A 72,089-nucleotide genomic window follows, 5' to 3' on the forward strand; every position below is an offset into this window, starting at 1 on the left:
ACAGTTACTCAAATCTGGACATGTTACTCCAAAACAATCTTAAAAAATACTCTCCCATGTCAGCTGTGTAGGTCTATTGAGTAAAGGAGGTGAAATACAATTTGAAGAGGAATTATTTCTTTGAATATTTAGTAATACAGCTAAATCAGTTCATCACAAACATTTGGAAATTATTTTTGCAAGTCCCAATGTTTTGACACATTTTAGAATAGTTTCTGAAAAGAATCAGCACAAGATAATGGAAGTTAACATGGCAAGAGGATTAATCAATGAAGTAACCACTTAGGGGTGTAAGGATAATGTGATCCATGACATCTAAGAGATTTGAGACTTTCAGCCAAAAATGCAGATATAGGGACCAACTTTTGATGGTGCCTTAAAGCTCAGTCAACGGGGTTAAATTTAACTGTAAATCAGCTTCAACCTAATTTGTGATGGCCTTACAAAGGGAATCATCAGTAGTGACCGAACTGGGATCTCTGAGAGGTCTTAGTACTTCCCTGAATATGCAAGAAATGTCAACCTGTGTACATGGAACCACAGCATATCAACTGCTGATATGAATTGATTTTTCAATGGTAAGCAATGTAATGATTCATAAAGCATATTTTTTTCTCATCAACAGAATCACTGAACAAGCTTATGTGTGTTACCCAGCCGAATTTACCATACTATTTTACAATTACTTTTATTACGCACCAGTTAGATTCATTAAAATTTTTCATTTTTACATCTTCATCCTGGACTTTGATAATAACTGTTAGAGGCAATAACATTTCCCTTATATTTTCACTGCATGTATTTCTGTATATATTAGTATCTCATAGTCATCTTATTTTCCTTATTAAATAATGCTAAGGTAAATTCTACAGACGTATATGTCAATTAAGTTGCCAGAGGTATAACTCATGACTGAAATTGACCAATTCTCTCCTTCAACACTTCCAATTTTGTTTAGTTGTGTAACTTTTATTTAAAAATTAGTAACCAGTTGCACTTTTAAAATGTTCAGGGAAGACAGCATCTTTTCTTGCTTTTGTTTACCGCTTAGGGAAACTGATGTGCCTTTTCTTTCTTTGTGTTGAAATTACTTCCTCAAATATAACTGCTCCAACAGAGAGAATACTTATTATTTTTCAGAAAAAAAATCATAGAAAACTGTGTTTGAAGGAATCTTAAATGGCCATTTAGCCTATTCCCCTGCCCCATGGCACTATCAACATCACTTACACCATCCTCAGGTAGGTGTTTTTCTACGCTGTTCTTAAAAACCACCAGTAATGGAAATTCAATAATCTTCTTGGACAACCTATATGAGTATTTCACCATCCTTGCAAAAAGAAATTTTCTCCCCAATGTCTAACCTGAACTTCATTCCCAGTTTTAAACTGAATTATGTCTTACGCTCTTGCCAGAGAATATGGAGACCATCCCAATACCACCTTCTTTACAGGGACTGTTTGATCCCATGTGGGATTATGGGATCCATCCTCTTACTGAAAGACTGTGTTTCTCTACACCCCAGGCTAAAACACTAGAAAAGGTTAATTCACCAAAGTAATACAACTGTAAATAAATATATTAATATATTCACAAAACATCGTTCACACTTTCATTGTTCCTAAGATAAGGAACACGCCAGAGGACATTCTTGCAAATCAGTCTTTTTGTGTCTCTGGGAACAGCAATCACCAAGAAAATCTGTATTTTTTTGTTGTAGGTAGAATCAGTCTAATTTGTTATGGTGAAATCATGTTTAGTCAGTAGAGAAAAGCTGACGGATTCACTAAACCTGCCTATGTGAGAAAAAGAATCCCTCAAGGAAAGCTCCAGTGCTGAAGGATTTTCACTGCATAGTCCTGTGTTGTGCCTAGCCTGTGGATAAATGCAGACCTTAGATGGCACTTGATTTCTCTCCATTTTCACAGGCAAAGTAGCTACATAGGCAGGTGCAAACTCACTAAAAAAAAAAAAATCAGTGTCAGACAGAATTTTCTGGGGTTTTTTGATAAGTCAAGTGGCCATCATTTACCATAAGGAGGAAAATAAAAAAAGTGAAGTAATTCATTCCAACCTCCTGCTCAAAAGTCACTCAGAAGTCCCTTAAACTGTATTTATCCCATAATATATAACAATTTGGGAAGACTAAGCCTAAGCAAAAATTCTTCCTGCTTACTTCTTGACATTTCATCAAAAAGACCTGTACAAAGAAGACTCCTCCTAAAGTGTAAATACCTGAAGGAAAGTCAGAGCATCCTCTATCTACCTGTGCACCTGCAAAGGAAAACGAAAATGTCTGAAGCCCCACCTTTTAAGAACCTTGTGAAACAATCTGGGAACTGAGCCAAAACCTACTCTCTCACTATATAAGACTCAGGAGCAGACAGGTATTTCCTCAGAGGCAGGTTGTTCGGTAGCTTCTACCGGACTTCCAGAAGATGGGCACAGGTGGTGGGATGCGAATACCACTATGGATATCAATACTAGCTCTTGTCTTCATAAAGATCAAAGGTAGGAAGATTCACTTGCTTGGCGTTTTTACTGTTCTAAAGAATTTATAACTTGCTTTGGAGTTTGAAACATTTTTTTCTTGGCTTTGTAAAGCTAATGAACCTGTTACCTTTATGCAAGATTCTCTTTTCTATTACAAATACTTTCCTTCCTAAGAGGAAATTAACTGTCTTGAAAATTTATGTTGTAATAGTCCATGCTCTCATCCTATCTTCTCCAGTTGAAAACTGGAATAGCTCCACTGAATTCAATGGAACTCACTCAGAACTCACATTTGTACCAAAATGTCTCAAGATTTGCGTTTAGCTTTTGATGTCTACTTAAGATGGTACAGCATTTCTAAATGCACAGAAGTGCAGAAGTGGCTTTAGGAAGGAATAAATCAGTGGAGTCTGTCTGCATTCATTATTAAAGATTTTGTTTCTTTTATCAGCTGATGATACAGTATTGAAAAAAGGAGGGATTTTGCTTGAAAAACATTGGACAACAGATTTTAAAAGTTCATCTATTCTTGCACGTGAGGTTGCATAAAAGCTTAGAGCACAGGGCTGGTTTTTGATGGGGTGAATAAAATGGAGTTGTCTTAAATATTCTAAGAGGGTGCTTAATACTCACAGATGAGTGGCAATTTTTTTATTGTATACTTCACCTGTTAATTTCCCTTAAAGTTTAAGGTAACAACAACGCTAGTTTTTAGAGCATTTTGATCTCAGACACAGATCCTATTGTATTGTTTTACTTTTTCCTACTCCCAGGTAATTACACACTAACTTACGTTAAAAAGCAATAGCGTCAAAGAATAGCCCATCGAAAGACTAGCTGTAGCATTACCACACTGTGCAACGGAAACAGGAACCTGCCGTGCATACGGCATGAGGCAGAGTGTTGGAGCCATACAGCGCATGGAGACAGAAGCAAAAAGCTCTCTGAAGCTAGGCAGAGGAGAAGAGGAGCCCAGAAGCATTTTGGTTTATACTTAAAAATGGGCACAGATCCCCATCTGCAGATCCCCAGCTGGTGCAATGAGGAAAGGACTTAGGGAGGTCCCTGCAGCTCTGATTCCAGCACTAGCCCCTCCAGCGGTGCTGCCCACAGGCTGCCCTCATGGTGGCATGCAGCAGAGGGCGAGCCTCTTTTTGGGTTTCTCTGGCCAGCACAGCCTCCTCTGCAACCTGCCCTCTGATGAACTCTCACTAAGTAAGTGGTGCATTAAAAGCCACTCTGGCCCCTACAGATTTTGTGTGTATTCCTATTCTGATGCTGCAGTGGAATGGAATGAAAAATGGTTTCTTTGCTGGAAACAAAAAGTTTTGCTGTGAGGCAAAATCAACAGTCACAAACGTATCTATTGGAAAGACCTATTTCTTTCTGTGTGGCTTATTACAAAAGTACTTGAAAGCAAAATACCGAGTAACTTTGGCTTTCGGTAAGAGAGGACAGAGATCAGTTCTCTAACTCTAAAATTTCTTCATGTACAAAAGGGACCTATTTTAAAAGCCCCTTGGCTAGACAAAGGGTTTTACTGATGCTTAAAGCACATAGTGATCATAAAAACTAAGAAAATTAAGTCCTTTATCTGAAAAGCTTACAAGGGCATCCAGGGGTACTGTGACAGTAACAGAATAAGGATCTGCTCAGATTATCACAGGCATGTTTTTGATGGCTTCTCTGAAGTAATTTATTAGGAAAAAAAAAAAAGCTGAAGGAGTTGCTATATGGCCATCACGGTTGCATGTAGCACAGGTCCTGATGCAAATCTGACCTCCTGTACATGAACATAGCTTTGCTGATTTTTGATATATGGACTGCTGCATGCTTAAACAGATATAACGGAGAAATGATGAGGGAACTCAAGAAAATTAGACATTAACACATTTTCCTCATCCACTCTTCTTGATGCAGTTCAAGCCCAGGCTGGTGAACAACAAACAAAAACAAACTATGTTAATCAACCCATCCTGCAGCGACAAAAAGGTAAGTACTTTTATGTTGATCTATTTCTAAGATTTTATCCCAAATCTAACTGATAAATAATAAGGCTACTAGAATCTTCTTATTTCTAGCTAGAACATACTTTCCCTTCTCCTATGCACCCAAACCCCCATCCCCTCCTCCCCTCCCCCCCCCCCCCCCCCAAAAAAAAAAAAGGAGAGAGAAATAGGGAAATCCTCTGTACAGTATATCTAATTCTATCTAATTCCCAGACAATCTCTGAGTGCTCTAAACTGGAGAACTTCCTCTGAGATCTGGCCCAGTGGATCTGGTCTACCGATATGATACAGTTATCTAATCTTTAACTTCATGAAAGGCACATACCTTCTATCTAAAAGTGTGTTTTCAGAAGAGGTGTGTGTATACATACATATCACCAAGGTACTTGATAGTAGGTAATAAAAGATACATTTTTTTATGCTGTGTCAAGATGACTGCATCACTCACGAGAGAACAAGAAACTTGTAACCACCTTAAGCATTAGAATAATTAAGCACTACAAGACCATGCATGACACAACTGTACAAAGCAAACACCGTTACTGTACAGAGAAAAATAAGGGTGGAAGGACACAGTGCTGACTGGTATATTGCTGATGACAGGCTGAAACAATTAATCATTAAGCCTGCCCTGCAATCTGCAGTTTGTGAGGTCACTAGCTGGCAATGACAATAATGATAAATCCAAACTGGAAGTGTACCACAAATTATTTAATAATAGTGAGTGCATTTAATTATTGGAACAGATTGCCAAGGAAGAGAGTATGTGTGCTTTCCCTTAAAATCCTTACATCAAGACTAAATGAAATTGTCTTTCTAAAACGCATATTTGTCTTAGTGATATTTTTTGGTCTAAATGCAGAAGTCAATGGCTTATATTGCACAATCTACAGTTTGGAAGTAATCGAATTCTACAAATTTGATTTTGAAGGGAGAAACTGAATCAATTCCTCAGACTCTCATGTTAAGAAAATGACATTGCAGGTTCTCTAAGTATTCTATCCCTTTCATTGCTCGATCCAAAGAGAAAACATTGGATTTGGACATGGAAAACGTAGGGCTGGATCCTACCAATAGAAGTCTTTGCATGAAAAACACATGATTAAAGGTTCACAGAATTTAAAGTCTTTTGAAAAAAATCTGCTCAGAATTGGTTGTGCAAAAGTGCATATCTCAGCACAAAGAAAGATGTGTTTCAGAAAAAAAAAAAACTAGCTCCTGTTTCTCATCCTTGGCTTTAATACTCTTCAGTAACCTTCTGCTTCTAAGTCTACTGGGAGGCAAAGGTTCAGACATAGATATTAGCACTGTTTTTTCTGCATCACTACTGCAACACTGTGCTCTAAGGATCAGATTGCTACTTTTGAGTTCAGAACATCAGGGCCAGCATCAGATGGGAGTATTGAACAACTAATGGAAGAAAACACTACAGCCAAAGAGCACGGCCTTTGGGATTTGGCTGTTGGTGAAATACACAGAAAGACAGAACAAAAAGCACTGTGTAAAAACCACCAATAAAACCTTGTGGAAACTTCCCCCTAGAGTGTGACTAGTAGTAGGAAATGTTAATCACTGAAGAGGCTAAGCAATCTCTATCCATCCTTTAGAACTTCTAATAAGATTAAACCTGATCGTTTTTTCCCCCCCTTAGAATTTGTACTACCTTCGAAATTCCAAGAAGTAAACATCATTGCACCTTTGAAAAGCGCACTGAAAGTAAAACGTAAGTTAAACAAGTGTCACGGCTCAGATATCTGTGTTCTTGTTGACCACACGGGCAGAGCATGGAACGACTGAAAAGATTACTAAATTGAGTACGATCCTTTAGCATCATAAAATAAAAAATGAACAAGAAAATTCCAGTTCATCAGGTAACAAGGTTAATCTAAATACAACTCCAGTACTCAGCCTGCATTTTGTTAAGATAATGCAGCTGTAAAATTTTTTTTTTAAATTTATATTTTTCATATATACGTAAAGAGTACTTGGATAAATCATGTACAATATTTCCAGTAAAGAGAGGGAAATACTAATCTGCACAAAGCACAAAGGAATTGAAGACTGAAAAGAGATAAATGATTTCTGTAACAGGTGTGGAGAAGACCAGGGAGGTGGAACACCTTCAAGGTGGAGTGTAATACTGGCACGAGAACAACCAGGCATACAAGAGACAGGAATACGTTTTGGAAAATGCTAGCAAAAGGCTTCCAGCCATTCAAAGGCTGTGTCTATGAGTGGACTTCCCTAGTAAGAGTACCAGTTAGTTTTAAACTGACTTTAAACTGGTTTTATGGTGAAACTTTAGAACTTCATATATTTAGGAAAGGATTTATAGAATATGTCTGTCAGCAGAACCAGATCATTGGACATAGCGATCTGGGAAGTCTCTTCAGATCTTAGGCCATATATCCCTATGCAAAACAGATTAAACACAAAAGCTAACTGAAGTAAATAAATAACAGATCGATAAACAAATAGCTTGACAAGAAGAGAAACAAAAGGGGAAAAGCAACTAAAGGGAGGGTATCTACATCAAATCGCAGAAAATTCTTACTGCTTGTTTTGAATCCACAGCTGGAAACCCCTCTCACAATGGCCGTGTGTGCAGCACGTGGGGTAACTTCCACTTTAAGACCTTTGACGGAGACATCTTTTACTTCCCTGGGGTCTGCAATTATGTCTTTGCATCCAACTGCAAATCTCCCTATGAGGACTTCAACATCCAGATTAGGCGTACAACAGGGCAAAATGCTACCACGATTAAACACGTCATCATGAAGCTGGAAGGAGCATTGATTGAACTGACCCGCGGCTCTGTCCTGGTTGATAGAAAACCGTATGTTCATAACTTTAAACTGTCATCACTGCTCTTGCTCTGAGTGGGCTCTTTGAGCAAGCATCCCTTTCCCTCATCTGATCTCACACTGCTCCCAAACAGCTGGAGGGCTCAGGTCCCTCCTGAAGTATCACCAAAAACAGGAGGGCCTGACAGTGAGCTAAATGTCACTTCTGCAGAGCATCCCTGTATCCATTTCGTTCAGATGAGCTATATCCTAGATGCTGCCCCACTGCTACAGTTATGCATCTGTATATACAATTGAGTCTATAAACTGGATTCAGTCAAAACATTAGGTTTTTACACCCTGTAAGTTTCTACTTTCCATTAATTTTACCAGAACAGGATCCTTGATAAGAATTTTTGATGGCTTTTGTCCTTGCACTGAACAGTATGCAGTTAAGCAGTGACTGAAGCTTGTACCTGTGCTCATTTAAAATGGCCTAGTGTGGAAACTTGCTATCTTTGTAGCAATGGTAGCACTGACTTTGGTACAGGGTGTGAAACCTGTCCAAAAGGCTGGGTAAATATTTGGGCACCTGTCCTACAGTGAGTTGTGTGTTATAACAGCTATGTACAGCAAGTTAGTCTAAAGGTTATCTTGGGTACACCTTTGTGAGTGGCACTCATGTTAGAGAAAGCCTAGAGTCTATCCCTTTATTATCGAGGGGTTTAAGCAGTAAATAGCAATATCCTGAAGCATACTGCCTGCAAAGTAGAACCTCCCAGCACTTTTTTGAACAATACAACCAAAGATGCATGCCAACGTTTTACCTAGCAAAACACCATTAGCAGAGATAGACAAAAGGAAAGCAAGGCTGACCTATTTGCACAATGAGAAGCAATTGCAGAAGAAACAGCAAAATGTTAGAAACTTGTGTGGTCTGTATTTAGTTACTGCTCTGACTAATTTCCTTACCTACGCATGTTGAAGTTTCACAGAGAGAATGAGGAAGGATGCCAGTGAGGATATTCAATGGATATTCTGTCCCTATCCTTACTGAATTACAGTGATCTTTCCCCAGGGTTCAGATGCCCTACAGCCATATGGGAGTCTTGATAGAGAAAAGTAATGACTGTTTGAGAATTTCTGCCAAGTTAGGACTGACCTTCCTTTGGAATGAAGAGGATGCCCTCCTGGTAAGAAAACATCCAAACATGGCAGAAAATAGCCTTTATTTTGAAAATAGTCTGTTTATATATTTGCAGTCTTAACTAGCCAGGCAGGCATTAGCTACTTTTGGATTTGTGTCCATTTTTAGTGTATTGTTCTGTCTTCCAGTCTTCTCCCAATTCCCTTTTATTTTTCCCCACCAAGCTCAGCTCAGGATTAATAGACCTCCAACTGTAACGCTCCTACCTCACAGTGAAGTACTCCTCAGATTCCAGACACAGCAATGCACTGATGTCCACAGCCCCAGGGCTAGAATAAGACCAAGATTTTCTTGGTAGTCACTGACCTTCCCAATGGTGCCTACCTTATCACCCCACGACACAGTCTGCACAACATACATATGTCAAATGTTGAGCACATAAGCAACATTTATGTAGGCTGTGTTCCTGACCACCAATGCCAACATTACTATGAACCTAAGCTCTCTTTCCTTATTTCTTTTAGGTGGAACTAGATAAGAAATATGCCAATCAAACTTGCGGACTTTGTGGGGACTTCAATGGAATTCCAAAGTACAATGAATTTATGTCAGAGAGTAAGTAACAAAAAACATGTGCACAATGGTGCTTTGTTTTTCTTTCTTTTAGCAGTATACTGTAACATAGGTTGTGGGTCATATTAACTGCAAAACTAGTGATACTTCTTGATGTATTTCTATGATGTCAGTTATGTATAGAGTCAGGGCTTTGAGATGCATGAGGCTGCTTCCATCAGTTAGATCTTTTAAGACCTGCCGCATGCAACTTCGTACTTGTTTTCAATAGTTAGGATCCAGTTCCTTGTAAACTTTCTTCATGTCCTTTTGCCTTTCATATTATAGCAATATTATTTGGTAATCACTGTCCATGTGATGAAGAAAATAGCTCCATGCAAAAGCCAGTAAACCAGTAAATATTATTCTAATATTTGGACTGCTTTTTACAGACACAGAACTCTCTCCCACACTGTTTGGGAATAAGCAGAAGATGGATGGACCCACAGAGCAGTGTGATGATCCTCTTCCTCCTGCTGTTCTGACAAACTGCTCAGCTGAATTTGTAAGAACCTGTCTCTCAAAATTTGTTTTCTCAGTGCAAAATACATTCTCCCTGTCTTTGGAGAAAATTTGTTAGGATCAGAAAAAATATAGCACAAATATGACTCAACCGTAGGTTTGGAAAGACATTTTTTCTAAATTTAATTTTTTATTCTTTGCTAAAGCAAATGCTAAAAAGTTGCATTCCCCTTCCAAGAGAAGGCCAGATATTTTCATGAAAGAGAAATTCACTGAGGATGTCCCAACACAAAGAAACTGTATAATGCTTGGGAAGTCAGCTTAAAGTAACTCAATATACTCAGGAGTCAATAAAAGAGTTCCACGTGTACTTGCCCTGTTGTTATACTTTTCCCTAAACATCTGCTTATGGTTACTGTTGGACACACTTCTGGACCAGATGGACCTTTGATTTGTTCTGCTACATGCCTTAAATAATTAGTTTCATATTTTCTAAAGACTTGTTTTACCTCCTCTATTTTCCTTCCTAGACTTCTATCTGTGAGACAGTATTAACCAGCAGAGCATTTACAAGCTGTAATGCACTTGTGAATGCTCAGGACTACATTGAAACTTGCATACAAGACCTATGCCACTGTGATAGCTCTATGGCTGACTTCTGCATGTGCAACACCTTTGCTGAATACTCCCGGCAGTGCGCTCATGCAGGTGGACAGCCTCTGAACTGGAGGACCTCAGAACTGTGTCGTAAGTATCTCAGGAAGGGACTTTCACCTGTGTTACTACATACATCTAGTAAACTTCAAATATGTGAAATTTTTTTCCCGAAGAAGATAGACATTTAAAAGTGCATGTAATTTTCACAAAATCAGTTTTAACCTGAGCATACTCAAGACTTTGGGAATATGGACGCTTAGAGGGTTTTGCATTACTGAGAGTTTATATATATATCAGAAAGTCTAAATGTTGCAGCCTCCACTTGGATTCCCCATTGTATCTTGACAGAAAACATCCTAAATTGCAAATACTGCTTTCTCAACATTTCAAGGGAAAAATCAGCATTATAATACTTTTTCTACTTTCAGCCAAATCATGTCCTTTCAACATGCAATACCAGGAGTGTGGCTCCCCCTGCTCTGACACATGCAGCAACCCGGAACGATCCGCACTTTGTGAAGATCATTGTACAGATGGCTGCGTCTGTCCTCCAGGCAAGCTTATTTCCTGCCTTTTTCTCATAGCCAGAAGTGCTAGAACACTTACCTGTACACATTTATCAACTTTCCTACTCTGTATCATTCTCATCACGTCATCCCTGTTATTATCATTAAAGTAATAACTACATTTCTTCCTTGATACACATGCATCACTTCTATTCAGATTATTAAAAGTGCCCTTTTAACAACAAATGTGCCGGAGACGTACATAATGACTGAACTGTGAATAAGATACTTCGCTCCTAACAGTAAGGGGAAGTCTTCTATTCTCAGCATCCCTATTTGGTTTACAGCAAATATGTAATGTTTAATCACACTTTGCCCGCAATAACTCCTGGTGTTAACAAAGTTGCATCTGGTTCCCCAAATTACCAAACCCTTCCTGTCCAGTGCTGTGTGTCTAAACTACAAGGAGCTGAGAGAGCACTAGGCAGTGTGTGAAATCTGGCACTTCAGAGAACTATGCATGAGAATTGAGTATCAGTACAACGCAAAAGAATGCAAATGTGTTCTCTTTGGGTATGCTTACCTCTGGGGTTGAGGATTGTTGCTGTTGTGAGTGACTGCATGATCTTCACCCCTTGCAGCTCTTTTGCCCATCCTCCTTGATGTCTCACAGAACTCACCATCACTTGTTTGTATAATAGCATTGACTTTTCTTAGATAATCTTCTGCCTTTGGGTGTAAAAATATTCACTGTACAAATACGTCCCTCGGCAGTCTTACAAATAGTTCATCTATTCCACCTCATCATCTAGTAATTTTAATCCTAATTCCATTCTAATAAAGTCTATAACAGAAAGGTATTTCCCTAGAGGTCTCTTTTGATCACCCTAAGATTATAGATAAGTTTCAATGCAATATAGCCCTTCAATCCCTATATAGCTGGCATCCTATTATTTTAAAGTACTTTCTATTCATTTTCTGAGTAACACAGAAGAAATGGAACATTTCAGGCATCTGCCATATATGTGCATAAAAACAGATTCTGCAGTGCACAGAATGAGTAACAGACCATTTCTTTCCCTAGGAATGGTATTTGATGACATTAATGGTGCTGGCTGCGTTCCCCGTACAGAATGTCACTGTACCTATGAAGGTGAAACTTATGCTCCTGGTGCCTCCTTCTCATCTAAATGCAGATCATGGTAACATACTCTCTTTCTCATACTTCTTTTTTCAGGTGCATTACCTGAACATTTTGAAGACAGGAAAACATCACTAATCTTCCCTTAAAAAGAAACAAGGAACTAATTATCAACTGAAGTTCCTTGATCACACATTTTTAGATACATAAATCTCTCTGTTCTCCTCACACTTGTAAGCAAAAAATTGAGTTTAGATATAGGTTTCAAGACAAATCAATCAAAGGAGACAATCAAATTCAAATACTGGAGGTGTTCAAAAATGTGAATTACTGTGTTATGTCCTTCGCAGCACTACAGCGTAATACTAGGATGCTCATGTAAATACTATGGAGGATGACTTTTAGAGACATGTTGCGTTAGACAGGGCAACAGATTACATTTGAGAGGCATGTTTGACAGACATGATAGGTGTTTTTTCAATATTGTTATAAATAATGAAGCATTATTGCATAAGTACGCAAATGCAACTATCTATCTACGATTACAAGAATCACAAACATGCATGTTATTTTCCAAAAAATACTTAACATGTTTTAAGCTTGAGCCACGCTCATGGAGATGATAGGCGATCCTTCATATGCAGCAGAATGGATGCCAGGTTCACCTTGACCAAATTCTGCCCAAAGACTGGAAATGAACAGCAATATATTAAAAAATTATTGCTAATATAAATGTGCCTGCCTCATAATTATTCCGAGACTTCAAAGCAATGTGGGTTTCTTTGATAGTATGATCAGTGCTTCAAGAGAAAAATTAAGGCATCAACTGCCCTTACTGTCTCTTATTTCATTTACACTTGCATTACCCAAGGTTACTGAATGCCTTTTTCATTTTAGTACCTGTATTGGAGGTGAATGGTCTTGTATCACCCAGTCATGCCCCGGGACTTGCAGTATTGAAGGAGGCTCCCACATTTCAACATTTGATGAGAAATATTATTCCTTCTTCGGAGACTGTAGCTATGTCCTAACCAAGGTAAAAATGAGTCTCAATCCTTGCTAAATCAATATGTTAAAGGAAAATGTTTTTATTATATGTAACGCTGGTTAATTAAAACTACTGGCAACCACATCAACCTTCTGAAACTTCAAGGGTCAACATGGAGCCTTAAATGGATTTCAGGAGGCTTTCTGTTAGGGCTATACTAAACAAATATACTGTAGTAGTTTTGTGTTCTTTGACTATTGTTTAAAAATTGCAGTGAGTTTTTCACTTCCATGAAACAATCTCCATGCTTCACATTAATTTTTTAATTAAATATTACCTGTCTAGTGTTTTATAACTACTTCTTTCCAATAAATGTGTTTATTACGTCCATTGGTACTGTCCTTTTTGTCACAGTTAATATAGTTCAATGGCTTATTTGATTATCAGTATTTGTAATGGAATTATTATTATACAGAATTTATGAGAGGAGTTATTTGATGAAGATGATTATCCTTCCAAACAGTCTTTCCCAGCAAACATAGAAGACTTTAGATTTTAAAAGCAAAAGGCTAAGAAGTCATATATGTATTTTAAAACCTTAATTAGAAATTGATGACTTAGAAAAATACCTAAGATTTACTGGAGTTTTTAGATTAGTAGGGACTGAATTCTGAGTAGCTATATCTAAAATAATGACTACAGATTTGCCAATTTCAGAACCCTAGGTATAGTTGTTGTTTATTTATATGGGATGAGTGATGTGTAAATAATTTTCATAAAGACTTCATGTTAAATAAAATCTGTTCTCAAAAACTCAAACTGAATGTTATCAAGAAAGAGAACCATAAAAATTTATAAATTAGCTAGAATAAGGCAATTTAGAAGTAGATTACACTAAATCAATGAAACTTTTGGATGAGATTCACAAGCGGAGCATAGATCAGACTTAAACTCCTCTTTTGGCAGAAATACGTAAAATTGGATTCTCAGAGGCTCTGAATGTACAGAATCCCCCTAAACTTGGACAAAAAAATGCCAAAAAGCCCCCAATTTTAACATTAAATTTCCAGTCTGCTGTAATTCTGCCTTTCAGCACTCCTCAATTTAATCTTCATTACGCCAAGAAAATGATCAGACATGTTCAGAATCACGGGCTTCTGTGTGTTTCCCTGTAATGTCCTGGCCATTAGGCACACTTTGAATACAGCTCACAGAACACAGTGCAATGAAAATCAGAACCAAGTGAAAAAATGAATTTTGCTTTTATTCAGTAGCTTAGTGAATAGTGATTTTAGCTTAATTTTCTCCTACGAGAGGATATTTAAATGCTTAATTCCTACCTGTTAAAACAATGTCCATATCACTAGGCTCTTTGATAATCTACTCAGTGCAGAAGAGACTGGAAACAATTTCTCTCCTCTCCCAGGTACCATTACTAACAGGCAAGAAAGGTATACTTCCTTCTTCTCTAGCGAATTAAACTAGTATTACCTAAACATTAGGCAGTTTTAACATTCAGCTTAGTATGTCTAACTTGCCCCTGTCAGAAGTAATGGAGAGCTTCCACTGTGCAGACCACACAAATGCCAGCTTACTTGGTGACTGTATACATATATGTAAGAACGTATGAGCAGGAAGAAAAGCAGTAAACATTATTTTAAAAGACTCACTTTACTACGAATGTCATGCGAGTGTGAACGTTTTCAACACAACGACATTGTAAAATAGCAAATCCTTTTAACAATATACTTTGTTTTTTTCTTCTAGCTCTGTGGCAGCAATGAATTCACTGTTCTGGGAGATATCCGCAAGTGTGGCCTGACTGACACAGAGACATGCCTCAAGGGTATAGCTGTCAGCCTAAATGGAGGACAAACTGTAAGTCGCAAATGTAGATACCTAGTGTTCTGCAGTGATGTTTTCAAAGCTTAATAGACAAGCAGTTTGCGAATGACACCTACCAGCAGGGACAGGAAATCTGCACTGATTTTTTTGTTGTATCTCATTTGAACACTATTCAAACGAAAATTAAGAATAAAGTAGGCACATTGGAAGTCAAGTTCTAGTAATTTTCTGTCATTTACTTATTATTGGGCTTTTGCTTGTTTTGACAGTCAATGGACGACCTTAATAAAGATTAAAGAAACAGTATAGGAATCAGATCATCATCACAGTCTCCCCTTAATTTTTCTTCCTTTATCCTGAGCAACACTAGATAGAAAATACTTTTAAAGTGTTTTACCTTTCCTAAATATGCTTGATAATCATTGCCTTTTCTTGTGGACAGAACATTGTGATCCAGCCTTCCGGCAGTGTATTTGTGAATACGATCTACACACAGCTGCCATTCTCTGCAGGTAAGTTCCTCTGAAAGACTTCTGCAATGTTTATTGGTATTGACTTTAAAATGTAATTACATTGGTTAATTTAAAGCCAAATTCTTTGGTTACACTGCAGCAAACCCAAGGTACTCCAATAGAGCATAGTCTCTGATTTTTAAAGTAATAGGGTTTGCCTATTCAACCCTTAACATTTTAGCAAAATTATGGTCTAATTTTACCAATACCTTATCAAATGGAGATTCAAGTCAAGCCAACAGTATCATTGCACACTTCCAGATCCAAATATAGCCATAAGAGAGGAAAGAAAAACTCTGATATGGAACAGGACTCCAGTATCTCAAGTTGTTTAGTTCCTTGTGTTCCCTCTGACCCTTTGCTTGGTTTCTCTCACATCAGTTCTTCTCAGATACTACAGCACCTGAACAAAAAGCAAATCATGAAAGGACAGAATACATCCAGATTGGAGTCTACCACTAAATCATGCTACATCATTTTCATCAAGCAAAGGTGGTCTTTTAAATAGCAATGGAAGTGTGTGTTCTACCCCTTTTTTTGAAACACCTGACAGAAAGTGGAGGGTTTTATACATTTGTTGTTTAGGGTAAAGAAAGTCTGTTTTGGTGCTGGATTTGAAATCCTATATGGATCATTGTTCCCTCAGTCCTTCAGAAATTAGCATCGTATCAAACACAGCTGTAGAATCCCTCTATATAATGAACAGTTATTTCAACTGCTCATCTCATACAAAATTATAACTCGTATGTTCTTATGTCCCCAGCGAATGTCACCATCTTCAGACCATCATCTTTCTTCATTGTTCTGCAAACAACATTTGGTCTTCAGCTACAGGTTCAGCTTGTGCCTCTCATGCAAGTTTTTATAGACTTAGACCCATCACATAAAGGGCAGACCTGTGGTAAGTGATCTTATCATAACAACTGTCTTCATCAGTATGCGTCATTCTGTAGAAGACTTTCACAGCTCATCTGCTTCCTTTTAGGTCTCTGTGGGAACTTCAATGATGTGCAGACAGATGATTTCAAAACCACCAGCGGTATAATAGAGGGTACTTCAGCTGCCTTTGGCAATACCTGGAAAACTCAGGCTGATTGTCCCGATGCCAAAAATACCTTTGAGGACCCCTGTACTCTCAGCATACAAAATGGTAAGCTCAGCACATAGTAACCTCTTCTCTTCTCTTTTAAGATGTAAAGAAGGAACAAGCTGATCAACCACCAAGCATTTAGCTGAAGTAACAGTAGACCACTTGCACACACGCTATTTTCCTTAGTTGACACTAGAAGTCTTTGATTAATAAATAATAACTAGGATATTTTGGATCTTCAAAAATATTCCTTATTGGATAAAGAAGGTGTCTTTGCCAACTAAAGGGAAACTGGAACCGTTCAGCATATCAGGGATCCACTCCTGGAAAGTACTGATTGTCATATAGGGAAAACAGTGTGCATAGCCCCACTGAAGGCTGGAGTCAGTGTAGTCCTTCCACTGTTAAACTGAGAACCAGACTTACAATGCAGAACTTCATAGATCTCAGGCTCCATTTCAGTCAATGAAATACATCATTTTCAAGCATTCACAAGCCACTCTTCTGTTTTCTGAGATGAGCCAGCATATTTTTAATTCACAATGTGAACCTTCTTTTTCAAAATTCAGCTAAGGATGTCTTAGTTTATTCAATGACATTGCTTTTAATTCATGGAATTAAGAAGTTTATGAAGAGTTCATATTTCTGTATAGAGGAAGCGAAAGACTTGTTTGTGTTTCAGCAAATGCAGAGCTGAATTCTATTGTAAAGTTAAGCTCCTGCAATCTCCTCGCAGGAAGTACAGTTACACTGAGACAAGACTTTAGACAGCAAAGTGCAATAGAAATTCTTATCTTGTTTTCAATTCACAGACCAGTACGCTCAGCACTGGTGTGGACTGCTCTCTGATCCCATGGGACCTTTTGCTGAATGTCACTCAACAGTGAATCCAGAAGTTTACCGGAAGGTACTTGGCTCTTAACTTTTTCCCATTTAAAAGAAAAAGACTCAAATTTCTGATACTAACAGCTGAGAAAATAACTTGCCAATTGGAAGGAGATGCATTCACAATTCTTTTCAAGCCAAGGGTTCATTTTTGTCTACACATCATAATAATTACTCCTCTGTAAAGATATCTTTCTTTCCATTCCCAGGAGGATAAACTTACAGGCATATTCCTGCTGCCCGTATTTTTGGCTACCAACCTAAATGCCTAAGCTAGGAGCTTGGACTCCCTGGGCTCCTTATCAGGTCTAAGGACAAAAGCCATCCCTCCTGAGATACAAGGAAAGCTTTAGTCAGAATCTTAACTAGCACTTAGTTGCTCTAAGCTGCTCTCAGAAGACTTTTGCATATCCAAGGACAAGGCAAGAAATGTGCCTAAGAAGCAGCAAAGAGATTTAGATAAGATTGGAACAAAAATGTTCCAGGAATTCAAGGTGATGAAGCTCTGGAACAGACTGCCTGGGGACTTTACAAAGTCTCCCTGCTATTGGAAGTCTGTAAGATTATATTCAACAAACATCTTCTGGAATGACAACATTATAGTGACCTTACCCAGCACAGCAACACATTAAATGACTTCCTGTTTATTTTGTTCCTCTTAGAGAGGAACCTCCTCAGCAAGCCCAAGCTCCTAAGCCTAAGCCCTAAAAGTTGGGTGGCACTGAATGCCTTCTGCTTGTTTTAAGTATATATGGCATAGTGGCTACCAACTGGAAGTAGCTGGGAAACCTACCAACACCTGAAAAAATAAAAAAGAACAAGAAAAAGAAAAAATAGTTTAAAATTGTGGACCTCTAATTACTCTATCTCCCTGCAAAGGATCTTTTTTTAAAGAGCTCAATGAAAGCTTCAAATGAAAAATGTGTACTTACGCATATGGATTACCCTCACTTTTAGCTCTAATGAACGTGACACTCTAAAAGGTACAGAGCATCACAGCTTTGACACGACAATCTGATGATCATGTCATCCTCTGTCCCCAGAACTGCATGTTCGACACGTGTAACTGTGAGAAGAGCGAGGACTGCATGTGCGCTGCCCTTTCCAGCTATGTCAGGGCCTGTGCTGCTAAAGGAGTTCTCCTCACTGGGTGGAGGAGCAAAGCCTGCAGTAAGTTCTACATCCCTTTCCCTCTTGACGATGATCATCCAGAAGGCCTCACACAGCAGCTCTCAGGGATTCCCACAGTAAATTGTGTTAAACTGTGTTTTAAGTGTAGCATTGACTTCCAAGAATTTGAGGAGGAAGGGGATACCATAAAAGACAAGTAGTAAGCAGGGAGAAAAATTAAAAAAAAAGAGGCTTTGTTAGATTACTTGCTCAGAAGCAGCAGCAACAATACTTCAATGCCTTTGCAACAGGAATAAAGTAAGTGGGGTGTTTCTCAATTTACTTTGCTAAAAAATTCAAAAATAGCAATTAAGGAAAAACACACTATGCCTTAATATAATTGAACCTTTTTCTTTTTTTTTTTTTTTTAACCTGGACAAAACATTTGTATCCATGGTACATTTATAGGTGAAAATTCTGTCCTAGCCAATACAAAAAAAAAATTAACACTGTTGAGGACATCAGTAAAGCACATGCACATACATTGCCATGTTTATCATATATATTTTACATCAAATACCACATTTATACCTACTTTGATTCTTAAATGAACTACAAATGTAACTCACTTTTTTACTCTCAAGCAAAATACACCACCTTGTGTCCGAAATCCTTGAAGTACACTTACAATGTCGATTCCTGTCAACCCACCTGCCGGTCTCTGAGTGAGCCTGATGTCACATGCAGCACTAAGTTTGTCCCAGTTGATGGCTGCACCTGCATAAGTGGAACCTACATGGATGAAAGTGGCAAATGTGTGCCTGCTTCTAGCTGTCCTTGTTACTACAAAGGAACGCCTCTGTCTTCTGGAGAAGTTGTTCACGATAACGGTGTTGTCTGGTAAGACATTTGTAAACAAAATAATTAAATTGGACGTAGGCAAGCATGAAATCATATACACATTATGCAATCTATTCAAATCAAATGCATTTCTCTCCCTAATAATTTCAATACAAAGAAATTACAGATCCTTAAAAATCGTTAGGGCTATCCATGTTTGGAATATTGTACTTAGACTACTATAGGATTTCAACAAATCATACTGTGGCTAACAGCCAAACTCCCACCCAGTCAAGTCACTCACTCACTCCCCACCACACATACTTTTCTTATCCATGACTGTAAAACGCTTGTTTCATGGTGAAAGATGCTTAATAATCCCTTTACAGATTATTCCCATTGTGAGCGGAATTTGAACTGTTCTGAAAGACAGTTTTTAAGCAGGCAAATGGACAGAGCAAACCTGTCTTTATATAGAACGTGCTTGTATTTTGGTTTGCTCTAATATAAAATATCTTTGAATAGTACAAACTATTCTGATAAAGAACACATTTTCTCTGTTTTATCACACAGTAATTTTTCTTTATTTCAAATTCACTAGGAAACAAGCTAGAACTTAACAAGAAAAAGCAAAAACATATCCATTTGCTTTTTTTTTTTTTAATAGTACCTGCACCTATGGAAAGCTGAGCTGCATTGGCGAGAAACCTAAAGCTGGTAACATATCACTTAAGATTGTCTTTAATTCTCCCTTTCCATCTTCACTCTTTTCAGTTCTCTATATTTTGGTCATATTGATGCAAATTGTACAAGGCTGAAATCAAACAAGAAATGAACTGATGATTTCTGTAACGTACAGGATATCTCCAAAATATAAAGAAGCACTGTTTTACCTTTCAGATGGCTGTAACAAGTTATGACCCCCTGGGTTACCTAGGGGAAAAGAATACTTGATCATCTCACTGAAAATGAGGAAAAGAACATTGACATTTTAAATAAAATAAAAGTACAAAAAGCCTAAAAAACCACAAAGTAAACCAAGATCTTTGTTTTCTCGGTTTTTGGTTTTGGTTTTCTTTTTTCTGAAAGGAAGTGTTTCACAAAACTAACTAAACATTCATTTCTATGACAAGTCAAGCATAATCACAAAAAACAGATTAGCATGACTTCAAAACAATATCCAGTTTCTCTTTCTATTCAAATGCATTACATTAAGGTACGCATATCTCACAAAGGAGTCTTTTATTTTTTTTTCTTTTTTTTTTCTTCAGTCTGCATTAAGAAAACACAAAGACATAAATAAATGGTTGATCTTTCATTTCTCGTGGCTTTTCTCTCTTTCAGTCTGCATACCTCCCATGGTCTATATTGACTGTGGCAATGCCACCACAGATGTGGTAGGAGCAGGATGCCAGAAGAGCTGCCAGACTCTAGATATGGAATGTGTAAGTATACACTCTTTATACCCAGTTGAAAGCGTATTAAACTACATCTCTTTATCAATTACCAGCTGCAGCTGGACTCTTCCATCAGGGAAATGTTTCAAGTCGTGTTTTCTATATGGTCCTTACAGTACACAACCCACTGTGTCTCTGGCTGTGTATGTCCTCATAATCAAGTGTTAGATGGCAAAGGTGGCTGTATAGCTCCAGAAGACTGTCCATGTGTTCACAATGAGAATTCCTACAGTCCAGGAGAATCAATCAGAGTTGGCTGTAACAACTGGTAAGAGCATATTGAAAAATATAATTTTCAAGCATCTGAAATAGAATAGTTTAAGCTCTAGGTGAATTACAGCATTTCACTCTACCAGTATCAAGATTTACAGGAAGGAATCCTACGTAAGATGATCCACTTAGTACCTAAAAAGCAAGTTCTGTCTGTTTTTTTACAATGGCACACAGCACAGAAATTGCAAGTGGGCAGAAGAACAATACGGTTTGGATGTTGTTGTATTCATTCCAGTCAAGAAAGCTTTTTTTGTTGCAGGCAACCCCTGCATTTCAACACATTCAACAAGATTTGGAAATGTGAAAGACTTGAAGTGTTTTCTAACCCAAACTATTCATGACATCAAGAAGTAACACAGCCTTTGGGTAATCCCAAACGCTCTTGAGCTATGCTGTATTTCTGAGAATAAGCAAACCTTATTTTTTCATTATAGCATTAACACATTTTAAAATCAGATTGATGCACATGCAGAAATGTACATATAGCTATATCGTGTGCATGTCTGTTTTTTACATTTGGAGTGCTTCTCGTCTTATGTAGCACATGTAGAAACAGAAAATGGCACTGCTCCAAGGAACCTTGCCTGGAAACCTGTTCTGTTTATGGAGATGGGCATTACACCACCTTTGACGGCAAACGCTTTGATTTTGAAGGAGACTGTGAATATGTTCTGATCCAGGTAACAGAGTCCTTCCCAGATTTTTGCACTATTGAAGTTCCTTGTATTTTACATATGACTGTGAAGCACAGTTAACACTGACTATCATTCCCCTGTGTCAGAACTACTGTGGTCAACAAGGTATGAATCAGGGAACCTTCAGAGTCATCACTGAGAACATTCCATGTGGCACTACGGGAACCACCTGCTCTAAGTCTATTAAAGTTTTCCTGGAGGTAAGCACTTTCTTTAGTATGTTGTACCCCAGGCCCAATGTGCCAGAAGGACGGAACAAGCTGTCCCAGATGGAGGACACTTCTATGATTCAGTCTAAGACAGTGAAAATGTTACTTCTTTGCTCACTGCTAACAATTCTGGTCTCCACTAGAGAAAGCAAAGGAGGGAATTCTAAAGAGAAATTGCTTAACATGAGGTTGTTGAATAGAATAATTTTGATTATAATAGGGTTATTATTTCAATAACAGTCACTGGCAATATATAAAAATGCACCCAATAGATGAGTTTTTTAACGGACCTCTAACTTTCTATTTTCCTGTCCTAGAACTACGAGCTGGTACTCAGTGACGGACACTCTGATGTCATCCAGAGGGCACCTGGAGGAAAAATGCCATTTCAAATCCGTTCCATGGGCATCTACCTGGTGGTTGACACTACTGTTGGCCTGATACTCATGTGGGACAAGAAAACCAGTATATTCATCAAACTTAGCCCCCACTTTCAGGTACATTTTAAAATCCAAAACCTATATAAAACGATTTCTGAAACATATCCATGTTATCGCTCAAAGAAAAAAAATGGAAATTTAGGCTGTAACTGGAAGACTGAAAGAGCAGCAATTTCATATTATTATGCTTGTAGCGTTGACTTAGATTGTGTACTACACGTTTTCCTTAAATTACATTACTGAGCAACGGCATAACAGCAACTACCATCAGTAGCTTTCTTCATGAAAAGCCCTCATTGAAGAGGTATGTTCGGGATTAGATCAAACTAATCAGCTCAATACCAAGAACAAAAACTGTAAGTCTACTCTGCTTCCTATCCTTGTCCTTCCTAACAACAAGCTAGAGATGTCTCTTCTTGAAAGGTATTTTACGAAAATGTCTAAGACTGCTACTGAAGAGGTCCAGATAATCTTAAATATGATTTATCCTGAGGTCTGTTACTCACAGATACTGAGAAACTGTACCTTACTGACCTTTGTCATTTTGTGTTTATCTCCATGCAGGAACACGTCTGTGGACTTTGTGGAAACTATGATGGCAATGGAAATAACGACTTCACTACTCGCAGTCAGTCTGTGGTAGGAAATGTGCTGGAGTTTGCCAATAGCTGGAAGGTGTCTTCTAGTTGCCCAAATGCCAAGCGTATGAAGGATCCATGCACTGCGAACCCATACAGGAAAGCCTGGGCACAGAAGCAATGCAGCATCATTACCAGCCAAGTGTTTGCAAAGTGTCACTCCCAGGTATGACAAAAACTTCAGTCTTAAACTCTCTTGAGCTAGAGATCACACTAATTTTTATATGGGATAGCTGAAAAATACATTAAAATACACTTTGACATTCTTGACAAGGCAAAGTCAGACCAAGTTCCAGGGAGACTGCATAGGAAGTATTTTCACTTTCATTTTCTCAGCTTCTGCCTTCTGCACACTAAAGAAATTGGTAGTTGGGATTTTTTTTTTTAATAGAAGGGACAACCACAGATAAATCTCAGGATATGTTTATTTTCTAACAGAATAATTTTCCACTATTACAAATGTCAGCCACCTGGTATATATGACTGTGTGCTAGCTTGTAGTAATGTACAAGTATTCTTTCTGCAAATGTATCTTCAACATCAAATAGCATTTCAGCTTATAGTAATAGCTTTATTCTACATTTTCCTCTTGATTTTTCAAAGCATTTTCATGACTTCTTCCTTTCCTATCTTGCTCATACCTACAGAGTTTTCAGTCCCAGATATTTTATTCAGCCTTTTTAGGACAGTGAATGCCTTTTCAAAAAGGACAAGTGCAAGGAAACTCAAATGTTCTCTCCAACAGGTTGAGCCAAACGAATATTACCAAGCATGTGTGGATGATGCTTGTGCCTGTGACACAGGAGGAGACTGTGAATGTTTATGTACAGCAGTAGCTGCCTATGCTCAAGCATGCAATGAGCTGGACATCTGCGTTTCATGGAGAACCCCATCCATTTGTCGTGAGTTTCACTCTACTACTTTTTGAAGGGGTCCAGAGGGAAAGAAAACAGATAAGAAAAAAAGAAAAATAAATAGAATGAAGAAAGAAAAAAGGATAAAATTGTATCTGTAAAAGGCACTGCTATATTCTAAAAAAAGGAAAAAAAGCACACAGCAAGTTGGGTGAATCACAGGAAGCCAATCTACCTTCTTAAAATGAAACTGCTGACAGTGACTTTACCAGTGGTGTCATTAGTGTTTGATTTACTTGTCAATCATGATAGACAACTGGTGAACTATAATATTATACTCCCACCTGTCTACATCAGGCTCAGCGTAAGTATTAGTGTATAGTAGTTAAAATCAGGATTCAATTAGTTGATTTTTCATGCTTAATGTGTAACTGTTCTACGCTTTATAACTTTATTGGTGTTAAAACGTGGTAGAAGTGTAACAATTGTATTAGATTAGAAAAGAGACAATATACTGTTCACCACCCATATGATTATGCTGATTACGTGGGATTTTTACCCAGCAAAACTAAAAGACTGTAGAGCAAAAGGATCACAGATCTTTTTCTGTCATTTCTCCTTCCTCTAGCTCTCTTCTGTGATTATTACAATCCACAAGGGGAATGTGAGTGGCACTACAAGCCATGTGGAGCCCCTTGTATGAAGACCTGCAATAATCCAAGTGGGAACTGCCTTCATGAGTTGAGAGGTTTGGAAGGTAAACATAATTATGCATATCTCATTCTACTTACAAAAAGCTAAAATGCAATATGTGTAACAAAATTTGTATTATTCAGTAAATCACACGTTCATATTAGAAACTTTAAGAACAGATTTTCTAATTAGTATCTTACTCCATAATAGACCATGACCTTGTTTTGAGTGAAGACGACAACAAAATGCCCCAAAGCTTAATTGCAATCAAAGGAATAGCAGTAACAGTTTGAAATTCCACTTACCATATGGGATACTTTGGGGAAAGCAGATATAAGCAGAATATAGAGTTACTTCTACTTGTGAAAGGCCTAGTGTCAACATACCTTTCATTTTCTATTTCAGGCTGCTATCCAAACTGTCCAAAGAATAAACCCTATTTTGATGAAGAAACCATGACTTGTGTTTCTAATTGTGGTTGTTACGAAAATGGAAAAAATTACAAACCAGGAATGCAGATGCCTTCAAAGCAGAATTGTCAATCATGGTAGGATTAGTAAAGATTTTTAAACATTGAGTTTAAAGTTATGCAACATAATTCATCATGCATTAAATTTTTTATTTGCCAACAGGAACTAGGCCAGTCATAGGCTGCTGAATAATGTCTAATTTTCTTCCATTCCCAGGAACATTTTACCATAGAGAGATTAATTTACTATTTATTCTACATTCTTACTAAAGTACTTTTACATTATTGTTATTATCATCATTAACTTAAGTAAAAACAACTTCAAATAATAATGGTTACGGCAATAGTCTGAGAATTTTTATTAAGGTATCCCTAAACCCATTATGTGAAATTATTTAGAAGTTAGTAGGCAACTAATTTTCATTGGTTTGAGCTTGTTTGTTATTGAACTGGTACTTGTGTATTTGCAACAGTCAGCAAGTATTCCCATGCATTCTGTCAGAACTGTTGACATGTTAGGACAAGTGCTGCTAATCCTTCTATCAAGCAGCACAAAGTTAGCAGAACCAGTTGTGAATCAGTTAACACCTGTCCTAAGATACCTTTAAAGTAGCTACACTCGAAGACTGTAAGCAGTGCAATAAGAATGGCAAAGAGCTTAGCACGAAGCCCATCTGAGCTAACCCAACTTTCATGGCATGTCTTGCAGTTCATAGACAGCTTTGCCTGCACCATCTATTTAGTTTAACAGCACTAAACCTAACCTGTTAAATACACACCTATATTTACTTAAGTTTATTCAGTGTACAGATGCCCTTAGTCACTGTGAACAAATATATCAAGATTCAGTTCTTAACAGGTAACAGATAAATTCCCCTTAAAAACAGAATACATTCTTGCATCTTTTGAAAGTCTGATGGAAATTTGCTGTGCAGACAACCTCAACATCCATGATACAGTGATCCTTTCTCAAATGATACATTTACTACACTTTCCCTTCCAAAAAAATAAGTATACCTATCAGGAAGACAAGAACATTTCAAATCACCCCTCCCCACATCTTTGCCCAGCCCCCAAAAGCACCAATAAAGATAATGCATTTTTAATATGCTGGCATAAGAGAGTTGCCTTTCTTGCCAGAAAACTCAAGTGATCCTACCTAACCTGAATTTGTACAGCAGAAGTGAACATCTAACTCAGAGAAGATAGGGTCTTTCTACATTTAAACATATAATGAATAGAAAAGGATTGATAGAAAAAAATCAAACAATATGATGTCATGAATCAATATATTCACATTCATCATCTCCTTTTTTCTCTTTTCCAGTGAATGCACAGATCATGGCATAAAATGCAAATATGATGAATATGGTATGTTGACAAAGTTGGTTTTATCTGAATAGGATGCATTTGAAATACTCTGTGTTTCAGATATCAAGGGATAACACTCTCTTTTGATTTACAGAATGTGTCTGCATTTATGAGGGACAGAATTACAGGTATAAAGATGTGGTCTACAATACTACAGATGGCACAGGAGGTTGTATTGTCGCAACCTGTGGTCCCAATGGAACAATTCAAAGGGTTATCTATGAGTGTCCAATCTCAACATCACCCACAACAGGAACACCATTTCACTTCAGCACTACACCGCCTGCCTCTACTTCCACAGGTACATCTTTTGTAACCTGTAAGAACGTATTCTGTTCATAGTATCTATGAATCCTGATGCATAGACTAAATATTATTCTTTCCACTGGGTTTGAATAGGGCTTTGACATTGCAGAGAGACTACTAAATATTGAAGCAAGATATGAACCAATCAATTACACTGAATCAAATGCAAAAAAAGTGAGGGGCTTTTTTTCCTCAATGTGTATAAATGATGCCTAAGACTTCTTTCAGCAGTTTGTAAAAGATAATTAGCATTCTCTAGGGAAGTGACAGTTTCAAGCACGTCAGTACATTAAATTCCTGAGTGATGGATTATCTATTCTACCTAATTTAAAATAAAACTACAATAAATTGATGCACTACAGGCTCACAAAGCAAGCAAATGACCTTACGAAAATTTTCAGCTCAATTAATATAGTAAAACAGAATATCTACAGGATTTTTTCTAAGTTTTGTGGTCTCTTTCTTTTTCACAGTGTCACCAACTACATCAGTATGTGTTCATGAAGTCTGTGAGTGGTCAGAATGGTATGATGGGAATCTGCCAACCCCTGGCTACAATGGTGGAGATTTTGAAACCTTGGATGATTTGAGAGCTAAAGGTTATGAAATCTGTAAAGCTCCAAAAGATGTTCAATGCAGAGCAGAGAAATTCCCTAATATACCACTGAAAGACCTTGGCCAAAAAGTAGAATGCAGTAAAACAGCCGGTCTTATATGTTACAACAAAGACCAAATTTCAACAATGTGCGACAATTATGAAATCAGAATCTTATGCTGTGTCTTTGTACCATGCTCTTCCACACCATATATCAGCACATCGACACCGATCACAACTACAGCTAAGAGCACAGAAACAACAAGTCCAACTGAAGAAAGTACATCATTTTCAACAACAAAAACATCACCACTTACTACAACTTCTGAGAGTACAACTGTAATGACAACACCTGTCACTACTTCTCTGTCAACAACTCCCTTTTGCATTAAAGAAGAATGCCACTGGTCAATGTGGTATGATGCGAGTTACCCAGGGTCTGGGTACAATGATGGAGATTTTGATACAATTGAGAATATTAAAAAGAAGGGATACAAAGTCTGTGATAACAGAAAGGCTGTTGAATGCAGAGCAGTAAGGTTTCCTAATACACCATATCCCCTCCTGGAGCAACGTATCACATGTAACACAGAAGAAGGTTTAATATGTTACAACAAAGACCAACTACCACCCATATGCTACAACTATAAACTAAGATTTCAATGCTGTACAAATATAACAGTGCCATGCAAAACAACTTCGCCTATCACACCACCAAAATCAGAAACAACGTCGACTTATTTAACAACATCAAGTACATCGTCCACAGAAGTATCAACCAAACATCAAACAACACCATCAACAACGCCGCCGAAACCACAGCCTATACACAGCACCGGTACACCACAATCAACAACAAGCATCCCAACTCAAACACAGACTACACTGATGTCCAGTCCCAGTACACAAACACCTAAAACCACTGTCACACCCTCCACATCCACGACCCACTCCCCCACCACCCTGCCCACCTCCTCAGAAAACACGCTGCCAACTTCCACCAGCACCATCAGCACCCCGAGACCCACCACGACACCTACCACCTCCTCCTCCAGCGCCACCTCCACCACCACCCAGTCCACTTCCACCTGCCAACCCGAAGTCTGCTCCTGGACCAAATGGTTCGACGTCGACTTCCCCGCCCCGGGGCCCAACCAGGGAGACTTCGAAACCTACCAGCACATCCGGGCCGCCGGGCAGCAAGTCTGCCGACATCCAAAGGAAATCGAGTGCCGGGCGGAGGACTACCCCGAGGTTTCCATCCAACAAGTCGGACAGGTCGTCCAGTGCGACGTCCACTTTGGACTGGTCTGCAAGAACGAAGACCAGACCGGCAAACTGAAGATGTGCCTCAACTACAAGATACGCGTCTACTGCTGCAGCCCTAATCCCCACTGCGCTACCGTCACCACCCCCTTCAGCACCACCAGCCCCACCACCATCACCAGCCCCACAACCACCAGCACCGCCCCAACCTCCACCACCGTCACCACCTCCACCTCCACCACCCACTCCCCCACCACCCTGCCCACCTCCTCAGAAACCACGCTGCCAACTTCCACCAGCACCATCAGCACCCCGAGACCCACCACGACACCTACCACCTCCTCCTCCAGCGCCACCTCCACCACCACCCAGTCCACCTCCACCTGCCAACCCGAAGTCTGCTCCTGGACCAAATGGTTCGACGTCGACTTCCCCGCCCCGGGGCCCAACCAGGGAGACTTCGAAACCTACCAGCACATCCGGGCCGCCGGGAAGCAAGTCTGCCGACATCCAAAGGAAATCGAGTGCCGGGCGGAGGACTACCCCGAGGTTTCCATCCAACAAGTCGGACAGGTCGTCCAGTGCGACGTCCACTTTGGACTGGTCTGCAAGAACGAAGACCAGACCGGCAAACTGAAGATGTGCCTCAACTACAAGATACGCGTCTACTGCTGCAGCCCTAATCCCCACTGCGCTACCGTCACCACCCCCTTCAGCACCACCAGCCCCACCACCATCACCAGCCCCACAACCACCAGCACCGCCCCAACCTCCACCACCGTCACCACCTCCACCTCCACCACCCACTCCCCCACCACCCTGCCCACCTCCTCAGAAACCACGCTGCCAACTTCCACCAGCACCATCAGCACCCCGAGACCCACCACGACACCTACCACCTCCTCCTCCAGCGCCACCTCCACCACCACCCAGTCCACCTCCACCTGCCAACCCGAAGTCTGCTCCTGGACCAAATGGTTCGACGTCGACTTCCCCGCCTCAGGGCCCAACCAGGGAGACTTCGAAACCTACCAGCACATCCGGGCCGCCGGGCAGCAAGTCTGCCGACATCCAAAGGAAATCGAGTGCCGGGCGGAGGACTACCCCGAGGTTTCCATCCAACAAGTCGGACAGGTCGTCCAGTGCGACGTCCACTTTGGACTGGTCTGCAAGAACGAAGACCAGACCGGCAAACTGAAGATGTGCCTCAACTACAAGATACGCGTCTACTGCTGCAGCCCTAATCCCCACTGCGCTACCGTCACCACCCCCTTCAGCACCACCAGCCCCACCACCATCACCAGCCCCACAACCACCAGCACCGCCCCAACCTCCACCACCGTCACCACCTCCACCTCCACCACCCACTCCCCCACCACCCTGCCCACCTCCTCAGAAACCACGCTGCCAACTTCCACCAGCACCATCAGCACCCCGAGACCCACCACGACACCTACCACCTCCTCCTCCAGCGCCACCTCCACCACCACCCAGTCCACTTCCACCTGCCAACCCGAAGTCTGCTCCTGGACCAAATGGTTCGACGTCGACTTCCCCGCCCCGGGGCCCAACCAGGGAGACTTCGAAACCTACCAGCACATCCGGGCCGCCGGGCAGCAAGTCTGCCGACATCCAAAGGAAATCGAGTGCCGGGCGGAGGACTACCCCGAGGTTTCCATCCAACAAGTCGGACAGGTCGTCCAGTGCGACGTCCACTTTGGACTGGTCTGCAAGAACGAAGACCAGACCGGCAAACTGAAGATGTGCCTCAACTACAAGATACGCGTCTACTGCTGCAGCCCTAATCCCCACTGCGCTACCGTCACCACCCCCTTCAGCACCACCAGCCCCACCACCATCACCAGCCCCACAACCACCAGCACCGCCCCAACCTCCACCACCGTCACCACCTCCACCTCCACCACCCACTCCCCCACCACCCTGCCCACCTCCTCAGAAACCACGCTGCCAACTTCCACCAGCACCATCAGCACCCCGAGACCCACCACGACACCTACCACCTCCTCCTCCAGCGCCACCTCCACCACCACCCAGTCCACCTCCACCTGCCAACCCGAAGTCTGCTCCTGGACCAAATGGTTCGACGTCGACTTCCCCGCCTCGGGGCCCAACCAGGGAGACTTCGAAACCTACCAGCACATCCGGGCCGCCGGGCAGCAAGTCTGCCGACATCCAAAGGAAATCGAGTGCCGGGCGGAGGACTACCCCGAGGTTTCCATCCAACAAGTCGGACAGGTCGTCCAGTGCGACGTCCACTTTGGACTGGTCTGCAAGAACGAGGACCAGACCGGCAAACTGAAGATGTGCCTCAACTACAAGATACGCGTCTACTGCTGCAGCCCTAATCCCCACTGCGCTACCGTCACCACCCCCTTCAGCACCACCAGCCCCACCACCATCACCAGCCCCACAACCATCAGCACCGCCCCAACCTCCACCACCGTCACCACCTCCACCTCCACCACCCACTCCCCCACCACCCTGCCCACCTCCTCAGAAACCACGCTGCCAACTTCCACCAGCACCATCAGCACCCCGAGACCCACCACGACACCTACCACTTCCTCCTCCAGCACCACCTCCACCACCACCCAGTCCACTTCCACCTGCCAACCCGAAGTCTGCTCCTGGACCAAATGGTTCGACGTCGACTTCCCCGCCCCGGGGCCCAACCAGGGAGACTTCGAAACCTACCAGCACATCCGGGCCGCCGGGCAGCAAGTCTGCCGACATCCAAAGGAAATCGAGTGCCGGGCGGAGGACTACCCCGAGGTTTCCATCCAACAAGTCGGACAGGTCGTCCAGTGCGACGTCCACTTTGGACTGGTCTGCAAGAACGAAGACCAGACCGGCAAACTGAAGATGTGCCTCAACTACAAGATACGCGTCTACTGCTGCAGCCCTAATCCCCACTGCGCTACCGTCACCACCCCCTTCAGCACCACCAGCCCCACCACCATCACCAGCCCCACAACCACCAGCACCGCCCCAACCTCCACCACCGTCACCACCTCCACCTCCACCACCCACTCCCCCACCACCCTGCCCACCTCCTCAGAAACCACGCTGCCAACTTCCACCAGCACCATCAGCACCCCGAGACCGACCACGACACCTACCACCTCCTCCTCCAGCGCCACCTCCACCACCACCCAGTCCACTTCCACCTGCCAACCCGAAGTCTGCTCCTGGACCAAATGGTTCGACGTCGACTTCCCCGCCTCGGGGCCCAACCAGGGAGACTTCGAAACCTACCAGCACATCCGGGCCGCCGGGAAGCAAGTCTGCCGACATCCAAAGGAAATCGAGTGCCGGGCGGAGGACTACCCCGAGGTTTCCATCCAACAAGTCGGACAGGTCGTCCAGTGCGACGTCCACTTTGGACTGGTCTGCAAGAACGAAGACCAGACCGGCAAACTGAAGATGTGCCTCAACTACAAGATACGCGTCTACTGCTGCAGCCCTAATCCCCACTGCGCTACCGTCACCACCCCCTTCAGCACCACCAGCCCCACCACCATCACCAGCCCCACAACCACCAGCACCGCCCCAACCTCCACCACCGTCACCACCTCCACCTCCACCACCCACTCCCCCACCACCCTGCCCACCTCCTCAGAAACCACGCTGCCAACTTCCACCAGCACCATCAGCACCCCGAGACCCACCACGACACCTACCACCTCCTCCTCCAGCGCCACCTCCACCACCACCCAGTCCACTTCCACCTGCCAACCCGAAGTCTGCTCCTGGACCAAATGGTTCGACGTCGACTTCCCCGCCCCGGGGCCCAACCAGGGAGACTTCGAAACCTACCAGCACATCCGGGCCGCCGGGCAGCAAGTCTGCCGACATCCAAAGGAAATCGAGTGCCGGGCGGAGGACTACCCCGAGGTTTCCATCCAACAAGTCGGACAGGTCGTCCAGTGCGACGTCCACTTTGGACTGGTCTGCAAGAACGAAGACCAGACCGGCAAACTGAAGATGTGCCTCAACTACAAGATACGCGTCTACTGCTGCAGCCCTAATCCCCACTGCGCTACCGTCACCACCCCCTTCAGCACCACCAGCCCCACCACCATCACCAGCCCCACAACCACCAGCACCGCCCCAACCTCCACCACCGTCACCACCTCCACCTCCACCACCCACTCCCCCACCACCCTGCCCACCTCCTTAGAAACCACGCTGCCAACTTCCACCAGCACCATCAGCACCCCGAGACCCACCACGACACCTACCACCTCCTCCTCCAGCGCCACCTCCACCACCACCCAGTCCACTTCCACCTGCCAACCCGAAGTCTGCTCCTGGACCAAATGGTTCGACGTCGACTTCCCCGCCCCGGGGCCCAACCAGGGAGACTTCGAAACCTACCAGCACATCCGGGCCGCCGGGCAGCAAGTCTGCCGACATCCAAAGGAAATCGAGTGCCGGGCGGAGGACTACCCCGAGGTTTCCATCCAACAAGTCGGACAGGTCGTCCAGTGCGACGTCCACTTTGGACTGGTCTGCAAGAACGAAGACCAGACCGGCAAACTGAAGATGTGCCTCAACTACAAGATACGCGTCTACTGCTGCAGCCCTAATCCCCACTGCGCTACCGTCACCACCCCCTTCAGCACCACCAGCCCCACCACCATCACCAGCCCCACAACCACCAGCACCGCCCCAACCTCCACCACCGTCACCACCTCCACCTCCACCACCCACTCCCCCACCACCCTGCCCACCTCCTCAGAAACCACGCTGCCAACTTCCACCAGCACCATCAGCACCCCGAGACCCACCACGACACCTACCACCTCCTCCTCCAGCGCCACCTCCACCACCACCCAGTCCACTTCCACCTGCCAACCCGAAGTCTGCTCCTGGACCAAATGGTTCGACGTCGACTTCCCCGCCTCGGGGCCCAACCAGGGAGACTTCGAAACCTACCAGCACATCCGGGCTGCCGGGAAGCATGTCTGCCGACATCCAAAGGAAATCGAGTGCCGGGCGGAGGACTACCCCGAGGTTTCCATCCAACAAGTCGGACAGGTCGTCCAGTGCGACGTTCACTTTGGACTGGTCTGCAAGAACGAAGACCAGACCGGCAAACTGAAGATGTGCCTCAACTACAAGATACGCGTCTACTGCTGCAGCCCTAATCCCCACTGCGCTACCGTCACCACCCCCTTCAGCACCACCAGCCCCACCACCATCACCAGCCCCACAACCACCAGCACCGCCCCAACCTCCACCACCGTCACCACCTCCACCTCCACCACCCACTCCCCCACCACCCTGCCCACCTCCTCAGAAACCACGCTGCCAACTTCCACCAGCACCATCAGCACCCCGAGACCCACCACGACACCTACCACCTCCTCCTCCAGCGCCACCTCCACCACCACCCAGTCCACTTCCACCTGCCAACCCGAAGTCTGCTCCTGGACCAAATGGTTCGACGTCGACTTCCCCGCCCCGGGGCCCAACCAGGGAGACTTCGAAACCTACCAGCACATCCGGGCCGCCGGGAAGCAAGTCTGCCGACATCCAAAGGAAATCGAGTGCCGGGCGGAGGACTACCCCGAGGTTTCCATCCAACAAGTCGGACAGGTCGTCCAGTGCGACGTCCACTTTGGACTGGTCTGCAAGAACGAAGACCAGACCGGCAAACTGAAGATGTGCCTCAACTACAAGATACGCGTCTACTGCTGCAGCCCTAATCCCCACTGCGCTACCGTCACCACCCCCTTCAGCACCACCAGCCCCACCACCATCACCAGCCCCACAACCACCAGCACCGCCCCAACCTCCACCACCGTCACCACCTCCACCTCCACCACCCACTCCCCCACCACCCTGCCCACCTCCTCAGAAACCACGCTGCCAACTTCCACCAGCACCATCAGCACCCCGAGACCCACCACGACACCTACCACCTCCTCCTCCAGCGCCACCTCCACCACCACCCAGTCCACCTCCACCTGCCAACCCGAAGTCTGCTCCTGGACCAAATGGTTCGACGTCGACTTCCCCGCCTCGGGGCCCAACCAGGGAGACTTCGAAACCTACCAGCACATCCGGGCCGCCGGGAAGCAAGTCTGCCGACATCCAAAGGAAATCGAGTGCCGGGCGGAGGACTACCCCGAGGTTTCCATCCAACAAGTCGGACAGGTCGTCCAGTGCGACGTTCACTTTGGACTGGTCTGCAAGAACGAAGACCAGACCGGCAAACTGAAGATGTGCCTCAACTACAAGATACGCGTCTACTGCTGCAGCCCTAATCCCCACTGCGCTACCGTCACCACCCCCTTCAGCACCACCAGCCCCACCACCATCACCAGCCCCACAACCACCAGCACCGCCCCAACCTCCACCACCGTCACCACCTCCACCTCCACCACCCACTCCCCCACCACCCTGCCCACCTCCTCAGAAACCACGCTGCCAACTTCCACCAGCACCATCAGCACCCCGAGACCCACCACGACACCTACCACCTCCTCCTCCAGCGCCACCTCCACCACCACCCAGTCCACTTCCACCTGCCAACCCGAAGTCTGCTCCTGGACCAAATGGTTCGACGTCGACTTCCCCGCCCCGGGGCCCAACCAGGGAGACTTCGAAACCTACCAGCACATCCGGGCCGCCGGGAAGCAAGTCTGCCGACATCCAAAGGAAATCGAGTGCCGGGCGGAGGACTACCCCGAGGTTTCCATCCAACAAGTCGGACAGGTCGTCCAGTGCGACGTCCACTTTGGACTGGTCTGCAAGAACGAAGACCAGACCGGCAAACTGAAGATGTGCCTCAACTACAAGATACGCGTCTACTGCTGCAGCCCTAATCCCCACTGCGCTACCGTCACCACCGCCTTCAGCACCACCAGCCCCACCACCATCACCAGCCCCACAACCACCAGCACCGCCCCAACCTCCACCACCGTCACCACCTCCACCTCCACCACCCACTCCCCCACCACCCTGCCCACCTCCTCAGAAACCACGCTGCCAACTTCCACCAGCACCATCAGCACCCCGAGACCCACCACGACACCTACCACCTCCTCCTCCAGCGCCACCTCCACCACCACCCAGTCCACTTCCACCTGCCAACCCGAAGTCTGCTCCTGGACCAAATGGTTCGACGTCGACTTCCCCGCCTCGGGGCCCAACCAGGGAGACTTCGAAACCTACCAGCACATCCGGGCCGCCGGGAAGCAAGTCTGCCGACATCCAAAGGAAATCGAGTGCCGGGCGGAGGACTACCCCGAGGTTTCCATCCAACAAGTCGGACAGGTCGTCCAGTGCGACGTCCACTTTGGACTGGTCTGCAAGAACGAAGACCAGACCGGCAAACTGAAGATGTGCCTCAACTACAAGATACGCGTCTACTGCTGCAGCCCTAATCCCCACTGCGCTACCGTCACCACCCCCTTCAGCACCACCAGCCCCACCACCATCACCAGCCCCACAACCACCAGCACCGCCCCAACCTCCACCACCGTCACCACCTCCACCTCCACCACCCACTCCCCCACCACCCTGCCCACCTCCTTAGAAACCACGCTGCCAACTTCCACCAGCACCATCAGCACCCCGAGACCCACCACGACACCTACCACCTCCTCCTCCAGCGCCACCTCCACCACCACCCAGTCCACCTCCACCTGCCAACCCGAAGTCTGCTCCTGGACCAAATGGTTCGACGTCGACTTCCCCGCCTCGGGGCCCAACCAGGGAGACTTCGAAACCTACCAGCACATCCGGGCCGCCGGGCAGCAAGTCTGCCGACATCCAAAGGAAATCGAGTGCCGGGCGGAGGACTACCCCGAGGTTTCCATCCAACAAGTCGGACAGGTCGTCCAGTGCGACGTCCACTTTGGACTGGTCTGCAAGAACGAAGACCAGACCGGCAAACTGAAGATGTGCCTCAACTACAAGATACGCGTCTACTGCTGCAGCCCTAATCCCCACTGCGCTACCGTCACCACCCCCTTCAGCACCACCAGCCCCACCACCATCACCAGCCCCACAACCACCAGCACCGCCCCAACCTCCACCACCGTCACCACCTCCACCTCCACCACCCACTCCCCCACCACCCTGCCCACCTCCTCAGAAACCACGCTGCCAACTTCCACCAGCACCATCAGCACCCCGAGACCCACCACGACACCTACCACCTCCTCCTCCAGCGCCACCTCCACCACCACCCAGTCCACTTCCACCTGCCAACCCGAAGTCTGCTCCTGGACCAAATGGTTCGACGTCGACTTCCCCGCCTCGGGGCCCAACCAGGGAGACTTCGAAACCTACCAGCACATCCGGGCCGCCGGGAAGAAAGTCTGCCGACATCCAAAGGAAATCGAGTGCCGGGCGGAGGACTACCCCGAGGTTTCCATCCAACAAGTCGGACAGGTCGTCCAGTGCGACGTCCACTTTGGACTGGTCTGCAAGAACGAAGACCAGACCGGCAAACTGAAGATGTGCCTCAACTACAAGATACGCGTCTACTGCTGCAGCCCTAATCCCCACTGCGCTACCGTCACCACCCCCTTCAGCACCACCAGCCCCACCACCATCACCAACCCCACAACCATCAGCACCGCCCCAACCTCCACCACCGTCACCACCTCCACCTCCACCACCCACTCCCCCACCACCCTGCCCACCTCCTCAGAAACCACGCTGCCAACTTCCACCAGCACCATCAGCACCCCGAGACCCACCACGACACCTACCACCTCCTCCTCCAGCGCCACCTCCACCACCACCCAGTCCACCTCCACCTGCCAACCCGAAGTCTGCTCCTGGACCAAATGGTTCGACGTCGACTTCCCCGCCTCGGGGCCCAACCAGGGAGACTTCGAAACCTACCAGCACATCCGGGCCGCCGGGCAGCAAGTCTGCCGACATCCAAAGGAAATCGAGTGCCGGGCGGAGGACTACCCCGAGGTTTCCATCCAACAGGTCGGACAGGTCGTCCAGTGCGACGTCCACTTTGGACTGGTCTGCAAGAACGAAGACCAGACCGGCAAACTGAAGATGTGCCTCAACTACAAGATACGCGTCTACTGCTGCAGCCCTAATCCCCACTGCGCTACCGTCACCACCCCCTTCAGCACCACCAGCCCCACCACCATCACCAGCCCCACAACCATCAGCACCGCCCCAACCTCCACCACCGTCACCACCTCCACCTCCACCACCCACTCCCCCACCACCCTGCCCACCTCCTCAGAAACCACGCTGCCAACTTCCACCAGCACCATCAGCACCCCGAGACCCACCACGACACCTACCACCTCCTCCTCCAGCGCCACCTCCACCACCACCCAGTCCACCTCCACCTGCCAACCCGAAGTCTGCTCCTGGACCAAATGGTTCGACGTCGACTTCCCCGCCTCGGGGCCCAACCAGGGAGACTTCGAAACCTACCAGCACATCCGGGCCGCCGGGCAGCAAGTCTGCCGACATCCAAAGGAAATCGAGTGCCGGGCGGAGGACTACCCCGAGGTTTCCATCCAACAGGTCGGACAGGTCGTCCAGTGCGACGTCCACTTTGGACTGGTCTGCAAGAACGAAGACCAGACCGGCAAACTGAAGATGTGCCTCAACTACAAGATACGCATCTACTGCTGCAGCCCTAATCCCCACTGCGCTACCGTCACCACCCCCTTCAGCACCACCAGCCCCACCACCATCACCAGCCCCACAACCATCAGCACCGCCCCAACCTCCACCACCGTCACCACCTCCACCTCCACCACCCACTCCCCCACCACCCTGCCCACCTCCTCAGAAACCACGCTGCCAACTTCCACCAGCACCATCAGCACCCCGAGACCCACCACGACACCTACCACCCCCTCCTCCAGCGCCACCTCCACCACCACCCAGTCCACTTCCACCTGCCAACCCGAAGTCTGCTCCTGGACCAAATGGTTCGACGTCGACTTCCCCGCCTCGGGGCCCAACCAGGGAGACTTCGAAACCTACCAGCACATCCGGGCCGCCGGGCAGCAAGTCTGCCGACATCCAAAGGAAATCGAGTGCCGGGCGGAGGACTACCCCGAGGTTTCCATCCAACAAGTCGGACAGGTCGTCCAGTGCGACGTCCACTTTGGACTGGTCTGCAAGAACGAAGACCAGACCGGCAAACTGAAGATGTGCCTCAACTACAAGATACGTGTCTACTGCTGCAGCCCTAATCCCCACTGCGCTACCGTCACCACCCCCTTCAGCACCACCAGCCCCACCACCATCACCAGCCCCACAACCACCAGCACCGCCCCAACCTCCACCACCGTCACCACCTCCACCTCCACGACCTACTCCCCCACCACCCTGCCCATCTCCTCAGAAGCCACCATTAGCCTTCCTAGCATTCCTACCACACCTGTATCGACGCCATGTTTCTGTAAAATTGGGGATGCTGTTTTTTCACGTGGTTAGTTTACCTTTTTTTGTTTTAGTGTATATATCTCTCATTTAATTCTTTGCCTTTGTTTTTCATCACATTTTTCAAACTTTCACTTCAATCTAATCACAAGTTTTACTTGGCTGTTTCATTTTTATACTGACTTTTGACCTTTTTTTTTAGTTTTGTATCTTACTGTATTTTCTTTTTCTTCTTTAGGTGAAGTGATTTACAACAAAGTGGATAGTGATGGATGTAGATTTTATGCCATCTGTAGTAGAACATGTAAGATTGAACGATACACTGTACATTGTAATGTTACTACTCCTCTAACCACTACTTCCACTGAATGGTCTACCGTAACACCACGAGTTCCTCCAACCACCAGTCCTACCATTCATATTCACGGTTGTACTTCTCCTTCTTATCCTCCCCTACAGGTATGCAGTTTATGTGTTATGTTACGATTGTTTAAATAGCACTAATGTTAGGGTGACAGGAGGAAGGACTGCAGTCTTTAAACCTTGTATGTGCAGACTGCCAGAATAAGTGTTCGTATGGATGGGCAACATACATCACATCAATTTGTATATGCCTACTTTCTAGATTTTTTTTTAATAATGACAAAGCAAGCTACAATATTTTTTCCTAATTACTTCAGTGCCAGTAAAAGACTTTCTGATGCCTTGCATTGCATAAATAACAAACCTTCTAACTGAAATAATAAAGGAAGTTTTCTTGTGCATTTTGTTTACTAAACAGAAAAATTTAAGTTACTGTGGAGGCTTGTATCCGGTTTTGTTCACCTGCCCTCTTACCTGTACTGACTCCTCATGCAGAAGAAATATCTGGAGTTAAGGTTCCCATCTCCATTTAGCATAAAAAAAATAATTGTGTACAATATTGACAACATTGTACTATCAGTGAAGATTTTCATTTTAGTCTTTGCTTCACATTTGGATAACAAAAGAGACTCTGATCCTCCATATCATGGGTTAGAATTATGAATACCTCTGGTCATTACAAATGATTAGCACCGCTAATTGAAGAGAAGTAACACATATTAATTTCCTCTCCAACACCACCATTACTGGAAACAATATCACATTAAACTAAATATATGAGTAAAGTTTGTATCTGTTTGCAATCTCCTGTGATAGTAATTTTTTTTCGTGTTGCAGCCTGGAGAAACACACAAATTATCCGACTGTACAGAAGTCCACTGTAAGGGAGACAACAAGGTGGACATAATTCCAATATACTGCCCACCTGTAAAGGAAATTACCTGTGCGAACAAATATCCAGCAATACTGGTACCTGATGAAAACGGCTGCTGTTACCGCTATGAGTGTCAATGTAAGCACCAGTAGAAAAAGGAATAACCTTTTTTGAAAAAAGCAAAACTTTGCACAGATTATATGGCTACTGTGTTTTCTTAGGGTTGCTCTATAAATTTTAGTATATTCACTTGTTTCTAAATTCTTTCTTCAACATTAATTTTCATGTTAATCTTCTAAATACTTTCTCTCTACCAGGTGTGTGCAGTGGATGGGGTGATCCTCATTATCTTACTTTTGATGGAACCTACTATACTTTCCTTGAAAACTGCACTTACGTCCTGGTGAAACAGATTGTACCTAAATATGACAACTTCCGTGTTTACATCGACAATTATTACTGCGCTTCAAAAGATGGACTTTCCTGCCCTAAATCCATTATTATTTTCTACAACTCTGCAGAAGTGGTCCTGACCCGTGAACGTGTGCATGGTGTGATGACCAATGTGGTAAAATACATGTTTTTAATTTATCTATTTTTGCAAAAAAGAAGTAAGGTCAATAGGCCTTACTGATTCTCATCTGAAATATAGTCTGTTAGAATATCACATCATGGAGGTGATGAGGGCAGAGGGTATCATTGAGGGGAAAAAAAAGATTACACCAGTTTCCAAGAACAAAATGGCAGAAACAGCTCAGCACTATGCGGATATGAATATATTATGTGTATGTATGTGTATATATAAATAACACTAGGAAACAGAATAATACAGCTGATAGAGAAGACAGAAAGAATGCTTACACTGGTGCTTGACTCATGTTTCATGAAAAGTAGAACATTGTGCCATTCATTTACGTAAACACACACATTATGAAGAAACATGAATGCAAATCACAAATGTGATTCTTCTCTCATGGTGACAACGGGTTATGTATCCCTTATGAGCTGGATGACTGGGGACTTCTTCCTCTGCACAGGGAACTTCAGGCACCAGAGCCATGACATGATTCCCCCTTCAATTACCTGCTGGGAAGAGAGGTATAGCTGAAGAAAAGGGGTGACTTGGGGTGTCACTTCACCCTCATGACCCTAAACTAGTGCTGGCAAGCCAGTAAAAATGAAAAGTCAGTCCCACTGTTACACTGGGGAATTTATTAGCTGATTAGAGAACAAAGTGGAAGGAAAAGTTTGTCTCAATACGCATTCTCCCCCTACAGAGCCACACCAAGTTCTTATCTACAGTCAGAAAGGCATGCTGAAACAATTAGTCCAGTGATTCCCTGTGAAAGAAAACTGTAACTGACAGTTTTAACTCTTACTTTATCCCAACCCAGTGAGAAGAAAGTTGCAGAATAATTCCTGACAAAATTAGTAAGCAATATGTCCACCTTCATTAGCTCAGATAAGATACAGGCTGCAAATGGAACAGCTTAGAATAACGAATAATTACGACGGCTACATAAAACTGGCACCAGGGACATTTGACTTCATTTTGAATTCAGACAACTCTTCCAATGCCAAGCAACATGTAGCATAGGGACAGTGTGATTTTGCAGCAAAGTTATTACATAATGATGGCAGGAATATTTCTGCAGTTAAAAGAAAACTACCACTCATTTTCATATGAAAAATGTTCACAATCAACAAAAATATGAGGGACACAAATAAAATACTTGGATTTAGAATGCTGTGCATTAGCACACAAACTGCACAAACACCGTACATAAGGCCACTTAGATTATTATTACACCGTGGCAATAAAGCAATACAAGCCGAGATATTAACACATATGTATGCTGTTATTGCGATGCCAATGGGCATTGGATGTGATACACAATATGGAGTCATACACAATTACAAAGATTAGAAATTACGTTATTTAAAACAGTCAGGCAGAAGCAGTGCTTATTCTGAAGTTGCATTTTTTCTAACCCTGCATTCAGATGTACTTCAACAAAAAGGTTGTCAAACCAGGCTTCAAAAAAGATGGCATTTCTTTCTCCACACTTGGCATCAACATGATCGTTCAAATACCAGAGATTGGTGCAACCATCACTTTCAGTGGGATGATTTTCTCCGTGAAACTCCCATTCAGCAAATTTGGCAACAACACCGAAGGACAATGTGGTAAGACAGATGCACTAACTGGAGGTGGGACTCTTTCCCCACCCTACCGTGGTTATTCTCACGCACTCTGGCTATGCAGTCTCATGACTGACAGAAATTTTTAGACAGCAGTAAAATGGAAATGAAAACAGTTCTGTTCTTCAACTTCTGTAGGATCAAAAGCTCAATATTTCAGCAATCTGGTTTTACTTCTTTGGGGCTGGGGTTTTAGATTTGTCTGTTTTTCCCTAACCTAAATTAAAGTTCATATAACTGTAAAGAACACACTGCCTATGAAACAAGGCACCTTATACATTTCATTAGCACATCATATCTAAATATGACACCAGCCCAATAATGTATTGTGCATCTCTGATGTGGTTTATGGACTTAGATAGCTTGCCTCTTCCAGGAACATGTACAAATAACAAAACAGATGAATGCCGCTTACCAAGTGGTAAGATTTCTTCCTGTCCCGAAATGGCTCATCACTGGATCGTTGACAAGGACAAGTCATGCCATGGAGTACCACCACCATTACACGTGACCACACCTCCACCAAAGCCTCACTGTGAAACACCTCCTCTCTGCAAGCTTATCTGGAGCAAGTAAGAAAAAAAATCAATTAATCCAGTCTTTCTAGACAAAACTGTATCAGTATCTTACAAGAGGAGTAAGAACTATAGCCCTAGTATGTGATAATAGCTGAAAATGTCAGCTTAATGACAGGATATATATAGCAAAACACGTCTGCAAAAGAAACTGCTCTTTAATGATTTGCATGCCAAAGACAACTGAGCAAGGAGAGGTGAAGTCAGAAAATCAGAGATGTAGCAAGCTCTAAAATCCATACTCCCTAGGTTGCAACCACACAGATTTATGTTACTTTTCTCCCTCCCTACCTTCCAGGGTATGCTCACTCACTCTTAGTTACACTATTTAAGTAAAGACTGAACTCTAAATTTTAAGTGGGCCTTCAGTACAAACTGTAAAGAACCTGGTTACCAACCAGGTTAACCAAGCAGACAGAAACATCCTAGCCAAGAAGTGTCCTATTTTATCTAAAACATGGAACTCCAAAAGCACAAAGGTTCGTTTCCTGCAGTATTTCCTATACTTGTGTTAACTCTGAAAAAAAGCTTTTTTTCAGCTGGATTGCTTATAAAGCCCCTCTTACACACGCTTACTGTAGTGTCTAATAAGTTATGAGCTATTGTATGTGCAATTTTTCTTTGCACAGCTACTTTTATCATCCATTTTTCCTCAATCTGATGCAGTTGCCTTTTTCATGAAATTTCTGGTGTCAGATTGATGAAAAGTTGTGTATGCATACGGAAACACTATAACCATTAGCCTCTTTAAGAAAAAAAAAACCGGAGCTTCAAATTTCCTAATCTTTCCTTTGCTGAATTTATCTCCCAGATTATTGGCCATTCTTAGGGTTTTCTTTCTCATAATACTTTCTGTCCTGAAGCAGAGAGTCCCGTGCCATTAACTGGGAAGTACTGTCTGACAGGAACAAATTTTATATAATGACTGGTTAACATAAAAGGGGTTTGGTTTCTCCTCTGTCTGCAGAATTTTTGCAGAATGCCATGCTGTGATACCACCAGAACCATTTTTCAAAGGCTGTGTTTTTGATGGATGTCGCATACATGATGAATCAATGCAGTGTTCCAGTTTGGAGATATATGCTACAGAATGTGCTGCTAGAGGTGTCTGCGTTGACTGGAGAAGAAAGACCAACAATATATGCCGTAAGTATTGTGGAACTCAAAAATGTATGTGAGAAATGGTAGTAATTAGTGTTTTATTCAGTAAACACATCTTACATCTAACACTTCACTACTGTCTACAAAAAATACAGCAATGTCCTTACAGAAGATGCAGATGAAGGAGGCAAAGCTGCAGTCACTTTTGCTGCAAAAATGCATCTACTGTCAATTTTTTATCTTTTTTCTTTTTTCCATACAGCATACAATTGTCCAGCAAACATGGTATACAAGCCATGTGGGCCCATTAATCCTGCTACCTGTGATCCAAGGTATGGAAAAAAAAAAAACCACCAAAAAAACCACCCCAAAACAACTGCTTGTATTTTTTTTTTCTATTTTTACCTATCTACTTTCCTTAGAGAATGGAGTTACTTCATAATGAAACATCTTGTGAATTTGGATAATTTATTCAAGATTTATAAATATCAATCAGCTTTATGAATATGCACTTCCTGTTGCACTTCAGAAAATGTAAATTCTATTGTCTCCCTTGTATCTGATATGGCAGCCTTCTACATATGCTGTTCTCTCTCCTGCTTCACTGCAAAAACCATTGTACTCAAATTCATACATTCCTCCCACTCTAGCGATGTTGAGCTTCCTGGCTATGGAGTAACTGAAGGATGTTTCTGTCCTGAAGGAAAGTCACTCATCACTGAAGACAGCATCACCTGTGTCAATGAATGCTGTAAGTAACCCGTAGCTAGTCTGGGGAATACAGATCAGGATTGATAGTCAGGAGGCCTGTGTTCTACTGCCATCTTCTACACTGTCAGATCACAGGCAAATTACCTTCTTTATGCTCCTTTAGTTTCCCCATCTAAAAATTGAATAATAATTAATATTACCTCTTTTTTATCTTCCTTCCTTACATGAGACCTACCAAGATGGTAGAATTCTACATTCCAGAAGAACTAGCCTGCATATTAATTTCCTTAGTAGTTTTATCTTCACAGTATTTGTATTTGAAGCTACATAAATTTACTCCCTTATGTCAGTTTTCAGTGGTGTAAATCCCCATTCTTTTTTCTTTTTTTTTTTTTTTCTTTCCAGCTTGTAGGGAACCAAATGGAGTAACCAGACAAGTGAGTATCACAATCAATGTGGTTTATCAAGCACAGACAAGTGAAGCAAGAGGATATTTAGTGTTTCACAAAAACAAAGTTTTGCTTAGGTTGGGGTGACTTCAGTTTTTTTTCAAATGTTCATTCCCTTTTAATCTTAAAAAGAATTATGAGTGCCAGAGCAGAAACCACATTACTCCCAAAGAAATTTAAGAGTAAGTGATGGGATATTCTTTCAATAACCACCACCTCACACACTGAAAAAAAGAAAAAAGGAAGAGAGAAAAAGAAAAGGAAAAAAAAAAAAAAAAGAGAGAGATAGAAGGTAGTAGTGGAATTTCATCACCTGTGCTTCTTTTATTTCCAGAAATTTGGCTTGTCAAAGTTACTAGAGATGAAGAGACAAATGGATAATGAAGTTTACCTGTTGCTGACAATATTGATAGTCTACACTCTTAGTTCTTCAGCTGCATACAAATTACAGAAATTTCTATCTGTAACCTAATATGCAAATAAGTATGTCTCATGACAATTTCTTATTCCAAAATGTACGCAAAGCTCAGTCAGTTCTCCTTTAGACCTCTTGTACCCCTCATACTAACACTACTAATAAATAGAAAGTGATATCTGTGTGAACATGCTCAGAACGTTCAGTGGCCTTCCCCTAATTAGCTTCAGTTTCAGGGTTTCTTCTAAAATCTAAAAATACTAGAAATATGGAAAGGATGATGTAATCAGGTATCACTCTATCCACGAATATGTCAACTGGAAAAAAATAGGATGTTTTTCATTTGAATTTATGTGTAATTTCTTTCTTTTTTTTTTTTTTTTTCCATTTTTATATAGCCGGGAGAAAAATGGACAAAAGATTGCCAGGACTGTGTCTGTGATAAAAATACTCTTAAAGTGCACTGCACAAAGCACGAGTGTCCTCTGACACCACAAGTATTTTGTGATGAACCAGGTTACATGCCTGTTCCAGTACAAATACAAGAAGACCCATGCTGTACCAAGACTGAGTGTTGTAAGTAGCGTCTTGGTTCTTTATCATGGGGAATATACCGTGGAATTGCAGCAATAATTTATCTTTTTTTTTTTTTTTTTAATACTTTGCATTGATTTCATAATGCTTTTCTCCCTCATCCCACTTCTTAGAATCTTCTTGCACAACATTTACTAGATGCTTAAAGAGAACAAATTTAAATATGAAAAGATTTTACATAGTTAGACACAGAAAAGTAACTGGAAATCTCCTATAATTTAACACTGAAAACCTTTAATGCTGCTGCCACCTGAAACAATATTCAAAAACTATTCAACACCACTACAAAAAAAAATATCTTAACTTAAAAAAAAAAAAAGTCCTGAACATTTAAGAATTGTTCAAGAAAGTTCCTGAACCTCTGAGAGTCATCAGATTTCCCAACTGGTACAAATTTATCTTTGGAAGTATCTCTTTCCAGAAATCACCACTCTATTCTTTTCAGGCAATGCTTTGTTTTACAAAGGTTATGGAAAAGCCCATTCACTTTAAAAATACCTGGTAAATATACTGAATCAGGAATTAAACTAGCTCGTCTAAACAACACTATATTTGCCCCATGGGAAAACTTCTGAAGTTAATGTAAAACAAAATTACTTTAATTTAAAAATCCTGAGTTAATTATTTTCTATATTCTCTTACATGAAACAGTCTGCAACACTAGCTTCTGCCCTAAGTACACACCGCAGTGCTTAGAGGGACAGGAAACAGTCACAATAATGCAGCCTGGAAAATGCTGTCCTACCTTTGAATGCAGTAAGTACTATGCACGTTCTTCATGTGTTATTCATAGCTGTATTTTTCTAAGTTTATGAATACAAAAACCTTAAAAGAGAAAGATGCAACTTATCTGTGTTATCATATTGGGCCAACAAAGCAGCAGTTTCTTTACATACTTCTGCTTGTTAAAACTTACACTTCTATGACACCATATTTCTTCCTTCTTTACAGGACATGGCTGCGTAGTCAATGAAACCTACTATGCAGTAAGTACACAGAGTAACTCACTATAAAAATACACCTTCACATAGGTTCCCAACGCAATGTTTTTGAGACTCCTATCATGGACCATATTTTGCAGAAAGGCCTGAGATAAAACATTATTAATTATTTAATTGAGATCAGCAGTCTCCCTACAAGCAAAAGCATTTTTTGCTCCCCTTTCTGCATTAGCAGAATTTAATTGCAAAATGGATATTATCAACAACAGAAACACCACCACAAAACAACCAAAATTGTCTTTAAGGATAGTTTAGCCCATGCATACTTTAGCTTGTATTGTCTGTGACATACATACACAAAGTAACTTGCTTTCCCTGACTAATAATGACTTTTTTCCTAACTTCCCCTAGCCTGGAGCTGTCATTCCATCAGGCCCCTGTGAAGAATGCATCTGCTCTGAATCCTCTTACTCAAGACCTGACCATGCTACTGTCAGGTGTGAGCCTGTTATCTGTGACACATACTGCCCAGCGGTGAGTGCTATTTTGCTGTAATTCCTACCCCACTCAGCTGAAATATCCACCCGTCAAGGTCAGGGTCCTGGCTCCATGTCTTTTTCTATTTCTTTCAAAACAGGGTTATAAGTATACAAAGATACCTGGACAGTGCTGCGGCACATGCAAGGCAGACGCTTGTATAGTGACTACGGAAAACAACATCACACGCGTACTTCAAGTAACTATCCCTGGTTTAGTTCACTTTCGGGGAACTCTGCTGGTCTTTTCAGTTTCCTCTCCTTGTCTTTGTCACGTTTATTTGCTGTATCTTTTCTCATGTTACAACAAATGATTATTCAGGCAGGGAATGGACTGCTTCACACAGCTCGAACAGCACATCGAGCCATGAAACTCCAGTTCTAAGACTTCTGGAAGCAACCATGATCCTGAATACAGGCTTTCAGAAAACAATACAGGAAAACATATAGGTGAAAGCAACGGGCCCTTATTTGCCTTCAGCTCTGAAAACCGAGCACCCATTTTGCTCAAAAGATAATTTTATCTGTGGAGGCAGCTTTCTGCTCCAAATAGCCAATTTCAAGTTAGCTGAGAGCTTTAGGACAGGATGAGTCAGTGAAGCCAGCAGGAATTCTGCTGTGTATCTGAATGGACTTACCCATAAATTCTGATGACAAAACCATTGAAACACAAATTAATCTTTCCAAGTTCACATACTTAGCCTATTCACAGAAAAAGCATGTCCATATCCAGATAAAAATGCAGCCTCTTCACTTGGTTAATGAAACGACTTACAGCAGTATGATAATATGACAAGTAACTATCAGCTGAAATTCAAGGAAATTGTTCGGAATAATCAAATTGCAGTAGGCAGCAATGATAAGACACTGCTTGTTTGTTTGTTTGTTTCATATTTACATAAGAAGATTTTTATTCATTTTAATTTTAACTACTTTCAGGCTGGAGAATTCTGGAACTCACCTGGTGACAACTGTACAATTTACACATGTGAAAAATATGACGACCAGTTCATTCAAGTCGTCTTCCAGAAAAGCTGTCCTCCCTTTAACCCTGATGACTGTCATCCAGTAAGTACTCTTCTCATGTTTGAAAAGGTTGCAGTAGCTAACATCAGTGACAGAAGGATCACAGTGTCCAAGGAAAACACCTAGCAGAAGCATCACATAACATGTAGCTCTCATTTTATCCTCTCTGAATCTGGTCGTCATCAAATTTCATTTCAGAAAAGCAAATCAAAATTAAAATGGGTGATAATATCAATCCTTATTGAGGACTGGGCACTAGAGAAAAGGGTACAGCATAATGTTTTGGATTCCTAAAAGTGTCAGATGACCTACAAGCAAGAATCTTATGAAAAAAAATGGGATTTTTATTCCTAAATTATTTAAGATTATAAATTCTTTTTTAGAATTCACTTATTGAAAACAAAGTTGAAGGAAAATAAGCTACTTCAGTTCACAACATCATTCAACTTAATACAGCTCAGGGTAGATTAGAACCAGTCCCATACATCTGGGGAGTCAGTTATTTCATTACTTGTGTTACCTGTCTGACATAATCCCTCACCTGTACTGACTTTGGTCACTCGTAATATCCCACGTACTTATTTCTGAAATTTTACTGCTGAATTCTGATGACAGCAAAGCAGTTCCAGTCCCCCTCAATGTAAGCTTTCAAAGAACCCTTAGTTATGCACCCTTAACATTTAGCTGTGCTTGAAATTAGATTCCATGTCAATACAAAAAACTTTCTGGTGCCACAGAGACTTAGGAAGCAGGGAAAGTCTCTGCTTTAATATGTAAATACAAAACCTGAGTTATGTTTTTCTGTTTTCCCTCTCAAGGATGACATCAAGCTATCTGAAGATGGATGCTGTAAAGAGTGCCACGTAAAACTGAGAAGTAAGTAATGATAATTTTATTAAGTAATGGTGCGCGTTATTAGGTATATTAGTCCATCTTGCATGGTAGATGCACAGATACAAGAGGTGAACAGACCAAGTTTGGGACCACTGCCTCACACTGGCATGAGAAAGGAAACAGGCAGAAAAAGAAGGGGAACAGAACATTTTCAGCACACACTTTAGGGCCTTGGAAAACATGGATAGGGTGAATTTTCCCACCCCCCACTGTTAAATGTTAGCCTTTTTCTGGGAGGGAGAGGACTACAACTGTTCTCCAACTTCCATAGATGCATACTCTTTAAGGAAGAAAGTGAAAACAGTCCTGGGAGGTGAGTGTGTGTTGAGCAGTTACCACAGTTCTGCTCTTTATTTCTGCATCCTGCACCAAAGTTCCATATGCAAAAGGGAATTTTCCATTCATTGATAAGACACGCAGCAAGAATCATCATTTGGCCCTTAGCAATTTAACGAGGAATGCACTGGGACCCAAATTCCTATTTCAGCTCCATCCATCTCAGTTTTCTACTATAAACTGTGTATCATGCATGGCTATCTATTTATATGCACATGTATTTTAACCTATTTTCCCTTGCTTTGTGACAAACTCAGCTTGTATGAAGCACAATACTACTACTTTCATCAAATATCATGGATGTGTATCTTCTGAACCTGTTGAGATGACACACTGTGAAGGCAGCTGTGATGCTTACTCACGGTAAGTGATATAAAAGATAATTGTGGCCTCTTGTCTTCTAGTCTTTACACTAGTTACACAAAGCAAATCACAAGTGATTTTCTAGTATGTCCAACATCCACCCAGTCATCAGCTGTTTCCACTGTGCTAACTAGAATTTTTAACAGACATGATGTACTAGCTTAATTATCTCAAGATTTGCAAAGTTTTAACAGCCTGTTCAGTGTCATAATGAATAGACCCAAGTTTGGATTCTGCCCACATAAAAGTGAGGTTATTTGCTTCTCATTTTGGACTGGCTTAATATGTGCTCTGGATTAATGCATTTACTTTTTCTGTGCCATAATGAAGAGACAGATCCATCCATTTTTACAATGAGGAACAACTTACATTTCACCACAATACTGTAAGAATGGTGACACTGAGCGACAGTCCTACATGCAAGCACACAACTTCTGGTTATATTTAGTAACGGGTGCGAGGGGCAGTGGTATTTCTCACATAATTTCTGAATCTTTCTCTTTGTTGTTTTTGCAATCAGATATTCTCTAGAGGCGAACACAATGGAACACAAATGTTCGTGTTGTCAGGAAGTCAAGACCAGTCAAAGAAAGGTGACTCTGACGTGCAGTGACGGAACCTCCCTGGATCACACATACACCTATGTGGAGAAATGCAGCTGTGAGAGGAGTGAGTGCATTCCCCATGACAGCACCCAACAGGGAACGAAGGCCCCTCAGGAACAAGTGAATGTCTAAGATCAGAACGAGAGAGAAGTCGTCAAACAAGGGTTGAACATAAGACTAAAAAAAAAAAAAAAAAAAACTTCGAAAAAACATAAAAGTGTCAAAAGCAGCTAAAATTTTGGACAAACAGATGATATTTTCTGCATAAAAACTCAATATGTCTGTCTACATTATTTCAGTTTTCATTACCAATATAACTCTCATTGTTTTTCATGTATTTTCTTTTACACCTTGAGAGGTACAGCATAGGGTCATTTTGACATTTTCTATTAGTTTGTTTGTCTTCTAAGAAGTGCTGTACCATAACATGGAGAGCTGGATTTACACTTGCACGAAGTCTACTATGAGAACAACATTCTTCTCTGGCTTGAAGCTTGCCTGTGGTGGCACAATATAGACACTTGACGACACCTAATATTTCCATTGACATAGACTGACCTTTTTTATAACATTTTCATTCCAGTTCATTGAGGCAAACCAAAAGCCAAAGTCCAGAAAACAAACAAACCACCCAACTCCAAGGAAAACTGTACATCTCTGTTTCTTTATTTTTCTTTTTATATTAAGGAAAACTTAAGACTGCAGAAAGCCATACCTTCTCAAAACCATAAACTTCAATATTTTGAACAATTTATGATAGGCGTATTTCCTTATATAGTCTCATGAGAAAAAGAAAGAAAACCTATCATAAGAAGCTGCTGCACACTACTCTTTGTTTACATAACACCATCAGCATAGTAACTGTATGAAAATATGGATTTTTTTTTTGTTTGTGGTTAACTGTTTACAGGAGAAGTATATATATATATATATTTTTGCCAACAGGAGCATATGAAGGATTTTTTAAACAAAAGTAATAATAATAACAGTAATAATAATAATAATAACAAAATGTACATTCTTTCCTAGAAAGCTTTCAAAAGTTTAACAATTGCTATTTATTTTTTTCTTTGGAAAACTGATTTGTTGGGTCATTTCTTTCAGAATTAATGTTATCCCATTTCTTAGTCTTAGTCATGTTATCTGGGTGTTGTAGATTTTCTTCTTCTATTTTGTTTTGGAATATTGTTTTATTTTTGTTCCTTATGAAAAAAAAGTAATGATGATTAATAAATTTTAAGCATTTTACAGCACGCCTCCTTTGACTTTTCACTGAATCCCTCACAAGAGAGTTGCTGGCCCTGTAAAATATTTGCTTCCCATCCTACTACAGCCATTTCTCAGTAGCTCCAGGTCAAAAGTCAATCTCAACTGTGGTACCTAATCCCCTATAGAGCTTTGATACTGCTTTGAATGAAAGGCACTCAAAAGCAAATACTGAAAGTACTCCAAGCACATCACTTCAGATGCTATCAACTAGTGAGCTTCCAGTAAGCTAGCACATCCTGGAGTCTGTACATATTTTGTAGCTCTGAAAGTTCTTTACCTGTCAGACAGAAATCCAAAGTATTCCAAACCAGTTAGTCGCCTATTTTAGAGCCCACTGCAACATACATAAATCTCAAATCTGAAATTGCGCTGTTGTAAATCTACAAGTTTTAACAGGTTACTGTGCAGCTTTAGCTACACTTTACTCTGAACCAGCCACCAGAGATCTGACTGTAGATTGTAAAATGCCAAGCAATGTATTTTACACAATTTACAAATGACTGCTCTAGGATCAGTAGGTGGAACAGTACAGGCTTTCTGCAGGTGCCCTGCAGCAGCTTAGGCTGCTTTCTCATCTATTTTTCTTTCTCGGAAAACACTGAGCTCTCCCTGAGGATCACTAACATCATACTTCCTGCTTGCAAAAAATCCCTACGCCCTCTCAGCTTCCTGTCGACAAACTGTTACTTCACTGTCTGTTTTTTCCAGTCCTTAGGCTCTTCTGCTTCCCAATGAGGCCGCAAGTGGCATACTGCTCTGTTCTCTCCTTTCCACCTAACCCACCAGGCTTCCCAATGCAGAACTACTACTGAATTCATACCTGGTTCAGCAAGTGCCAGATCCTCTGGCCTTCCCAGGCAAGCTAGGAAATTATTCTTCTCCCACTCATTCTGCAGAGGGGAAAAAAGATTGTCTATAATATAAAATCAATTATTATGCACTTCTTTGGTCCACAACAGCTCCTTGTCCACAGTTAACTCACTGAAATAACAGATTCCCTGCATCTTGCTTCAAGATCATTAGTTGTTTTTCCATGCAAAGCCTCTATCTCAGCATCCCAGCAGCTACCCTCTTCCCTGAAAAACTCTGTGCGTATTAAGTCTGCGCCACCAGCCACTTCATACAACTCACTGAAAGAGGAAAAACTAATATGGTGAGAAGAAGGGAATGAAAGACACATAATGGCACAAGGGAAGGCTGAGGTCATAATGACAAGGACAGCAGAGACAATAGCCAACCTAGAATTTGGTGGCATAAGAAGAAAAAAAAAAAAAAAAAAAAAAAAAAAAAAAAAAAAAAAAAGAAGGCAAAGCAAAGGAATGGACAGACTTTGGTCCTGGCAGGGGGAGACAAGGAAACAAGGAAGGGAAACATAAGCCAAGGCAAACCATGGAAGCACGCAGAACCTGGGGCTGAGGCTGTACTGGAGACCCTGCCTTGGAGAAGGAAGGATCTGTACCACAGATACAGTCCCAGTGCTGGGAAAGAGCAAATGGGAGCACTCAAGTCAAGAGAAGGCGAAGAGGTGACAACATGCTTTGGGAATGAAAGAGCAAATGGAAGGACTTGCAGGGACTCACTGAAACAAGACATGGAGTAAGTGAAAAACAGCCAGCAGCAGTAGACCAGCCTTACAGCCTTCCTAAATTTTTCTTTACAGAGGACCTACCTTTGCTCTGAGTTATTGCTGACAAATGCTGGTTAATAGCTCCAAAGTAAACCCTTCTAAAACATGGGATGAATGAGATCAGTTATATCTCTCAAAAATAAATTGCCATTTTTTTGAACCGTAGATAAATACTAAAGTCGATAAACAATTAGGTGGAAGAAAGTGATTGACTTGGTAGCTCTTTATTGGCACAGGTCAGAATACTGTGCAGGTCACACTGAACTAACTGTACTAGTGTAGGTAAGTAATGCATATTACACGAACGCGAACACTAGAGGGCTCTGGGCTCACAGTTTACAAGCCTGTATGAAAAGGGTTTCTGTCAAAAGAGTTTCTTTCAAGGAACTTCGAAGTGAGACACATAATAACTATTGCCTTACTTTCAAATCAGTGAGATAAACTCTGCTCTTAACTTACTCTTGAATCTATAGGCATCCAATTCCACATAACATACCAAGACTTGTTTGTATGACAATTTTTTTTTTTTAATCTGATCATCTGTGGAACACAAATACATAGCAGGAGAGAAATTATTCACTTAGGGCAGAACTCATTCCAGCTGTACACCACACAAAAAACATTCAAAGGTGTCAGGTCTAATTTCAATATTGGCTGTCAGCAGTCCTTCCTCGGGCATTCGTACACTTGCTCCCCACTCAAGACTCCTGTTATGTAGCCCAATTACTGCATGGCCAGTCTATTTTTTAACCCTTTTCCACAGGGCATTTTAAAAGTCTGCAGGGTAAACAACAGATCACTAATCATCACTTTTCAACTATACTTTGTGATTGTCAGTAACATACAAAATGTAACCTAAAATTATATATCTATTCAGATTTACCGCCTAGGAGTCCACTTCAAGTAATTCATTTGAGTGTTAAAGCACAACAGACAGCTAAATTTTAAGCCACACCACGTTCTGAAAACACCTATGAAAAGACTTAGGATTGTTTGCCGTGCAACCCAGGAGCATGGCTGATAAAAGACAATTCAAGAATGGAAAACACACTTGACAACAGCAAAACCCAACTCAAAGGAGGAAGCTTGCTTCCTCTTCAATAGGTTTTGTTCTACCATTGCAAAAAAGAGCAGCTCTGTTGCAATCAGCCAAATTAAAACAGAATTTTAGAATAGAAAAGGAGACTAGTTCTATTTGAACATTATTAATGTAATAATAAAACAATTATAAATGCACAGAAAGTACATTTTTGCAAACAATGCAGTGCTCACTACTGTCACATTTTTTTGCTCCTTCCTGTTTCAAAAATTATCTTCCTTCTTGAGTCTCAGATTTCTTTTGGCATTCATTATAACTCCTATTTATAACTACAATTTGGTTATAAAGAACCAGCAAATGTTTGCACTGTTATAATAACTGTTGTTACTAACAATTACTCACAAAGTTAAAGTCTTTTAAATAGACAAAAACTTACTCTGTCTGCTCACTCCTCTCCTGCTGTTAAAGGCATGCATACAAAATAAAATCCCACTTTTGCCTCCCACTGTTTTAAGAAAGCAAAGGCTGTCCAGGCAGTCAAAAATGGAGCCCTTAAATATGAGCAATTATAGACGTCATGCACCAAGTCTCACAAACTTTATGAGTTTAGTAGCCAATCCTGAAACTAAATCATTGCTTGCACCAGTCTAACCGCAAGGATATCCCCATGGCTGTTACTGGTTTTCACTGACTTCAAAAAAATAAATGCCAGAAATATTTGAGGAGAGCCTGATTCCAAGGCAAATTTGGAACTGGTCTGTTTTGGACAGTATCAGACGTGGACTTTGCAACTGTTCCCTCACTCAACGAGGAGCCAGTCAAAACCTCCCATTCCACTGTAGCTGATCTCTAGGGGGGTCTGCAGCCAAAAGCGGGCTTTATCACATTGCTCAGTGTCACACCTACCGAGGCCCATGACTGCCAACTGCAACATGGGCACAGTATGAGAACTGGCAGACAAAATATGACAGTAGGCGATACAGAATCTGTGGAAAAGGCATAATAAATGTCATCACGGAATGACCTCTTGCCACAGCAGAACTAACTTGCTTACTCGCTATAGTTGGTGGTTGCTCGATATTCTGGAGAATGAGATTATTCTCCCTGATGCAGTTCCATCACTTGCTCTGCTATTAATGCTTCATGCTTTATGGCCTCATTCTAAAGGAAATACAGGTCCATTATTCAGATATCTGCTGTTTTACAGGAAATGAGCATTATAATTGCACTAAATTTGTGTTGACTGAAGATAATGCAAAACAATACTGAATCATGTACTTCATGGCAAGGTGCATAGCATTCATAATAGAGAAGCTGTCACAGTAAACTTGATCTAACAGAGACATGTAAAAAACCTTTACCTTTAGCAGGGAAGCTGTGGGATCAGTATAATCTGTCCCTCAGTAATTCTAGACAGGATTTTAATAAACAGTATTTCAACAATCAGTCTTTCAATCTCAGTTGAGACTCCATCAGAAGTAATTTTTCAACATAAACCATTCTCAGGTCAAAACCCAAAGGAGGAAGCTTTGGGTCTCTGGGTCTCTGTCTGTGTGCGCGTGCAAAGACCAGCAAAGCTATACACAGGACAATCCTACCTCCCATTTCTCTTTTCTCTTCAGACTGAAATGGTTAGCACCAGAGGCTTCACACACACAGCAAATTAATTCAGAGTAATTACTAACCAAGCAGTTTAGTAGTTTGTTTCAACCTAGCAAGCGGGATGTCCTGAAAAAAAGGCATCTCTGAAGCAAGCTTTTCAGCAGAACATAAACATTTAGCAGAAAATTTACAAACTTCAGTCAGCCATTAGACCACTTGGATTCACATGAGCCTTTCCACCAGTGCAAGAACTCACCCATGAAAAGAAGCCCTTCCGTAGCAGTGGGCAACCAAGGCCTCAGTTGTATCTACGTAAAACCAGCACAGTCACTGCTGAATCACACCCTTGAAAAGAAAGACTTCAGTGGGATGGTGAAAAAAGCCAGGTAGCAGACAGAACACAATAAAAAGCTCACCTTATGGGAATACTTGATCTTATAGACTGCCTTTACATGTTAAATGCAGATATTTATTTGTGCAAAAATCTGGGCCAAACCTTTGTTTTGTACTTAAATTCCTACAAGTTCTCCTGGGACACAGCTGCACGATAAAATTGATTGAAATCATCACCCACTTAACGTGGCACAAGGAAGACTTCAGCTGATTAAAAGACTACATGATCTACTCTAATCTGTCCCTTCTCAGCTCTCCAGGTCCAGAGTCCGCAGGGACAGGGCAAAGAATAGCCCAAGTCTGCTCAGCTCCTGCGAAATTCACAAAGCTCATGAGCTCTTCTGCCTCAGTATCAACAAAGCCGTTTTTGTGCTCCCAAAGCAGAAATTCACACAAAACAGCAATCCTAAGCCACAGGGCCATCAAAGTTAACCTGCACTCCAAAAGACAGAAAAACCCATCAGCATCACATTGATGTGACTACAGTAGATGTATTAGCAGGATCTCAATTTACCTCACAGGAAAACACAAATATGCTCTGTGACTAATCTCTGAGACTTTCAGGAAACCACAAAAATGGCTTGGAGACTCTTTTTTACAGTTCATCTGCCCCAACGGAAAAAATTACGGAATAGTAAGCATGCCTCTTACCCAATCATACCATACCAGGATGAGTGAACCAAGGTAGGAGAAAGTCTCTGTCTCTCTCTCTGGTAACTTTTGTCTATTTATTTATTTCTAACCTTTATGTGTTGCTCAAATGTGCTTCCACACTGGTGTTATTCCATGATTTTTCTAGCACACGTGTCAGGAGCATCAGGCCTTTTTATGCCTGGAATCAAACACAAAGCAGAGCATGAGGATTCTAATCTTTCTTAGATTTATTATAACAATGATAAAGAAGGGGGCATCTTTCTAAAGGCAGGTTGATTTTTTCAAGTTGTCAATTCACTTTAAGCAATTTGAGATTAATCTGATTGGGTGGTGTGGCCAAGCTAAGCATTTCGAAACTGCCCATAATAAAGCCACCTGGTAGCAGATTGCTTCAGTCCTGGTGACTCTGGTTTTTTAGAAGCTTATATCAAAGACAGAGTTACTGCAATGCACTACAAATAATTTCTCACACATAATTTAGTCACAAATGCTATTAAATAATAAAGAAACAAACCACACTGTGCTCCACATGGCTCTTTAAAAACTTTTACAAGGGCTCAGAGTAAACAGTATGGGATCAAACAAATTTATCTGAATGTGCCACACCTGTTCATCCATAATGTAAGAGCATTTTGGGAGGGAAGAAAAGAGAACCACCACCCACTGCCTTCAGAGAGCTTTTCCCTCCCAAAACACCCCCACGGCTGTCCAAACCGTTGAAGACAACGCTGCAAAAAGGCGGGACCTGTGAGGGGCCGGGCACAAGGATGTTGTGACCTTCCCACAGCCTCACCTGAAACTCACCGAGCTCCCAGAGTGTTCTCCTGAGGAATACTGATGAATCCCACGCCGCGGTGGCCGTCAGGCACGCCATCTTAAACCTACAGGGCCACCGCAGGGCGCGGGGCGGCAGCAGCGGGAAACGCCTCGCTCCTGGCCTGAGGCCGGCCGCGCACCCCGGCTGCCCTCCAGGCTGGGGAAGCCCCCGGGGATGATGTTCGCCCGAAGGCGGGGTGTCGCCTGCCTCCCAGAGGAAGGGCAGCCCTTCGCGGGGGCTGCCGGCCATGGCTGACCTCGGCGCAGCCCCCGTCGCGGCCGAGGGGCGCTGCAGCCCCGGGGGTACCATGCACCGCCGTCACCGCTTCGGTGTGCGCCTGCAGCGCGGTACTCCCGCCGCTTTGGGAAACCTGTTCTGGGAGGACTTGGCAAGTTTGCTGCATCTCTGCTCCTGGGACAGCAACCAAAACTGCCTGAAAGGCCTGTGACTTTTTTTCCCCCCTTTCTTTTAATTGGTTTGTTTGGTTTTGTGGGGATTTTTTTTTCCCTGTCAGGAATTTGGGGTTGAACACCCCCATCCTCTCCTGCAAGCGGAGACCACAAATGAATTCACAGGCTTTCCACCCTGGAATAACTTGGTGGAGCACAAGCTAATCCCCTTCAGCGAGGTGACCTGTTAACTCACACCCAAGATTACTGTAAAGGGTGGGAAAGGGCTGGTGGTAAACTGCCCCCTAACACCCCCCATAATTTAGTCACAAATGCTATTAAATAATAAAGAAACAAACCACACTGTGCAGCCCCAAGTCCAGCCTCCCTTGGCCCTGCAGCCAGGGCACGGCCACGCCCTGGCTCCCTGCTGTATCCTCTGTGGCAAAGCACACACCACCCACCATTTGTACAGGTGGTATAAATACATAGTATTTATACAGGTGAACAAAGAAGCTACCCCACCATTCTCCAGAAAGTCCGGTTTCTGACATCACTATGATTGGGTGCAGTTTTAGCTTCTTTAAAGGTTAAGAGAGAAAAACATGTCTCCAGCTGTTGTTTGGAAGTATGTCCTTTCTCCAGCCTCTTTGATTTTATAAGCAAGTTTTGCTGGTTGATCCCAGTAGCCTGGCACAGGAAGGGTGCAGAGGTACTGCATTTTACAGCCATCCCTGTGCCTTAGCAGATACTCCGCTGTCTCTGCCTGGTGCACATTTCTGCTTTATTCACAGGGCCTTCAGGCAAGGCTGAGGATTCTGTTAGTTTAGACAATGGGCTGAATCAGGGCAATATAGGAAGGGCTCAAAGCTGTGCGTGTTCCTCTCTGTAAGGTGTGCCAAACTGTTCTGGCACTGCTGAGAATCTGATGCGTCATACCAATGAACTCAGGTTTCCTGACTGCAGAAGTAATGACTGTCAAGATCAAACAGGGTGCTTACAAGGAAACAGGAGAATGTATGCAAGGATAGCCTGTATGCCACCTGACTGAAAGAGGAATCCTATTCTTGCTTACATTTCTTGAGGCTATGTCTGTCTTGTAATTTATTCTTTGTTTCATTCTTAATGTCCATTGTATCAAGCAGCTTAATGCGTGTTTGTACTGATGATTATATTGCATTTATTCCATTACATGATATAGGATATAGACTGTTTCATTCTGTTTACTGACAGGTGTATGTTTTCTTAAAGTTTTGAAATACCTATTTTAAGCATATTATTTTTTTTAAATAATAGTGTGTATTTATATTTTAAATTAAATCCATAAGCTTTCACTTTCTGAAGAAACTGTGTTATTAGTCTGCAGAAAACAGACTGAGCTGCTTTGAGAATCACACAGGAAGTTTCACAGCTGTGCATTTGATTTTGATTTATTCACCTATCAGCAGTTGCACAGAAGATGGTCTATCTTGTCAAACTTAAACTTTTGTACGATACAGTAGGAAACAGCATTTTGCTTGAGGCAACAGGTTATTCTGTTCCTTTCTGCCAAAAAGTTGTATGTCATCTAGGATGTGACTCAGATATTTCAGCTGTGTTAGGCAATCTGAGTTGAGATATATATATATATATATATATATAAACTCTCACATTAAGAGTACTTTCTGTGGTTAGTGCACAAGGATCCCAAAGGGGAAAGGATCTACAGGGAAAGTACAGATTTGTGGTCTGTTTGCTGTTTCAAGCAAATTTTTTCCTCTTATTTTCAGTAATCAATCTGGAGCTACTTCTACCATTACTTCTCTGACATCTGCCCAGCCTTCTCTCTCTCAAATGAAGGTCATAGGTAATATAAGGTTTGTAGGTAGAGATAATGTTTTGTTGGCTCAGCTGGCATAACTGAAAATATTAGGCAAACTTTTTGACACAGAAGCCCTCCAGTCAGCTTCAGAAAAAGGTGATTAAGTGTTTCACCATCAGAAAGTTATTTCTTAGATAAATCTACCTAAGGATGTGGTGAAATCTAGCCAAATTTTACTCTCCTAGACCATTCAGGTGAAGCCAGGGGGACTGGATTTGCACAGTTAGGACAGAATTTGTCCCACAGTCAGCTTCAGGAAAACATCTGCGTCATTGACACTTGAAGAAAAATCCTGCATGATTTTAGCAATGTTTAAAGAAAGCCTTGCTTTCTCCATGTACTTCTATTCCACTATAGACACTCTAAACAATTAGTACTACTACTGCAAAATATGTATGTTGCTAGATGTAAAAGGGACTTGTAGGACTCACTCCCCCTAGCTGTACTGGTGCAACATTGGTTTTTTGCTTCAATTAGAGTGTACTGTACTGTTACATTTACACATCTCTACACTGCATGTAAGACACATACCTATGCAACAACCATGTAGACAAATTCTAAACAAGCAGTCAGTATTTTACCTGTAAACACATCCCAGCAAGGCTCCTGGGTCTTGAAGGATTGTTCCCAGCAGGAAAGGTTGATCCCTCTGATATTAACATCGGTGTGTTTGGGGTGGTGGTGGTTGTTTATTTGCTTGTTTAACTGAATCTGATTTCATGGTAGGTTGTTTCAGGGTCCTCCACTTCTATCCATGCGTGTGACATCATTAGTTGCTGGTAGTGGACAAAGTCCTCCTTCTAACTGGAAAAACTGCATTACCTTTGAGTTCTGCAAAGGTTGAGAGTAGTCGTCATTTTATCCCTGATAATATATCTCCTATTCATTTTGACAAAGGCTTAGATATTTAACAGGCGTCACACAAACTGAATCCAGAGCAAACAGTCAGACAGAGACTGCCATTGTGGATATAGGTTGTATTACCTTCAGCCTTGTGCCTAAAAATGTCCTTGAGGCGTGGTCTTGGCTCTACCCCAACACAATGCACGTGCTGACAGATCAGAGCCTTTAAAATAATTGCTGGTAGATAAAGTAAATCCTCATCAAAAATGTACCATCTGATGAAAGGATCAATATAAGTAATCAAGACACTGTTTGGAAGCCATGTGAATGCTACAGGAACAGGGAACAAGGACTGGGATTTTTGGTTGAAATATTTCTGTAAAAATCATGCAACAGCATGACTAACACTCCTTTATAGGAGGGAATGAGTAGCCAGTAAAGGGCGATCCTACTCTGTCTACTCTCTCTCCCTCTGTTTTTTCTCCCCCATTCCCCACCATTTTTTTTTTCTTTTTTTCTTCCTAGTTTTCTGATTGCATTTCATTAAGAACATTTCCTTTTTGGGGCTGCGGGGTACTGATTCTTAGCTTTCAACTCAGCAACATTGTCGAGAATTTTTGAAATTCTAAACTCATTAATAGCTGTGTTGGAACAACTGGGATTACTTATGTCTGTAAAGTCAGATTGCACTTACTGTGCAATTCCATTCCACACACTTATTCAGAAGGGTGGTTTAAGAACATATGCATTTCAGAATAAATTAAATGCTTACCCTAACAGCTAAGAACCCCACTCACATGGACCAGGACTTTTCTGTGCTAGGCACTATAATGTACTATGGTCTGAATCAGTTCTTTGAAATACGCATATACATGCTTTGCCAAACCAGATTAGAGTTTCACTTTGTTTACATCTCTCTGCATTGTCCTATTGTTATTTATCTAGGTATTTATTAAGCCAAGGTGGTGCTTGTAGTAGAATGGCGTAGAGTTACTCTCCGCTTTGCTAGGCAAACACGAAACGTGAGAATTGTTAGAGATAAAATGTAATATAAAGACACGGAAGAGAGGAGAGAGAGAACAGTAATAGGCATCTAAGGTTACCTATGCTACTTATGAAGCTTAAAGGAAACACTTGAAACTCAGATTTCACTGGTTATTTCCATAGTGGTGTGGCCCCTGCTCTGCTAGTTTTAGGACGTTAGTCACAGTGTTCATGGAGTAAACAGTAGTCATCAAACAGAGGGGAGGGATCAAAGCTGATTAGGGACTGAAACTTTTCTTAAACTCCAGCAAGCAATGTCATTTAAAGGAGACTGAGATACAAGGATGTCCATGCACACCTCCAAGACAAATAAAATTCAGGAGCATGACGTCCTTTCCATAGCTTGCCCAGATCAGTACAGAAAGGAATTCTTTATACCAAGTTGTTTAACTCTTTCAGTCACAAAGACCAGCCAGTATCTTTAGCTGATTTTAATTTAGTTTACCTCCAGGATCTGGAGGTACAAATGATTATATTATCCCCTTCTTTTTTTCACTTGCTACCTCACGCACATTATTGGCTTCCTCAACCATCCATACGTACCCACTTCCCTCTGACACCTCTCTGCATACTGTCTCCTCACTCATTCTTTCTAGCTACTCCCTTTATGATCCCCAAGTTCCACTTCCTTCCTCTCCACTGTCTCCCAGTCAGTGCTCCACTTTCCATCTCCATTTGGCTTCTGTAAGAGGAACCTATCGCACTCATAGTCCGGTAGCAGCAACAGCAAAGGGCAAAAAAGAAGAGGGTGGTGAAGAGTAAGCTCATTTGCTGGTAACAGAAAGTTGTGAAGAGAATTAAATTTGTCAGTCTTCAAGGTCTCTTAACTTCTATTTTAAGTTTGCTTCTTCTCCATACTGACTGCAACCATGATCCATATGCCCTTTTAATAAAAAAAATAAAATTAAAAAAAAACCCACAAAAACTCCCGAACAACAACAAAGCCATAGAGGTAGTGAACCCAAAGGCACCACAGCAGGATCCCCTGAGCCTTTGTGGAGTATAGGAGGGTATTCTTCAGAAATATCACTTTGTGCCTGCTTAGCTCTTTCCTTGACACATTATGTTGCCCACTGATACAGATAGGGTATTGGTTTGAATGGTCATGTCTTCTCATCTACTGTGGCCATTCTTACACTAAACGAACAGAGTGAAAGTAGTTCTCCTCTGGGTAAAACCAACACCAGCTTACCCACTGTTCTTGTTTTACATCAGTGTTGGAGGGGAAAAGCCTTCCAACTTACTAGCATATTTATCAGAAAGGTTTGTTTCTGTTTCCCAGTAGCTAGTGACTTTTCTGCTGAATTACAGAAAGGTTACGAGTTTGATTTGTCATCCATTAAATGCTTTACCACACAATAGAAATACTGGGATCTCTCTGAGCTAAATGTAACACCCTAGGATGGCATCAGCAGTGTATGAACAACTTGAATTATGGTAAATTCTAGTGAACAGTGTTTTGCTTTTCAAGTGTGCTTGTCAAGACATGCTTTTTAAACAGAAGCAAGATCTCCCCCCCCCAATTCCCTTATGCTGCAACACATCGATTTGTTAAGTGATATATTAAGCAATTTATTCTCTTGCCGCATTCTGAACAGCTGGATCATTCTGATGGAAATATTTCCAACTCCTCCTTCCAAAAACACTTATCACAAGTAGATCAGAAGTCTGTAAAATGTCAACTAAATGATTAAAAGCTTGACAAAGTCGTAGCAATTGGAAAGGTGTCTTTGCATGGAAAATGTTGTATAATCACATCTGGCAGTGCTATAAGGTAAAGGTATAAGAAAGATTCAGGAACAAATCAAAACTAGAGTCGGTCCTGTTCCACTAGTGTGTAACTGCTGGCTCAAGATAATAATTCATGTCAGTTGATATGCAGTCATTCAGCTTGCACGACTCTGCATTATTTATTGCCTTGGGATAGGAAGCACTTTGCCCACTTAGTAAGCCAGCACGTGAAAGGATACAATCATAATCAAAGTATACATTATTAAAGGATTAATAAAATTTGTAGCAGCTTCCATAGAAGTCTCTTCACTGATTTCAGTGGGAGGTGAATAATATTCTACATACATTTAATTCTTACCCAGCTGTGATGAATAGAGGATATCTCATGTTAATCGCTAAAATACAAGTGCAAATTCTTATGTTTTAGCAAAGTAGCATCATTTAAAAAATATATGAATTTGCATAGATCTTTGTCATCACTTTCATTGTCTGGATGTCTGGACTGCATTAAATAAATATCCAAAGACAGTTGTTTTCCCAAGGTGTTCTTCACTAAGTCAACTGAGATAATCTTCCTGGCTGTAAGCCCACAGGAGCAACTTTCCCATGTTTACATTCAAGGGCCACTGAATAAAAAAGGTGTGAGGAAAATGATTGTTTAAATAAGTTTCAGTGTAGAACTGTCTAAATTACCTGCATGAATATACTTACATTCCTTTCTCTTTATGAGCAAATGTTAGCTACAATAGTGACTAATTAGCAGGTACGCCCAAAAGAACAACCATGAGAGTTTCCTGACATTCTACACTGTTCTATTCTCCTTGGTTTCAAAATGTAACATACCAAAGGTTTTGCTCCCTTCAGAACTTTCATATGGTTTTGATCCACAAATACTCTGGCAAATATTGTAGAGCCAGATGGTTTCTTGGGTACAGCTAACGTCTCTGACGTACAGAATGAGCTCATTTGGTTCTTTCATGAGTGGTCAAACTGGAAATTCTTTCCCAACATCCTACTTGTCTTTGGTCTTGATATATACAGGATGTTGCTTCTCTTAAGGAGCAAAAGTAGCACAAAATGGAAAAAACCACTGGATTGCCCAGGGTATATGTACAGGATGCTCTGTGGTTGACACTACCTTAGCCTTCACAATTAAAGGTGTGTGTGATGTTAATCCAACAATATGTTTTATTACATGCAAAGGTCCCGAAGGGTTCCCTCACAGCTGACATGATTGTGTTCAAACTGCACACAATGGAAAAACTCCTTATCAACTTGAAAGGCAACAGAAAATAAGTTAATTTCTCTCTCAAATGTATAAAATGTTCCTAGAGAGTCCTTGAGTTGGCCAAGTTTGTGGCTTGCAACATTAAACATTACTTTGAAATTATAATTTGAAATGTCATGGAACCACTGTACCAAACTCAGGGCTGCTGTGGTACTGACCTATCAACCACAAAGGACAGACATAAGGCCTTGCATATGCCTCCATGTATGGAAGGACATAGCAAAGCAGATGTTTGGCTTCATCTGAGTGTTACTTGTTACAGTCAAAGCAGAAGGCGAAACACTGCTTCCGTGAGTGGAACAAGAGAGGACTAGTTCGTTTGCTCAGATTAGGACTATGTGAAAGATACTTTAATTTTCTCCTAGTGCCAAGACATAAAAAGTCATTGCAGGTGGAAGAGCCCATTCCTACCCTGTGCACACCAAATCTTGGGAAAAGGGTTAGCATTTTTAATTAGCAGTTTTCAATAATTAGGGTTTTTACTCCAGTAGCAACGAGTATCAAGTTCCTATCAGGCTAGTGTGTAAATATAGAATTTGTTGGTTCCTTCTTGAGACATTCATAATGAAATTATTTTAGCCAGGCAAAAGATAGAAGGCAAATCAGACACATTCTGCAAGGAAATCATAAAGTCAAAAATAAATCCAAGGCCTCCTGACTCTCAGCAGACTGCCATAGCCACTTCTGTAAGAGACCATAGCCCCACCAGATTCCTATTGACTATCACACCACTATTTTGATTCTGACTTAGAGCCAATTTATTTTTATATCTTTTCTAGTAACTTTTCTTGCAATATACATCAAGATTCTTACTGTGAATTGTGTCCTATCCACATTCATACTCAGACATAAGCAGAAATACCCAGCTTTTGTTTCCTAAGTACTTCAAATGAGTGGCAAGTGCTTTGAAAAAGTTCAACTGCTTTACCTACCCCAGCAACAGATGGGTTGGGAGAGCTTGACAGGTTGTTTAAAGCACTTCATCTTAGTCCTAAGCACTGGGAATATGAATTTAAATATTATGTTCTACATAAACAATGAGCTACACTATCTCAGGATAGTATAGGTATGGGATACCCTAAGAAACATGTAATGTAAAGATATGTGTCCTTTTTTCATTATGGTCGGAGATCTCAAGCACTTCTATGTGCAATGCTGTTTAATAAGCTACTTTGATGTTTACTCATGACTTAGATGCTATCAAAAGAATAGAGTTAAAAGGTTTGAGTAGTTACTTCAGCTACAGTAAGCTGCAACTGGGAATTGTTATCAGAGCTGGAAGACATGTCTTTATATGGAACACAGCCATACTTCTACTTATCCAATTCCTTTACCAATATTTCCTCTTCTTTTATATCCCTCTCCACTTCCCCTTTTCAGAAGGGCAGCCAGAAACAGTGATTGAAAAGAGACACTGCTTCAGGAATACACGGCAAGCATATGTCCAACGATCTTATTTCCATGAAGGGTCAGAAAGCATGAGATGCTCTTGTGTAGAGGGGTTGACAAAGCAATAGACAGTGTGAATATTGGAGTACAAGTAGTGGTGCTGCAGGGAGCACAGGTGGAGTTTAAAAGGAAGTTGGAAGGCCATTTGGTAGGACATTTAGATGAGTACAACCAGCTTGGAGTTGCAGAGGAGGCTGTTTGCTGTCTGTGGGTAACAGTGGGATTAAAGAGTTAGGCACCAGAGTAAGGGCTGCTGTAGAGTATACAGCTGAGGTGCATGGAAACATGTCAGCAAAGAAAAAAATAGAGTGGTGGAGAAAATTCACAGCAGTGTGTAGCCCTTCACACCACTGCCTGCTGTTTCCTGACAGAGAACCAACAAGCTCAGCAATGAGATGGCAGCAAGATTTTTATTCCAAGGGATTGGTTTTCATATTAAAGTCTACCCTTCCTACATAGGATCCAAACCGTTCACACCTTAACCCACAAATTTGAAGAGATTCTATATGCAGTGACATGAGTTTCATAAAGAGTCTGTGATGGGCAGGCATTTGCATGATGACCTTCAGGATCTCAGACCACCTCTTCAGCATTGTGTAACCTCCTGTCTTCACTAAGCCACTTTATTACCACACTATCTGCATTTAATCTGATTCTCAAGCTTCTTATCTGTAAGCAGGGTACTCGGTACCTCAATAGCTTTGGCTATCACATACATGAATGTAAATGAGATCAGAATCTTGCTCATTATGTTCAGAAAAGTTGCAAGAATAGTTTTTACTATTCTTTGCAATGTTTCTACAGATCAGTCAGCAACACTATTGAATGTGGTCTTAAAATATAGTTGAGTTTGGATGAAATAAAATTGCTAAAGTTGCAAACTCCCTTCTTTACAGATGTGTGCCACAGAAACGAGAAGTGAAGCCTGGTCCATTTCAAATTCTTTCTGGGAATTTGAAACTAGAAGTGAAGAAACAAACCGCCTTACAGCTATCAGGGTCATCTCCTTCAGCTGCTAGTATGTATTAATTATGGTAAACTAGCAGAGCAGCATGCATATACGTGCATACACCAAAAGGTTATGTGTGCAAATAATAAATAGAATGGGTGACTTGCAGCCTCTCCCAGAGCAACGCCTGACTGCATGAGATCAATCAACATTCTGCTTTGACTGGCCCATAAATACCATATACAGAACGGCCATTAGTTTAAACCAAGTGCAAGTTGCGTTGCATGTTCTGTAAGGAGCAATACTTAAAATTAAAACTCACCTCAGCAGTAACAGAATAACAGTGAATGTAGCTCTATTACTCTGAAACCTTCTGCTGCAACTAGAAGCAGCCAAGCAGTGCGGTCAGAGAAACATCAACGTTTTTGCCATGAATTATGTCGCATCCACAATCATGCTCAGACATAAGCAGAAATGCCCAGCTTTTGTTTCCTAAGTAATCTGAATGAGTTGCAAGTGGGTTTATTTTTTAGGCTTTACCTACCCCAGCAGTGGCAGGCAGCACTTTGCTGTGCAATAATCCTTGCTTGGTCTTAAAATAAAGGATGATGTTGCATCTTGTGGAAAGCAGAATCTTGCTTACCCCTATTCCTGCCTAGATTCTTTGTCTGATTAGACTGAGGCAAGAGAAATAACACAAATTCACATCCATTCTTTGCCTCTGTTACCCTGTTTGCTGGCTGCAGAACGTACTCGGAGAGCAGGTGCTGTACTCACCACCAGGCTGAACTGTGTTTTGAATGCTAGTCCTTACTAGTGTTTTGATAGATAACATACCGAGAGCTTTGTAACAGAGTAATACAGCCACAGCTACACAGCTCCAGTCCCTCTCCTCCATGGATGTGGCAGCCCTTGTGATGTCTTATGTGCAGACCAATGCCCAGGGATTCAGAAAATCCTGCTTTTAGGAATCATTTGATGAAACATGACTATATATAGAAAAAGGCATTACACTAATTCCCTGTCCCTGAGCAGACAGAAATGCATTTGACAATCTCATGGTGATTTTTAAATATTTAAGAGGAGCCCTGAAATTGAAATAGGAATGGGTAAGAAAAAGAAAGACTGAAACAGAATTAGTAGGAAGGGGAAAAGGCTTACAGGTGCTCCTGCAGCATCTAGATGTGCTGCAAGAAGACAAGGAGAGCTTGTATGAAGTCCTACAAGCTCCCTCCAAAAAATTTCAAGCCACAAATATGTTATCTATAAAAGGTGTGTCTTCAGTTCCTGTACCCAAGAATTTGGAGAAACAATAGATCATAAACCACAGAAAAATTATTGATTCCTGTTATTGTCAAAACTTTAGAAAATAATTAAACTCATGATGGACAATCTTGCACAAAAGGGCAATGAAATTTTGGAGCCAGGTTCACTGACCTGGTTCACTGTGGGGATCATAAGAGTGCCAAGACTGGATCAAGGGAGTGAGTGTAGCCAGTGCAGGGGAAAAGGAGACAGCAGCAGCTCTGCTTTAGGTGGGTTTGAACTTCTTGGGAACCTTATCTGGACTAATAAGAGTAGAACAGGATGTCACAGAGGAGCGCAGCAAGATGAACCGCTGTGGTCATCTGCACTGACCGTTAGCATCAGATGTCCCAAAACAGATGGACTCTGCTGCACACTTAGTAGCCCACAACAAAACTATGTTGAGCTTTTATTTGCAAATTTGGCTATTCCAGGAGTTAGTCTGCGTAAGATTTTTTCAACTTCTAGATTTGTCTCGTACTCTCTATTGATGATAGAGAGGGAAAGAGGGAGCAGAAGATCCATGAACTGAAAACTGAATTATTGCATTGTTGTTTGTCTGCTCAGGGTGGATGCCAGGTAACTTTGTTAATCTGAAGAACAGGGCAGACAAGGAGATAAGGGATGACAAGCTTGACTTCTTAGGCAGAAGTTCAGCTGAGCTTCTAAAATTAGTCAGCACTGCAGACAGGAGTTAAACTTAGAGCCTGGTCCCCTCATACAGTCTTCAGACAGAACTGAAAGTTACCTCCCTACCAATATGGGCATAAACTTAGTTTGTCAAGCATTGAGGGTATGTGCAGCACTAATGAGCATACTCAAATCTGAACAGTTTTTGCGAAACAGATGCAGAAATGACTCATTGAGTATCACTGGGAAAGCATCACAATACAAGGAAAAATACACCAAAATGTGTTCAACAGCAGATTCTGAAGTAGGCAAAGAAATGCAAATGAAAACTTGAGAGTGCTTTGGAAAAAAGAATCATTAGAATGAAGGGCTACATGCAATTACTGGGGCAGGAGAAATAATTATGCCAAGCTTGTGGAGAAGAAAAACGAAGGGAAAAATGCACTATACCTAAATCTCCCACCAAGGATTCAAAGGCCAGATTTGACTCATGTATGTTATTAGTATCCCACAGAATAAGCAATTTATGAAATGAAGAAAAGCTGTACAGGCAAGGCAAAAGCACAATAACATATAGGACAGTAACTGCCGAACAGATAACAAAGCATCGGGAGCGATATTAGTCCAGAAAGGCATACTCAGCACTATGCAGAAGAAGAAAACAAAACTGAAATCCATCCAGACAAACCAAATGACAGCTATAAACACCATCCTAACACTGTGAGAACCAAACAATACTGAAGTTGAAAAGTGTACCAGCTGAGTTTTCAGGTAGCATGTACAATGAAAATATTCCACCTTCATCTGAATTAATGAATCTAAGGACATTAAACCTGGTAAAAGTGATTCACCACATATATATTTACATTTTCTCAACTTAAAAAAAATAGCACACAACAATCAAAAATACTGAGATACGACAAGGCATGGCAGCTTTCTGGCAGCAAAGCTATTAAAAGATTTTCCGGATATTATTAAAGGATGGCAATTACATTAAAAAAATTATTCAGCCAGTACAGCTGAGTGCTTACATAGCTAAAGCCTAGAAGCAAGAATCACAATGAGAAAGAAGGTGTTGAGCTGACCTGGGTTATACACTGACCACGTAGAAGTCAAGCAAGCTGTGCACTTAAGAAGAGCTATTACATTTGAAAACCACAACACGAATGACCAGATTTCATTAATTCCATTTGAAATGCACAGAAGCCATTGTTGCCAAGGTGTTAGAAATGAGTTCAATTTAGTTTTCCTGCATTTTTCATTCCTCTTAGTTAAGGTGAGCAGAGCAAGAGCTCTGCCCTTCCTTGCCTGCCAACAGGTCAAGATACCAGTTTACATTCTCCTCTTCCAAATCCTTTAAAACAGAATTAAGAAAAGAGAAGACAGCACAACTGTGCACTTAAGGTGTCACTCTGTAATTAAGGAACTGTGACTAATGTCACTGACAAATGAGGCAAGTTACTTCATTTCTTCTAACCGTCACTACTCCTAGCTGTCGCTTGTTTTCCATTTAGATGATAGAATCTCCAAAGCCACAGTTTTCTTCCACATTCCATAGTACCTTGTATAACCATTTCTAAAGCTACTGTACCAAACTAAAAAGCAATGACAACTGTATTCACAACACAGACTTCATCTGCCATTCACTGTAAGAGTTTAACTCTCTCTTCACATGTTTTTCACCATGAGGCTGTGTGCAGCTTTGTTTTCTGTGGAGAAACCTCGCTGAGATTCCTCAAATGGTGTGACACGCAATACTGAACAGAAACCAGACTGTGTCATCTTTTCCAAGAACCAGGGAAAGGAGCCTATGGCCAGAGCGTGTCCACCATTCTCTTCCCGAGTGGTAGCGCACATGTTTGTTAGGGGGAGGTTAACAGGCCATTGAAGAAAGGGTGGAGAGTGAGTGTGAATCCCTGGGTAGGGCTGGAAAGCAAAACCCTCATGAGTCACCTGTAGATTGATGGAAGGGAAGAACGGTTGAGGCTATCAGAGAAAGGTGAGAAAAGCATGAGCAGAACAAGCCAGGGATAGCAACTAAACCTCTACAGAGCTAGGTGGAAAGGGTGTGCCGGATCCTCTGCTTAAGTTAATGCCAACTTCGTTTACGTTAGTTGCAGGCTGTCATTGCTGTACGTTACTTTCCACACCACAATAAATATTCTCTTCTCCAGCCAATCCAACTGTTCATTCATTTTCTCAGTTCACATGGCAAGCACGGACTTTACAGATCTGAGGGATAATGCGGCTTTACCTGCATCCCAGCTATCTCAGGTTAATCATGCTTGTGAGGAGGTAGAAGCTCTCAACAGTAGTGCAGTTATAATTTGAACACAGAAGGCAGATGAATTTTGGTTTCATTAATAGCCTTAATATTGCCCCTTCTTAACTTCTCAATGCTTGCCTTTGCTGGCCTCATGTTATATGATCTACTTTCAGGTTGTAATTATAGTATTTA

At 42.1% G+C, this 72,089-nt stretch overlaps 1 protein-coding gene across 1 annotated transcript; it reads left to right on the forward strand.

The window, feature by feature from the left end:
* The first annotated feature begins 2,438 nt into the window (after positions 1-2,438).
* MUC5AC (mucin 5AC, oligomeric mucus/gel-forming) lies at positions 2,439-50,873 on the forward strand. Its single transcript, XM_086472003.1, has 50 exons — positions 2,439-2,511; positions 6,154-6,225; positions 7,077-7,338; positions 8,364-8,478; positions 8,957-9,047; positions 9,437-9,549; positions 10,037-10,253; positions 10,592-10,717; positions 11,754-11,871; positions 12,708-12,846; positions 14,566-14,676; positions 15,086-15,155; positions 15,919-16,056; positions 16,141-16,305; positions 17,058-17,152; positions 18,174-18,300; positions 18,885-19,140; positions 19,748-19,797; positions 20,425-20,525; positions 20,654-20,805; positions 21,352-21,490; positions 21,592-21,705; positions 22,032-22,211; positions 22,719-22,958; positions 23,538-23,694; positions 24,275-24,403; positions 24,745-24,886; positions 26,136-26,179; positions 26,274-26,480; positions 26,959-27,970; positions 28,085-38,014; positions 38,663-38,805; positions 38,995-39,215; positions 39,957-40,131; positions 40,311-40,561; positions 41,997-42,180; positions 42,572-42,767; positions 43,738-43,916; positions 44,134-44,203; positions 44,522-44,622; positions 44,988-45,019; positions 45,845-46,022; positions 46,692-46,796; positions 46,992-47,026; positions 47,393-47,515; positions 47,619-47,717; positions 48,457-48,585; positions 49,362-49,419; positions 50,031-50,136; positions 50,657-50,873. The coding sequence occupies exons 1-50, from the start codon at positions 2,439-2,441 to the stop codon at positions 50,871-50,873; spliced, it is 17,487 nt and encodes a 5,828-aa protein (XP_086328129.1).
* Positions 50,874-72,089: the final 21,216 nt, after the last annotated feature.

This window comes from Leptosomus discolor, chromosome 12 (assembly GCF_034619465.1).
Source record: "Leptosomus discolor isolate bLepDis1 chromosome 12, bLepDis1.hap2, whole genome shotgun sequence".
In the NCBI taxonomy this organism is placed as follows: Eukaryota; Metazoa; Chordata; class Aves; order Leptosomiformes; family Leptosomidae; genus Leptosomus; species Leptosomus discolor.

What these genes read in the sequence shown, in the direction of transcription:
- MUC5AC (XM_086472003.1), top strand. Translation starts at nt 2,439, where the DNA reads ATGGGCACAGGTGGTGGGATGCGAATACCACTATGGATATCAATACTA. An exon ending in AAGCGCACTGAAAGTAAAAC is followed by an intron (nt 6,226 to 7,076) that starts GTAAGTTAAACA and finishes TTGAATCCACAG; the next exon opens with CTGGAAACCCCTCTCACAAT. An exon ending in CAAACTGCTCAGCTGAATTT is followed by an intron (nt 9,550 to 10,036) that starts GTAAGAACCTGT and finishes TTTCCTTCCTAG; the next exon opens with ACTTCTATCTGTGAGACAGT.